At 43.1% G+C, this 72089-nt stretch overlaps 1 protein-coding gene and 2 long non-coding RNA genes across 4 annotated transcripts; 1 reads left to right on the top strand and 2 right to left on the bottom strand.

Moving 5' to 3' along the window:
- Positions 1 to 15033: 15033 nt before the first annotated feature.
- LOC147331846 (uncharacterized) lies at positions 15034 to 15920 on the top strand. Its single transcript, XR_015128727.1, has 3 exons — positions 15034 to 15140; positions 15245 to 15375; positions 15507 to 15920. It is a non-coding gene; the product is annotated as an uncharacterized LOC147331846 (long non-coding RNA).
- Positions 15921 to 38295: 22375 nt separating this feature from the next.
- Positions 38296 to 43830, bottom strand: LOC147331845 (uncharacterized). Its single transcript, XR_015128915.1, has 3 exons — positions 43309 to 43830; positions 40398 to 40565; positions 38296 to 39997 (listed from the first exon to the last, which is right to left on the bottom strand). It is a non-coding gene; the product is annotated as an uncharacterized LOC147331845 (long non-coding RNA).
- Positions 43831 to 49100: 5270 nt separating this feature from the next.
- Positions 49101 to 56263, bottom strand: LOC147331844 (uncharacterized). 2 transcript variants are annotated; one of them, XM_086288152.1, is made up of 4 exons: positions 56129 to 56263; positions 55871 to 55976; positions 51240 to 52256; positions 49101 to 50914 (listed from the first exon to the last, which is right to left on the bottom strand). In XM_086288152.1, exons 2-4 carry the CDS (start codon positions 55886 to 55888, stop codon positions 50228 to 50230), a joined length of 1722 nt encoding a protein of 573 aa, XP_086144278.1. In that variant the 5' UTR covers positions 55889 to 55976; positions 56129 to 56263; the 3' UTR covers positions 49101 to 50227. The 2 variants fall into 2 exon arrangements, with proteins under 2 accessions (XP_086144278.1, XP_086144279.1); XM_086288153.1 differs by lacking the exon at positions 56129 to 56263 and having other exon boundaries at positions 49101 to 50911; positions 55871 to 56064.
- Between the last annotated feature and the right edge of the window lie 15826 nt (positions 56264 to 72089).

Genomic DNA, 72089 nt, shown 5'->3' with positions numbered 1-72089 from the left:
TTTTTAAAAGCTTCTTATAAACAGACTTAAACAGTTTTTGTTTGTTTTTTTTTAAATGGGCTGTGGTTATGCATGTTTGCTTTAACGTGAATATTTGTTTCTTTATCAATTGTCTCTACTGAATAACTAATTACCCACTTTGATGGGGTTTTTAAGACACAAGCAATTTATGATAATCAGATTAAAACGCTGTGTAAATGTATGTACAGCTTTACCTTGTTTATTTAGGAAAATATTGCAGAAATCTATATCTGGACATCATATGCCAGTTTCTGTCCTTTTTCAATACAATTCAGTAAAATGTCATTAAGAGTAGTTGCCAACAGGGCCCTAGAGTAGGTGCCAAAAGTACTGCAACCTAAAAAACTAAAAATCAAGTTGAGTAGGCACTAATGAGAAAAGGCTGTAGTGAAGCAAACACTTACTCCACAATACTTCTATAAGGAGCAGTGAATAATGGGTAGAATAGCTGGTTCGAAATGATTGATGGTTCCAACCCTACTAAAATATAAACATTGTTTTAGCTTTCTTGGCCTATGGTTATTACAGATGCATTAATACAACCTTTTCCTCTTCCAATACTGCTTTACTTTGACTGCATGTCTTGATAGTTTTATATTAATAGGCTGTTTTCTAAGAATGCGTAGGTTTAGACAATTCTATGAATTGTTTTAGTTCAAGTCAAGGCTGTTTATCCCCCCTCTTCTTTCTTGTATCCTAAAAATGAATTACCCATCGCAGAAATTTAACATTGAATGTTAAGTATTAAAGTGAATGAAAGAAATGAAGAATGGATTAACATTACGTTGTCAATATGTAATTTTCATAAGCATGGTCCCCTGAAGGGTGTGGGAAGTGAGGTGTTGTGTAGTTATGTTGTCTTTAATGGAAACCAGAAAAAATCTGTTCTGCACTGGCAATTTTGCTGCTTTTTGAAATGACAACCTGAGGTAAACGCCAAATTTTTATTAATATTTTTTACCAATTTAAACCCTCAAAGCGAGATTGATGGTTGTATGAGAATGTGTACTTCAAATAAAAAAAAAAAAATTGGCCGTGTGTGTGTAAATGCAGTTTTGACACTTTTGTTAAAAGTAAATAATGTTGATAACCTGACTGAGTGTTGCTACTATCCAGAGCTAAAAACCATTTAGTCATCTTGCAGTCACTTATGCTGCTTTTCTTAAGGAAGAGGGAGTGGTGTCTGTCGCTTTTCTTTGAATACAAAAAACTTGCCAGATTTTTCACTATATGTACCACATTCATAATGATTAACTCTTTTCTATCCTTTCCCAGTGGGCTTCACTGACTGCACAGAGCGCACAGTAATTCTTTTCAGCACTGATGACAGTCACTTTACTGTAAAGGCAGATGGTACATTAACGGTAAGTAGAGTTGACAGACCTGACAGCAAAGTTGGGGTTAGTTTAGAAAAGAAGATATTAAAGTAAGATTTGTGGAGACTTAGTCTAACGAATGTAGCGTATGTTGTATTTCTGCTAAAGGTTTTGTTTTTTATATATTTATTTTTACCTTCCAGGTAAACAGAGAGGTTGTTCTTCATAAAGGATACCAGAACTTCTTCATCCACTCCTGGGACTCTCATGGTCACAAAACAACAGTTCCAGTCAGTGTCGTTCACCCTGAGCATCACCACAGACATCACCGTGGAAAGCACCACCATGTAGCCCACACAAACTTCAACATTCAGCATCACAGTGCTGAAATGGACTCTATTAACAACACAGAGGTAGGTTTAGAGACACTGTTTAATGGGGCATGAATGAAAAGTACATTTGGAATCGATACATGCAAAATGCCTGTTTCTGACACTTTTAGTAGATACAACAGATGGCATCTTAACTCGTGAGGCTACATATAATTGATCAGATTCACAAACTTGAGTATCAACATGTCCTGCTTGGTAGGGTGATGATAATGCCTCATTGGCCTTCATGGCTAAGATGTTGAAACTGATATTAACTCTGGACAGACACAGACCCATCATAGTCTGAAAAAAATTTAAAACTCGTTCTGAGAACGTCTGTGCTCCTCCTCGTAGTTTAATTAAGTTCTGAGTGGTGTTCTATCCAAGCTTTTGCTAAAAAAGCTGTCTGTATGTTCTTCCAGAATGCCACTGAGCCACAAGTGCCCGTTCTGCAATTTCCCAAGTCTGGTGGAGGGCTGAGGAGGAGGAAAAGGGCCTGGCTTATTCCTCCACTCAATGTTCCTGAGAATAAGAGAGGAACGTATCCCCTGAAAGTAGTTCAGGTAAGGTGAACTGAATGACCTTGTGATTAATTTGACATTAAACTGCATTTTAAATGTTTATTTCTGCATAGGATCTCGCTGTTGTTTCCTCTGCAGTCCGCATGTCTTTTTTTTTTTTTTTTTTTCTTGGATGTGTTAGATTATAATATTATTTTATGCCATGTTAGACCCCTAATTAAAGATTGTGAATTATTATGTAGTTTTAGTTTGCATTATTCTCCTGAATTAGAAGAAGCTGATAACTATTGCATTAGTTAAACTGATTTGCATTACATTAAACTGCTGACTTATTGTGGATGAATGATATTGTTTTATGATGCATTATACTGCTGAGTTATAAGAAATACTGTTCGCAGAAAGTTATTGTCTTATTTGTCTGATTAGAAGAGAACAGAACATGCTGGAGTTTTCTGCCCCATCTCAGCAGGAGCAGATAACCGGGGAGCCAAGGTCGTAGCTTAGGCGCCGTGTGAGAGAAAGCATGTGAATGTTTAGGCTTTTTATGATAAGGTGGGGGCACCAGGGGCTATAAAAGTTTGAGCAATGCTCCACCATTTTGAGATCTGAGACTGTCTGCATCAGTGTCCATCTCCCACGTGTGTGATCATTAAAATCATCGTTTGACTCAACCCGACCGGACCAGTGTTGTTATTGTGGTTTTTCTCTTGTCTCCATCCCCAATATTTTGAACTCGTAACAGATGTCATAAGTAATTCTTAGTATGACTATCAGTTAACTTTAGAGTAACGCAAGTGAAGTGTAAAGGCACAAGTAAAGATCTATATATTGTTGGCAGACAGAAAAGTTGATACTTAAGTGCCAAGTTAAAGATTTATTTGTCTCTTGGGTATAATTGTTTTTATTTTTTAAATTTCAGTTTATAAATGCTAAAATTTGTCCCATATCTCACTACTCCTAACTTTCACTCCCCAACAATTTGTGGCAGATGGCTCCCTGTCCTTGAACCTGGTTCTGTTGGACATTTCTCTAGTTAAAAGGGGGTTTGCTTTCTCACGGTGACAAGTGTTTACTCATGGAGATCAGCTGATTGTTGTGATTTCTTTCTAATACTATAGGGTCTTAATCCTGCGCTTTTGGAGTGTTTTGAACTTGGCAACAGTGACACACAAAATTAACTAAAACTGGAGTAAATTGGTTGACGATAACACTACGCTAATAACTCAAATTATTTACAATGAGTAATTATAGTGTGCCCAAAATGCTTAGAGAATCTAACAATCTTTTTGATTTGAGATCACAAGGAGTCCTTCTGATCTATATATCAAAATAACCAGAAATCTCTTGAATTTGAGTCTAATGCACAGCCTCTTTACTATTTAACAGTTACTTTAGATGGTGAGAGTGATCTTAATTAGTCCTGTTGTGTTTTTCATTTGTTTTTCCAGATCCGCTCTAGTGACGATAAATTAAAGAAGATCTTTTACAGCATCACTGGTCCTGGAGCTGATCTGCATCCTGTTAATCGTTTCACAATGGACAGAGAGACGGGCAATCTGTATGTAACACAGCCACTCGACAGAGAGGAAACAGCTCGTTACCTGGTAATCATCCTCACTCTGTCCAAATGATTTTCCATGTGTGTACTTGATTATTGCATTTTGATCCCCATAGAGATTGAAAATGTGACGTCACTCAGGGGTAAAACCGCAAAGAATTCTGGGAACTCGTGGCAAGAGGTACTAGCGCACGCAGGCTTTCAATTGAAATCAGTTACACAGCGATAAAAAGAAACACAAAAAATGGCAAGAAGCTGCTGTATTATTAACTGCAATAGCCGGTCGCATGACAGCCACGGGAAGCCGACGGGTAAAGAGATCGGTTGTTATCGGATTACGTCGTTGAAGAGAAATTGTTCGAGCCATGTTTCCGAAGTAACAAAGAGGCGACTGGATTGCAGCCATTCAAAGAGCAAATATAACGTCCCAGAACACTCCAGCTCACAGGTTAGTCTGCTCCAAGCATTTACACGAAGGTCAGTCTGCTGTTGTAGTTAATACGTCATTTTTCTTAACATAATTGGTGATATAGGTTACAAGCAAGTCTGGCGCTGAACAGAAATTGTCGCACTATGCTCCTTTGTTTATTGTGCATAAATAGTGAATTGTCCTGACACAATATTGTGTTTCGCTTCTGTTATTATGGTACATTGACAAAAACATGTACTTTTATTCACAGGGTAAAACAGTTGTTTTGTATCACTAATTGTCCAGTGCGATTACAGCATACAGTATTATTGTCACTGCTACATTTCTGTTATGCTACCAGAGATTATTTCCACTACTAATTAATTACAGTTTAGCTCAAAGGTCCTATTATTAAACGGTTAACGAATGTGTATGTATGACGACGATTTGTGAGACTGGTAAACTTATGATATGTACGATGGTCTTTACTTTCTACACGGTGCATTTCAAGGTCCTGCACCCATCCGTCGGTAAACTGTACCTGGGCTTGTTGCAGTGACCTGAAGTTACTAAACTTCATGAGTGTATGCACTCACTCCAAGAACCGTATAATTATAAATCTGAGCGTGGTGAAAGTTGGGCAGCACGCTGACGTCTTTTGTCCACTCTGTGTGCTCGTAAGGGTCTGACCCTTTCACTGGTTTGATTTTTTATCTTTTCTTTGACTTTTCATCAAGTCTGTCTTTGTACGGACCGGCGTTGTTCTCCTTCGTTTTGTACATACCTTTTTGGAGGGCAAAGAAAAAGCAAGAATTTATTGGAACCGAAGAATGAACGTTTTGCGGTGCTGCAAATGCTTGCATTTGATGCAGGTACTTGGATTGTTTTGCCACGAGTTCCCGGCATGCAATGCGCGAAAGTCACGTGGTCTGTCAATCTCTATTGGAAAAGTGTGTGTCTGTGTGGGGGCGAATCTAAACTTAAAATCTTCTGTCTGTGTAGTTTGAAGCACATGCTGTGGATGACGGAGCAGGACAAGCTGAGGATCCTATGGAGATTAAAGTCAATGTGATCGACCAGAACGACAACAAACCTTATTTTACGACAGACTACAAAGAAAATGTTGCTGAGGCCACGGCCATCGGTATGTATAGAAACCTTATTGCCTCTGGACTTGGGTAGTTTTCTTTGCTTTTGTTCGTGTTTCTAATACTTATCCACTATCCATCCATCCATCCATCTTCATCCGCTTTATCCGGGGCCGGGTCGCGGGGGCAGCAGCCTAAGCAAAGAGGCCCAGACCTCCCTCTCCCCAGCCACCTCCTCTAGCTTATCCGGGGGAACACCAAGGCGTTCCCAGGCCAGCCGAGAGATATAATCTCTCCAGCGTGTCCTGGGTCTGCCCCGGGGCCTCCTCCCGGTGGGACATGCCTGGAACACCTCACCCAGGAGGCGCCCAGGGGGCATCCTTGTCAGATGCCCGAACCACCTCAGCTGGCTCCTTTCGATGTGGAGCAGCAGCTGCTCTACTCTGAGCCCCTCCCGGATGGCTGAACTTCTCACCCTATCTCTAAGGGAGAGGCCAGCCACCCTTCGGAGGAAGCTCATTTCTGCCGCTTGTATCCGCGATCTCGTTCTTTCGGTCACTACCCACAGCTCGTGGCCATAGGTGAGGGTAGGGACGTAGATCGACCGGTAAATTGAGAGCTTCGCTTTTACACTCAGCTCCCTCTTCACCACGACGGACCGGTGCAGCGTCCGCATTACTGCAGCTGCAGCCCCAATCCGTCTGTCGATCTCCGGCTCCCTTCTCCCATCACTCGCGAACAAGACCCCGAGATACTTGAACTCCTCCACTTGGGGCAGGAACTCATCCCCGACCCGGAGTGGGCACTCCACCCTTTTCCGGCTGAGAACCATGGCCTCAGATTTGGAGGTGCTGATCCTCATTCCCACTGCTTCACACTCGGCTGCGAACCGTTCCAGTGCGAGCTGGAGGCCCTCACCCGATGAAGCCAACAGAACCACATCATCTGCAAAAATCAGAGATGAGATTCTGAGGCCACCAAAGCGAAAGCCCTCCGCCACTTGGCTGCGCCTAGAAATTCTGTCCATAAAAATTATGGACAGAACCGGAGACAAAGGGCTTATCCACTATATTTAATGAATTTCAAGATGCCCAGAGATTTAAAGAAAATCAGAATGACACCTAAAGCACCAGAGAAGGATTTGGGTTGGAAGGAAATTAGCAGACGTTTGCATTAAGTCAATTTTATTTAGTAAATCTTGTAATTGAAGCAGTGTGAAGACCTTCAGGAACTTCTTTTTTATTTCCTCCACTCCAGGGACGGAGGTGGTTAAGGTTGAGGCCAAAGATGACGATGAGCCAGGGACTGACAACTCAGAGCTCCGCTATCGTATTCTGAATCAGGACCCACCGCTGCCCACTGACAACATGTTTGAAATCAACCCAGTTACTGGAAGCATCAGAGTCACTGGTAGCGGATTAGACAGAGAGGTAAGACCTGTTAAACACATTTAAAACACAAGTGTCCTTTTACACCGAAGGGCTGAAAAAAACATTTTATAATGAATCCGGATCAGCAGTCTGCCTGTCACTGCTAGAAATCAATCACAAAGAGGGTGCTGCAAAAAAACATGGTGGGGTTTTTTTTTTTGTTTGTTTTTTTTAGTTTTTTTTTTACAGTAAAACTAGACACAGTCTCTGAAGTATAGTTAGTTTCTGTCTACATTTCTGGTTTGTGTCATACCTCTGGACAAACTATTTATACTTGGCGAATAGTTTGTCAGACTAGTCTGTGTCTTCCATGCAGACTACAGGAGATCAGAGCTGTTTCTGGTGCAGCATCATGAACTTCTTTGAAACACAAAGAAGTCACAGAGCAACAACAAACAGCCTCGTGCCAAATGGTCAAGAAATACTTTATTCTAACAGTTTGACCAAGGCTCTCAACAGCATCATGTTTGTCATAAGCGAAATATTAAATGAGTTTAGCTTCAGCTTCTCAGCAGAATTGGCCTTCATAGATGAAGAGCTTTAGTCCGTCTGAAGGCTGTGTTACAGTCTGTAAAACCGATGTCATTGTTTCTTCCTTCCTGTTGATGAGCTGATGTCTGTATCTTACCAGAAATATCCACAGTACACTCTGACAGTACAAGCAGCAGATCTGGCGGGAGAAGGGTTAAGTGGACAAACCAAAGTCATCCTCACGGTGACGGACAGCAATGACAACGCTCCAGTCTTCACTCAGAAATCTGTAAGTACGAAGTAACTGGAAACTTCCTGTTTAACTGCTGCTTTTTCACATGGTTAAAGCAGAACATTCATCCTGTATCTAACTGCATTATTAATGTTGCACTCACACATACTGTGACAGCACATGGGAAATGTACAAATGCAGTTAAAAACAATATTTTACCACATGCATAGCAAATTAAATTTATGGACTCCACAGTTGTAGACTTGCATTAAGTAATGAACCTAATATAATGACACAGACTACAAACTGAGGCCATTATTCTCCATTCCTAGTTAGGAGTCTTTAGATCTGTTTTCACTGCCATGATTTCTGACCCATCCTTTATTTTCTCACAGTATACTGCAACAGTTGATGAAAACAAAAAGGATGTTGTGGTGGTTAGGATGATGGTAACAGATGAGGATGAACCACAAACTCCAGCCTGGAACGCCAAGTTCAAGATCGTCAGTGGTGATCCTGATGGACTTTTCACAGTAAAAACGGGAACTAACAAACAGGAAGGAATCCTTTCTACTGCAAAGGTAGGAAGAAAATCAGGAATTCATTCATAATATTGGGAGATATTTATCATCTATGAATGTTTGTGTCATTTGATGGCAGCATTTTTGTGATTTCTTGTATCCTCACAAAAATCTGTGCCAACACCCTCATGTTGTGTGTGGGTTTTTTTTTTTTTTTTTTTTTTTTTGTTTGTTTTGTTTTCCTTCCTCCTCCCTTCCTTCCAACCAGGAGCTGGACTTCGAGAGGGCCAGCAAGCACACTCTGTTGGTTTCAGTGGAGAATGAGATTCCTTTTGCTGGTGTTTCTGTGGTCACTTCTACCGCCACAGTGGTGGTGAATGTGAGAGATGTGAATGAAGCTCCAATATTTGATCCAAAGGAGATTCTTGTGGTAAAACCAGAGGACCTTGCTGTGGATGAAGTCGTGGTGCAGTACACTGCTTCAGACCCAGACACTGCACGCAAGCAGACAGTCTCGTAAGTCGGGGGGTGGGGGAGAGACTTTCTACTGCTAAAGAAAATGTATCATTGACCTCATAAGTGCTGCAAATATTAAATTTCCTTATAGATAAATGTTTTAGATTCCTTGTTCTGTTTGATGGTCAAAATTGATTCACTGTCCTCATGTGTGGCAGATATAATTACAGAATACTGTCTATAGCGATAAAACACTGAATAGCTGTATACCATAATAGAATATTAGGCTTATAAAAGACCCAAATACAGTTAATTAGTTAATTTGTATCATTAAGGTCTTAAAGCATTTTTTTAACTCCTTAGTTGTAAAAGGCTCATTGGGTATTGTCACCACCCTGCTGGACAGGCGCTGTGGACACCAAAGTTTGTGAATCTGATAACCCAAGAATGAGGCAACTTAAGACATTCAAATTCCTACCATAGCTGCATCTACTAGGAGGCTGATGGATGGTACTATTGGCCACCAGTATTTTTAAATGATGTGAGAACCCTGTAACAGTTAATGTGTTTAATTCTTGCACCATGTATTTAGCCTGAGGAGAAAGCGGAGGATGTTCAAAATCAAATACAGTGGAACCCCCGACTTACGAATACCCCGTTTCATGGAAAAATTCAAGTTACGAAGGCACTGAATGGCAATATTTTTGCCCATGTTATGGCAAAATGCCTGAGTAACGAAATCCACTGGCTCTGATTGGCTGAGCCCACACACAATGCCTTCCGATTCATGTGACAACCCCTTGGCTTCCATACTTGCGCTTCGCTGTTCCACTTGAACGACGTATTGTTGCTCTGGTTAGCAATTAGCCTATAGCCTATCGTTCAGCATCGCCTCAGTCAAAACGCGCGATGGGTGCATCGACTTACGAAAATTTTCGACTTTCGAAAGACCCTCGGGAACGAATTGATTTCGTAAGTCGGGGTTCCACTGTATCACATTGTGAAACATGCTAATTCTAATCATTCTGCCTGGATAGTATTACTATCGTTCTGTGACTGTCTTGTACAGGTACAAAATATTGATTGACCCAGCAGGCTGGCTGAACGTGGACAAGGACACAGGTCTTATTAAAGTGTACACGTCCATGGACAGAGAGGGTATCTTCGTCACAAACTACAGATACACTGCAACTGTCATGGTGAATTGGATTAAAGGACTCAGGTGCGAGACTCCTTGCAGAATGACAGTGGATTTATTTACAGTGAAAAAAGGGAGTTAACAGTTCAAGTCCATAATCCAAAAAAGGGCAGTGCAGTGATACGGCGACCTCTCCTCACAGTGACAGTGCAGTAATAATCCACAACAACTCCTGGTGCCGGCTCCTCCTCCAATCCTTGAACCCTGGAGGCAGATGAGAAAAAACACACGCTCAATAACGAAACGTCCTCTCCTTCACAAACCGGGTATGCTAATCATGACTACGCTACCCGGTTTAGTTCAACGTTCCAGCGTTGGTTGTGACTCAATCGCCCCGTTAAATAGGTCTACGCTGGCAAGGTAATTCTGCACAGGTGCGATGATTCTAGCTGAGTACACTCCCCTCCGGTCAACTGCCGTTCCGTGCCACGGCTTCCGGAAGTACATGTTCCAGCAGAAAAACACATGCCCAGGATGGAGAGGAGAACACGACATAGTACACACAAACACCACAACAAATTGGCAAGACGATCAGTGAAGACCGTCTAGCCATGACAGTACCCCCCCATTAACGGGAGCCTCCCGGCGACCGACCAAATTTGTCAGGGTGCCGGCGGCGGAATTCCTTCACCATAGCACCATCCAGAATCGCAGACCGCGGCACCCAAGCACGCTCTTCCGGACCATACCCCTCCCAATCAACCAAAAACTGGAAGCCCCTACCGCGACGCCTGGCATCCATAATCCGCGTGATGGCATAAGCAGGAGCGCCGGCAACAACCCGGGCGGGCGGCGGGGGCCTGGAAGGCGGGCACAAAGGGCTGGTCCGGACCGGTTTCACCTGGGAAACACGAAACACATTATGAATCCTCATGTTGCGAGGAAGGGCCAAACGAACAGACACCGGATTCAACACAGCTTGGATCGAAAAGGGCCCAATAAAACGCGGGGCCAACTTCTTGGATTCAGTTCGTAAGGGAATATACCTGGAAGAGAGCCACACCTGCTGTCCAACACGATAGGCAGGGGCCGGAGTGCGGCGACGATCGGCCAACCTCTTATTCTGTGCCGTCGTCCTTAACAGAGCCGCCTTGGTGGCGCGCCACGCCCGCCTGCAGCGTCTCATATGATGCTGAACAGAGGGAACGGCCAGCTCACCTTCAGTGATGGCAAGTAATGGTGGCTGGTACCCCAGCGACGCTTCAAACGGAGACACACCAGTGGCTGCCGACGTGCTGGAATTGTGGGCGTACTCAATCCAAGCCAACTGGTCACTCCAGGTGGATTGGTTCGAGGAAACCACACAGCGTAACATGGTTTCCAACTCCTGATTCGCCCTCTCCGCCTGACCGTTCGTCTGAGGATGAAAACCTGAAGACAAACTCACACGGGCCCCTAGTCCTGAACAAAACGCCCTCCAGACCCGGGAAGTAAACTGGGGGCCCCGATCAGAAACAATGTCTTGTGGAATCCCATGTAACCGAAAAACATGCTCGGTAAGAAGCCGAGCCGTCTCTAAGGCAGTCGGGAGTTTGGGCAACGCCACAAAGTGCGCCGCCTTGGAAAAACGATCTACAACAGTTAGTATGGTCGTGTTACCTGATGACGACGGTAGACCAGTGACAAAATCCAAAGCAACATGCGACCAGGGGCGCTTGGGGACTGGCAGAGGGTGCAAGAGACCGGCCTGGGGGGCACTGGGGGTCTTATTGCGAGCGCAGGTAGGGCAGGCCGCAACGTAGTCCCGAACATCCCTGAGAAGAGAGGGCCACCAAAACAAACGTCGCAGGAAACTCACGGTGCGGTTCTTACCAGGGTGGCAGGAGAACTTTGCTGTATGGGCCCAGTGTATAACCTTGCCCCGGACCGTTGTGGGAACGAACAGTCGTCCGTCAGGGCCCGTCCCTGGGTCCGGCTCCTGTTGCTGGGCCTCTTTAACCATCCTCTCGATCTCCCATGTGATAGCTCCCACGATGCAAGTGGCGGGCAGAATGGGTCTCTGCTTCTCTCCGTCATCCGTGTGTGGTGCAAATTGGCGTGAGAGAGCGTCGGGTTTCGTGTTGCGTGATCCTGGTCTGTAGGTTATAGTGATATTGAAACGTGTAAAGAACAAGGCCCACCTGGCTTGACGTGCGTTAAGACGCTTAGCTGCCTGGATATACGCCAAGTTCTTATGGTCCGTCCAAACCACAACGGGGTGTTCACTTCCCTCCAACCAGTGCCTCCATTCCTCCAGGGCCAGCTTAATGGCGAGGAGCTCCCGATCGCCCACGTCGTAATTCTGTTCCGCTTGGGTCAGCCGTCGAGAGAAGTAGGCACATGGATGCAGCTTGCCACCCACCCGCTGGGAGAGAACGGCCCCTACCCCCGAATCCGATGCGTCCACTTCCACCACAAATGGTCGGGTGAGGTCAGCCTGGATCAAAATGGGAGCAGAGGAAAACAGTTGTTTCAAACGAGCAAATGCCTGCTGCGCGGAACTAGACCATAGAAAGGGCAGTTTGGGAGAAGTGAGTTGTGTGAGGGGAGAAACCACCTGGCTAAAGTTCCTGATGAACCTCCTGTAAAAGTTGGCGAACCCAATAAACCTTTGCAGTTCTCGACGCGTCTTGGGTTCGGGCCACTCCACCACTGCCTTCACCTTAGCAGGATCGGCTCGTAGCTGCCCCTCCTCCACAATAAACCCCAAAAACGGCACAGACTGAACATGAAACTGGCATTTCTCACCCTTGACGAACAGTCGATTTTCCAGCAGACGCTGCAGCACCAGTCGCACCTGTTTCACATGTTCGGCTCGAGTCTTAGAGAAGATGAGAATGTCGTCTAAATAGACAAACACAAAATGATTAATAAAGTCACGCAGCACATCATTAACCATTGCTTGGAAGACAGCGGGGGCGTTGGTGAGTCCGAATGGCATGACCAGATATTCGAAGTGCCCCAAATGGGTGTTAAACGCAGTCTTCCATTCATCCCCCTCACGAACACGAACCAGGTGGTATGCATTACGGAGATCGAGTTTGGAGAAGATAGTCGCCCCTTGGAGTAGTTCAAACGCTGAGACAAGAAGAGGGAGGGGATATCTGTTCTTGACGGTGATCTTGTTCAGGCCCCGAAAATCAATACAGGGGCGGAGAGACCCGTCCTTCTTCTGTACAAAGAAGAATCCAGCCCCCAAAGGGGATGTAGATGGGCGAATTAAGCCGGCAGCGAGAGAGTCTGTAATGTAGCGCTCCATCGTCTCACGTTCAGGCCTTGAGATGCTGTAAAGCCGGCTGGTGGGTAATGGGGCGCCAGGGTGCAGATCTATCCCGCAATCATAAGGGCGATGAGGCGGGAGAGACACTGCTAGGTCTTTGCTGAATACTTGAGCCAGGTCGTGGTACTCTGGAGGGACGGCTGAGAGATCGGGTGCCTTCACCTGAGCCGCCGGATTTAGGGGCACTAAACTGGGCACCGCTGCACGTAAACAATGTTCATGGCACCACTCGCTCCAGCCTGTCACGCGTCCCTGAGCCCAGTCGATCTGCGGATTGTGCTGTTTGAGCCATGGGAACCCCAAGACCAAAGGGGTGCCGGGGGCTTTAAACAGAAACAGGGAAACTCTCTCAACATGGTTACCAGAAAGAACTAAAGTCAGATCGACAGTGCGATGGGTTATTGCCGCTAACGGGCTGCCGTTAAGAGCTGAAACCTGAAGAGGCTCCCGGAGAGGAACCGCGGGGAAGCCCAACTGCCTAGCGAGCGATTCATCCAAAAAATTTTGTTCAGCTCCAGAGTCCACTAATGCACGGCACTGGTGAGTGTGAGATTGAAAAACCAACTTAGCAGGACAACTCAGATGGGGAGCAACGTTCATGGTCGCACCCGTCAGTACTCCCACAGCTACTGACGGGCCTGGTCGTTTCCCCGAGAGGGGCATGCGTCAGCAAAATGTCCCTTCTTTCCACATGCAAAACACTCACCCGTCTGGCGTCTCTTCCTCCAATCTGTGGAGCTCAACCGTGCTCCGCCTAACTGCATCGGCTGCTCCTCCTCTTCTGCTGACCGCGGGTCCGTCCCCTTCCACTCCAGGGCCGGTAATCCAGTCCGCCACCCAGCGCCTCCCGGTGTCCGCTTGCTGAACTCCCGAAGGTGATCGTCCAACTTAATACATAAATTAATCAACGCACTCAAGGTTTTAGGCAATTCTTTGGAAGCCAACTCACGCTTCAGTCCCTCGTTCAGACTGTTCAAGAAAGCTCCCCGGAGCGCCATCTCCTCCCAACCAGTCTCCTCAGCAAGAATCCAAAAATCCACCGAAAAGTCAGCGACACTCCTCCGGCCCTGTTTCAAAACAAACATCCTATGTGCCGCACTGTCAGGGTTAGTTCCTTTATCAAAAACACTTCGAAATTTGCTCAAAAAATCAGTGTAGGAAATCTGAGGCTGGGAGTTTAGGACCGCTTGTGCCCACTGCAAGGCTCGACCTGTCAACAGCTCCACCATCAGGGTGATTTTAGAACAATCAGTGGCGTAAGCCTGAGGCTGCTGCCTAAACGTGAGGGCACACTGCATTAAAAAACCCCGACTCTTGTCCAAATCTCCGGAAAATTTTTCTGGGACTGGCAACAAATGTTCACGCCGTGGCGGAGGAGGGGAGGGGGGCAGTGGGCAAGCAGCAGCGACGTTGATCGGAGGTGGCACTGGTAAAGGCCCCCCAGCAGCTCCAGGTGGAGATAGCAACATACCTTTTAGCTCTGTCACAACCTGGATTAGCGCTGATTGCTCCTTGGAGAAATGTTGTAACATGTTCTCATGGCGTTCTAGTAGCGCCGCCTGGAGCGACAGCTCGCGCCGCCAAGGTGCCGAGTCCGCTGAGTCCACTTGGCTGGAACGTTCTGTCATGGTGAATTGGATTAAAGGACTCAGGTGCGAGACTCCTTGCAGAATGACAGTGGATTTATTTACAGTGAAAAAAGGGAGTTAACAGTTCAAGTCCATAATCCAAAAAAGGGCAGTGCAGTGATACGGCGACCTCTCCTCACAGTGACAGTGCAGTAATAATCCACAACAACTCCTGGTGCCGGCTCCTCCTCCAATCCTTGAACCCTGGAGGCAGATGAGAAAAAACACACGCTCAATAACGAAACGTCCTCTCCTTCACAAACCGGGTATGCTAATCATGACTACGCTACCCGGTTTAGTTCAACGTTCCAGCGTTGGTTGTGACTCAATCGCCCCGTTAAATAGGTCTACGCTGGCAAGGTAATTCTGCACAGGTGCGATGATTCTAGCTGAGTACACTCCCCTCCGGTCAACTGCCGTTCCGTGCCACGGCTTCCGGAAGTACATGTTCCAGCAGAAAAACACATGCCCAGGATGGAGAGGAGAACACGACATAGTACACACAAACACCACAACAAATTGGCAAGACGATCAGTGAAGACCGTCTAGCCATGACAGCAACCATTGGTGCCTATGATAATGGTAGGTCCAGGACGCTATGGTGCAGCTCCCAGCAACCTGCCCCTTATCCTTGGAATACTTGGAGCCATCCTGCTGCTCGGTGAGTCACACATCTGTAGTCTCAGGACGGTGCATCTCTTTCCTTTCCCGGCTAAGTAGGATTTGGTTGGTTACTGTGTGCTAAACGTTGTGCTCGGTGTTCAGCGCTGTTGCTGCTAGTGCTGCTGGTTACAAAACAGAGGAAAAGGGAGAAAAAGGAGCCACTCCTGCTGGATGATGGTGTCAGAGACAACGTCTATTACTATGATGAAGAAGGAGGTGGCGAGGATGATCAGGTAAATGGTCACTCATTCTGATTACACATTAATCAAAGCTGCGCACACACAAGTCTCAGGAACAGAAAACCTGAGATTTTCTTTTTGAGATGAAATGTTTACAAAGGCTGATCAAATTTGTTCCATTTCAGTGATTTGACCCAGGAGAAGACAACGGGCCTAATGCAGTGAGTGGATGAAGAGAGTGGATTGCAGAAGGACAGCAAAAAAAATTTTTTAAACATCTGTTTGACCTTCAGCCTGAAGACTAATACCTTGTTACTTATTCTGTTGAATAAGTGCTGGAGCCACAGTGAACACTTCTGTGTAGGTTACTGGGCAACACCTGAGACACTCTGAGAAATGTTGCTTTACTCTATAGCATTTGTACTTATGGTCTCCATTTGTTTAAAAAGTAAAATTTGAAATTATTCGGATGAAATCCAGGTAGCTTGCATGCACCTCGTCAGCCTTTGACAGTGTGCTCAATGAGTTATGGATACTTTTAAATTGTTTCCTGTGGATCTGTTCATGTCTTTTATTACAATGATTTGTCAAAAACGAAATCTCTGAGATACTTTGTGAAATTAGCTTTGTTCTTTATAAAATTGTATTAAGCCAACAGTGGATTTGTGTGGTCTCTAATTTCAGTTTAGTACTAACTGCATTAAAACATGCAGTGCAATAAACAGCAGTGACAAAAAGCTCCAAATTCTTTAATTTCATTGTCACTTCACTGCAGGTGATTGCAGAGAAAGACTGACCCACACAAGTTCCTTTCATTTCGTTCCGATCTGAAGTCTGTTCAGCTTCATATGATTTTGGACATGACTTTGCTGTCTTTGGACACATGAGATGTTTGCAATGTAAATAAAATTGTACATGCACAGTAGGCCACTTCCTCTTGTTCAACAATGGAGGCACATTCTAGACAGATGTGTGAAGTGTAGTAAATGTACCGTTGGTAGCTATACTCTGGGTTTTGTCCAACCTAAATGCTTTCACACTTGCTGCAGTAAAGTGAGTGTGTTAAAGGATTCTACACGTTTTTTTTTTTGAACATAAGTTGGAGCTGGACTAATGTCCAAGCACTTTCTCAGGAATCACAGACTTGCAGGTGTGTGGAATTGGGCTTCTGATAATTGCCGACCACAGAAAATGTGATAGTTTTATGGTTATAATAATACTACGTAATTGATTTTGGTTACACTTTATATTGTAACCAAGGCCTAATTACTGCTCCCATAGTATATTTAGCTTACTTTGTTTTTTTTTTTGTTTTTTTTTAACAACAGTAGCACAAGACGAGGACATACAAGGGTAACAGGAAAAGCTATAAACAGCTTGTCCTGGATGGGAGAAAAATAGAATTGAAATCTCAACTGTGATGAGCCTGATATGTTCATCTACACAGATGCAAACGTGGATGCAATTTTGCTCACATACCTATACTAATATATGTATATTCATGCATAGTGTCATCTATATATACACGTACCCATGCACTCATACAGAAATACTGATACACATAAATAGATCTGTGTGTAATTACAGAATTTAATTAGATGATGTAATTAGGTGCCAGTATTAATAATAGAAGACATTTGCTGGAAGGATCTGAAAAGATAAATAACAACCCCGAGAAGTTGAAAGGGAAGCTTGAGGTGGCAGTGTTCAAATCGACAATATTAGTCTGAGTAAGATGGTTGGTGATTTCCAAAGTTTGACACCATCTTTATTGTCCTTAGACTGAGGTCTGCCAGCTCTATTTTTACTAGAACTAATGGATGTTTTTATTACTTGCATTAAAAAAAATTTCTATTATTAATAAAACTGTTACCGCAGTTGTACCAAATATATTGACTGCACTGTTTACTTCTCAAGCACACCATCATACCTACAGTAGAATGGTTGACAAAGAAAAGAATGAAAGAACTGCAGTGGTAACGCCTGGTCAAGGTCCAGACCTCTCATTGAAGGAGTAGTAACAGATCTAACAGTTTATGATAATAATAGTAATAACTGGATGATTGTTTACAAGTGCCGCAGCCTCTGCACTGATAAGGGTAACCCCCCCCAAATGCCAACATTTGCACTATACAACCTTACTGTCGCGGTTCTGGGTCCGTTGGACCCAGTATTTTGAGTTTATTATGTTTTGGTTTATTTTTGCATTATGGATTGTTTTCTGATGTTCTGGGCCCTATTTCAGGAAGCCGGTTTAGTGCAAACTCTGACTAAGTATACCCTGAGTTAACGAAAACTCTGGGTTTTCAGTTTCACAAAGCGAGTTTAGATTCATCCTGAGTGAGTCACTATGACGACACACTCCGTGAAGCTAACCTGCCCCCTAGCAGGTTTACTTCAACTAACCCTGACGTTCTCCGCCTCTGTGTCGGAAACCTGACTGTAGGAAGTGTCAGACATGGCGTGCCCCTTCCTTGAAGATGGAAGTAGATGTTGAAGCCCAAATTCTCCGCAGAGCTCTCCGCCGGGAGAGAGTGATTAGAGCGCGTTTGGACATTTTATCATTTCCTGATGATTTCCTGTGTGAACGTTACCGTTTTTCAGCACAATCTATAATTTATTTGAATAACATCCTCAGGCCTAATATTGCTCATAAGACACATCGTGGACATTCTCTCAGTTCTGTACATATTATTTGTATTGCACTTCGGTTTTTTGCAAACGGGAGCTTTCTGTATAATATTGGTGACGCTGAGCACGTTTCCAAGGCTACCGTCTGTCGGGCAGTCAGGAATGTGACAGTTGCACTGAAACATCTCCTGCACTCGTCTGTGGTGTTCCCCGGTCACAGACCCACAAGATTCATCAAAGAGGGATTCCACAAAATTGCAGGTATCAGGATGAACAAAACTCAATTCATGATGTGGTGATACTTGAACTACTACTTGAACTACTACTTAAATTTTACATTTATTTTCAGTGTATAAAAGTTCCCAGGCGTGATTGGCTGTACAGATGGCACTCACATTCCAATCATTGCTCCTTCAGTAAATGAAGGAGACTATGTGAACAGGAAGTCTTTCCACAGCATTAATGTACAGGTACATAGTTCCCTGTAGCATTTCAAACTAACAAATTATTTCATTATAGTAATGGATGCTAATTCGTGTTCTCTGCACTGTGAAGATCATATGTGATGCTGCCAACATTATCACAAATGTGGAAGCCAAGTGGCCAGGCTCTGTGAGTGGTGGTGGTGGAGGACCCCCACCTGTTTTTCGGGCCTCCGCTTTTTTTCTGTTGGCTATAACGGGTCACATTTGAGCATACAGAGTAAGCAAATATGTACTTGTAATGTGCTCAGATAATTTCAATAAGAAAGAAAATTAATGTAGCCTCTAACTGCAATTGATTTACATGGGACAAACAGACCAAGCACTATGGCTCGTAATACAATTACACCTTACCTGTTTGGACTATATTTTTATATTTCATTTTTACTTGCTGCCAGGAACGTTTGGGGCCTGTTGGGTTGCACCTGCGCTCACATCACATCACAAAATAAAATGTATAAAATAAAAAATAAAATATAATAAAATAACGTGTTAAATGGGTGGAAATCCCTAGATCAATGTTTAAATTAACACTCACGCATTGACTCTGTCGGCTATGTTTTGCCATGCATGCTCCCTTTTTTTTGCAGCTGAGGCTGTGTTACTTTTTTTCTGCAAAATTTGCATGTTATCGGCATATGCTGCCATCAGAATTTCGGCGTCAAGCGCTGTAAAATACATTGACCGCGCCTTCTTTCCCTCCGTCTCCATGGTGACTCGCTTAATCTGTGCTCCACTAATCAGGGCTTTATGTATCCTCGTGCGCGCGCCTAACTTGGGGTTAAAGCAACTCCGCGTTGATTGAACTACTTGTTATCAGCCTTTCTGAAACCAAATATTCCGAGTTGGACAGTTCGGGGTTACTCAACCCTGAGTATCGTTTTTCACTCTGAGTTTTCTAAACCGGCTTCCTGAAATAGGGCCCTGGTGCTTTGTTTATTATTATCATTATGGATCTGTTTCTGTTATTCTTGGTGAGGGATCAGTTCTTAGGTTTTGGGTTCTCATGTGTATTGCAGTTTCTGTTCTGTGTCATGTCTGCATCTGGTTTAGTACTTCTTGTTTCCTGTCTTATTGTGAAAGTCTTTGTCTTATGTTAGTGTGTGCAGTAGTGATGGCCAAATGAAGCTTTCCGAAGCACTGAAGCTTGTATTGAAAAACGGTTCATTACTCGAAGCTTTTCAACACAGTCCTCTCCGGTGACATCTGGTGGTGAAAATTTTGAAGAGCAGCTTGAATCTGCAAAATAAAACGGACTGCTCAATCATCACTGCTCACTCAAGAGTGGAGTTCTCTCTGATATTGGGCCACCGTTCCGTTGCTTTGAACATGTAATTGATTTTGTTTTCTCCATTGGGGGGGCTGAAAAAAATGTAATGCGTATTTGCGTAATACATTTTGATCAATAAACTTTCCCTATTTAAACATGCACTATGGTGTGGCCTTTCTTTGCTCATAACTCCTTGATGTTGGTAAATACAATAAGTGAGCAATATATATAATATACATATGATAATGCACAGCACATTATGGAGTATGCCCCTGCTGTGAAGTCCTGCCTCCATCTACTTGTCGTTTAATCACTGGACAGCTTGACAGGTTCATACAAAATATTAGATGAGGCCAATTGTCCTATACATATTTTTGACCTAGGGGTGGGATTGATTGTGAACTGGAAAGGGAAAATGCTTAGGAAGCTGAGTACGGCTGCATCGTCACTGATTTGTAGAATCATTTTGATTCGATACAGGATCCGATTCAATTTGATTGGAATCTGGAAAGTTTTGCCTCAGTCAGAAATATTACAGTTCTGATCATTTAACAGTATATATCCATAATTTCGTATCTATTAAAAGAAAGCTGACACATGTGAGACTTAATTAGAGATGTAAACAGAGAGTTATGAACCTGCAGCTGCAGAAGCCAGCGAGGCAAAGACAGCGCGGACCCGACGACACATCAACATCTGATTCTGACGCGTCGGGTCCGCGCTCTGTGTTCACGTTTGTATGCAGAATCCGTAAACCTGCTCCCAGTTACTGTTTTAGCTGTTTGGTGTTTGACGACATGTTGTGAGGTTTAACCTGAGATGCTGGCGTTTCAGGCATAATAACGTTAATTTACAAATCGACACGGGATTGTAATGAATCAATATCACTTTATTCAATTTAGCATGGATTGTAATCAGAAAAGCGATAATCAAAACCCACCCCTAATCAAGAACTTGCAAAGTAAAAACATGATCAATGTAAGGTAGCCCTTTTGTTATTTACATTTAAAAAGAGGATTAGTGTTACTGTGCGCTGGCTGAGTCTGTTTCTTTTCTTAGAAATAGTTTCTCCTGCCCTGGAGAAAATCCACCTGCATGGAACAGAAGAGGCTGTGGAGTGCAGGAACTACACTGCAAGCTGGTAGATATGCAGGTATTCCTGGGTCCTGCAGACTATCACCTAAAAACAATAAACAAAATGATTTTCTAAACTGTGTAGCAATGTAATGTACGTATAGTGTCAAATACATTTTTGTAGTCTTCATTAGCTTTAATTCACATGGAAGTGTTCCTAAAGTCATATGCTGTAATGATATTTACATTATGAAAACATGATTTTGGACATTTCAAGTTTTTCACTTCGGCAGATAAAATGAATTGAGCAAAATCAACTCAAAATATTTCCACACGCCATAACGTCCTCTCTTCCTCGCTGGCTCCATATCTGTCAGTGGAATGATCACCTCTTCGCTATCTGTCACCATCAGCACACTCCACGAATCCCGTGGATGATTCACTTCCTTATATCCGTTTGAATCAGGTACCGAAGCAGTTACGTGCGTAATGAAGCTTCGGACGTCACTGGTCACGTGACTTTTGCCAAACGAAGCAAGCCTCAACACAGTGCTTCTGAACCAGTGTGTTGTTTTTTTCGACACACGCTCCGGAGCGTCAGCTTCAAGCGGGCCATCACTAGTGTGCAGCTTAGCTCCCCCGTCTCGTTAGCCCTGATCTCCCCCAGCTGTGTCTCCCTCCTGTGGCCCATTCCCTCATTACTACCCTGTGTATTTAAGCCCTGTGTTTTCCCATGCTAGGTGTCACGTCGTACCATCAGATTATGCCTGTGTGTTTCGGTTCTCCATATTCCATGTTCACTTCATGTTTTGCTTTCGTACCAGCAATAAAGCTGAGGTCTTTGAGTTTCAAGTTAGTGTCTGAGTCCTGCGTTTGGATCCTCCTCTCCACCTGCCCGCACACAGAGCCCTGACAGAACGACGCGACCAGTAATGGATCTAGCGGACTCACTGTGGAAGCGCAGCTCCCGTTTTGACGGGACCCGGCTAGCGCTTGGAGGGCCTCCATGCTGCCGTTCCTCACTAGCAGCCTACCCTTCGGCCCACTCGTCTGTTTCCTCCCCGCGGACGCCCCGGTCTCGCAGAAAACGCTCCAGCCGGTCCCGGGAGGATTACTACGAGCCTAACAGCAATCAGCTTACACCTGCACAAGCTTTTTACAAGATGTTAGGGATGATTATCGTGCCACCTAACTCACCCAGCATTTCCACATCACAGCAGGAGCAGCCACAGCAGAGTCCTCCCTCGTCACATTCCGCCAGCGCCGCTCCCTCTTCAACAGGGAGGCAGCGAACACGCAGCCAGCACTCACAGCTCCAGCAGGAGCCTGGGATTCAGCTCAAACAACCGCCTAGGGTGAGTGACAGAGTCTCCCTTCATTCGCCTTTTTTGTCAAGGGATAGACAGACAGTTTCCCCCAAAGCTGCGAACGCCAGCTTCATGAACACTACAGCTCGTGTTTTTCCGGTTCGGGAAAATAAAAGTTTTCGTTTTAAGAATGATTATTTTCCCATTGGTTCAGAAGACTGTGCGCCTGATGTTCTTTCAGATCCAGGAGTTAAGACTGTTTCGTCTGGAACTGTTGATTCTGGGGCTATGTTTATTCAGTCAGCTGCCCGTCCACTTTCAGCTCAGTTTTCTGATCAGCAGCCGTCTGTAGCTCAGTTTCCAGTGTCCCCTGCTCAGCATCCACCTGTAGCCCTGTCACCTACTCCACCGCTTTCATCTCAAATTCAGTCACCCGTAGCTTAGTCTTCACCCCCGCTACCCATAGCTCAGGCTCTACCACAATCAGACCTTCTCCGAACCTTGTTGCAGTCCATAGCCCAGTCAGTAGCGCAGTTAGTGGAGGAATCATTAGCTTTTTCATCTGCTAAGTCAGCCTCTCATCTTCACCCTCAGTCAGGGGTCCCTATTGCCTCTGGCCCTGCATCTGCTCTAGCTGGAGGGCCCGAGGAGCCCGTCCAGCCTCAAGTTTCGTCAGCTGGAGGTTCGGGAGAACCCAGCCAGCCTCATGTTTCGTCTGCCTCATGTTTCGTCCGCTGGGGGTTCGGGAGAACCCAGCCAGCCTCATGTTTCGTCTGCCTCATGTTTCGTCCGCTGGGGGTTCGGGAGAACCCAGCCAGCCTCATGTTTCGTCTGCCTCATGTTTCGTCCGCTGGGGGTTCGGGAGAACCCAGCCAGCCTCATGTTTCGTCTGCCTCATGTTTCGTCCGCTGGGGGTTCGGGAGAACCCAGCCAGCCTCATGTTTCGTCTGCCTCATGTTTCGTCCGCTGGGGGTTCGGGAGAACCCAGCCAGCCTCATGTTTCGTCTGCCTCATGTTTCGTCCGCTGGGGGTTCGGGAGAACCCAGCCAGCCTCATGTTTCGTCCGCTGGGGGTTCGGGAGATTCCAGCCAGCGTCCTGCCTCGTCTGCTGGAGGGTCCGAGGAGCCCACCACGCCTCGTTAGCTGAGGGTCCTGGAGGAACCAGCCAGCACATCCTCACATCTGCTGACAGTCCGGGGAAGTCTGTTCAGCCGTCACCTGCTGACTCATCCCCCGCGACTTCTACATCACCGCCTGCAGCATTCATATCACCGCCTGCAGCATTCATATCACCGCCTGCAGCCGTCCCGCTGCCGTCAGGTTCCGCAGCCGTCCCTTCATCCACGCCTGGTCCAGCCTCCGTGTCTTCATCCACGCCTGGTCCAGCCTCCGTGTCTTTGTCTGGTCCGGCTTCAGCTCCGCCTTCGTCTTCGTCTGGTCGTGCCCTGCCTGGTCCTGCGGTTGCCACACCGCCGTCAGAGCCAGCTCGACCTGTTCCGCCTCGCCTCTGCCAGCCGTTTTCCAGGCCGCTAAGTTGGCATCATGGCCTTCGGGGACGGCCTCCGGAAGGAGTTCGTTGCCGCCGCTGGCAACGTGGCCGACCTCCGGACCTGCTCAGTGGCCGCCACTGCCTTCCAAGTGGTCGGTCTCCTGATTGGTTTTGCCTGCACCGCCGTCATTGCCGTGTGCACGGTTGGCCCCCAGAACTTTTCATGGACTCTTGTTGAGCTCTGGTTTCATTTTGTTTTTGATGTGCTTTTCTGCGTTTTTGGACTCTGGTGCTCCTTGTTTTTTGTTTGGTCTCTGTCCCTCCGTCCTGGGCCCCCTCCGCCCGCCCTGGCCTGGTGCTTTGTGCTTTTTTGTTTGGGGCTGTCGGGAGCCAGCCCTTAGAGGGGGGGTACTGTCACGGTTCTGGGTCCGTTGGACCCAGTATTTTGAGTTTATTATGTTTTGGTTTATTTTTGCATTATGGATTGTTTTCTGATGTTCTGGTGCTTTGTTTATTATTATCATTATGGATCTGTTTCTGTTATTCTTGGTGAGGGATCAGTTCTTAGGTTTTGGGTTCTCATGTGTATTGCAGTTTCTGTTCTGTGTCATGTCTGCATCTGGTTTAGTACTTCTTGTTTCCTGTCTTATTGTGAAAGTCTTTGTCTTATGTTAGTGTGTGCAGCTTAGCTCCCCCGTCTCGTTAGCCCTGATCTCCCCCAGCTGTGTCTCCCTCCTGTGGCCCATTCCCTCATTACTACCCTGTGTATTTAAGCCCTGTGTTTTCCCATGCTAGGTGTCACGTCGTACCATCAGATTATGCCTGTGTTTCGGTTCTGCATATTCCATGTTCACTTCATGTTTTGCTTTCATACCAGCAATAAAGCTGAGGTCTTTGAGTTTCAAGTTAGTGTCTGAGTCCTGCGTTTGGATCCTCCTCTCCGCCTGCCCGCACACAGAGCCCTGACACTTACAGTCTCATTAAAAATAATCATCACTGGCTCATAGTAAAGCTAGTTTCCAGAAACATTACCAAATGTGGCCACAAGATGGGACTCGTTTACAGGACGGCTGGAGCAATAAAGCACAACAGTATGATTGAGGTTGTCTGCAGCATTTGTTTTGCTGAAAAAAACCCTGCAAGATAAAATTAATAAATGATGACAGTCAGCTGAATTTGCTGCCCCCTTGGTGGAGGACATCAGGATCAGCAGCTGCTGCTCCATCATAAACACCACAGAAGAAGAACAACACTGGATCAAATTATCTGGACGTGTTTGACAGGGACAGTGTTCATGGACATCAGGACAAAAACAGACGATGGAAACCTGCCAGATTTGAGCTAAACTGCTCATTTCCATGTGTAGTCGCTGGGAGGTCACATGACCAACAAAGACACACAAGCTGTGTCCCAAAACGTCGGCTGCATCCTCCGGAGGCCGCATTTGAAGGCCGATGACGTCACAGCCAGGCGACGAAGGCTGTCCCGATTCCTCGACTCCTTCAAATGCGTCCTTCATTCCCCCGAGTTTGAAGGATGGGTCGGGTGTGTCCTTCGTGCCCCACCATATCCCAGAATTCATAGCGCGGCCCAGCCAAATTTCAGCTGCCAACAATGGCGGCCACTAAGACCTAAAATTTAACGAGGGAGTACTACTTACTTACAATGAATTCCTTACACTATATAATTTTCCCGTCAGTGTTGGGGAATTCTCAATGGTGCTTGGTGCCATACCCTCAGGGACTTTAATGTTATATAAAAACACTGACAGCTCAATATCTGCCTCAGTCACTCTCCCTGATCCAGCTGAGTCAGCAGTGGGAAAAATCTGCTTTTCACAGGAACTTGGTAACAGCAATAAGAGAATACGTAGTTTATTCCAAGAAGATATCGTCTCTCTCCCATATATAGAATATCTTACTGGAACCGACATGTTCCAGATATCACCTGGAAGACAGTCTGGATGATCCCATAAATATCTAATTGTGAACAAGGTGAAGGAAATCTCATATAAAATTCTTCATAAATGTGACCCAGCCAGTCACTATATGGTAACATTTAAAAGAGACATAAATACTAATTGAACTTTCTGTGGGGATCATCCAGAAACTGTGGCACATCTCTTTTGGTTCCTCTACACAGAGATTCTGGAAGAATTTAGCAGTTTTGTTATTGTCTATATTTTAAGGGAGTTTTCTTTACGATGGAAAATGTTTTATTCTGTTTCTTTAAGGTCCCCAGGAAGAATGATAAATGTTTTTTATAAAAATTTGTTAATACTTTTAGCTATTTTATATCCATAAATGTAAGTTTATTAATAAAACACCATATTTCTGCCGTTTTATAAGGATATGAATTGTACATACAATCAATTTCAGACTCAACCAACAAAAAGCCTCTCAGAACAATATTTATATGTAGATTTTTTTCGCCTCCTCATATCATCATTTTTTTACTCCTGGTTCTGTATGTTCATGTTCTGTTCTTTTGTAAACTTCATCTGTTTGTATGTTGTATACTCATTGTGTTTCAATAAAGTTCGATTTAAAAAAAGGTACGTTCTAAAGGAAGCTTCAGACGTCACTGATCACGTGACTCTGGCCAAACGAATCAAGCCTCGACACGGTGCTTCTGAAGCAGCGCGTTGATCTTTCTGACACACGCACCGGAGCGTCAGCTTCAAGCGGACCATCACTACGTCTCACATCTAAAGGTGTCAAGGTAACTTTGAACTGAGTTCAGTCAATCTGGAGTTTTTCCAAGTTTTCTGTTGCTCTCTGTGAGAGAAGAGCGTTAAAGGCGGGGCTCTCCAGAGTCCAGCAAAACAGGAAACCACAGCTGGGTGTGTGTAAGTGTGCAAACCAATAGAATGCATCGTGGTGGGGGGGGCATCACGGGCATTGGCAAGAAAAAAATAAAATAATCGGTCGTACCCATGCTTCCCCGACGTCATGCCAGCGCATATTGGGAAATTCGTAGGCACCGATCGGTTTTCTATCAGCCATTTGCTGGGAGTAAGGGCGCCCTCCGTTTGCGAGGTGTGCCTGCTGCTGGCGGCACAGGGAGGAGAGGGCGGGGCGGCGGGGAGCCTCTGGCTGGCTGGAGCGGCATCTAATAACCAACTCGCAAAACAAAATAAAAACAACAAACAGATATTATGATACAGACTTATAATCTGCACCCATGTTTTTTCTACATTCTATAAAGTGAGCGCGAGAGCCCTCGGTGCACCTGCGCGCTGTTGAAGTCAAAGTAAACTTTATTGTCATCTCCGCTACAGACAGTCCAGCATATAGAGAGACGAGACGACGAGGCTGCAGTTACAGCGGTGCAAGTAAACAAACAACAAATATAAGAAGAGTAAGAAAATAAATCTACACTTTAGGACTCGGGGTAAAGGATCAATAACAATTTAAATTTATAATTTACAGTTTGATGATTTAAAGTCTCACACAACCCGTCAAAAGGGGCGGGGCCGGCTGCTTCCAAGTAGAGCACATTTCATTTATAATGATGTAAATCCAAGCCCATCATGGATTCACGATCTGAATCCTGGGTTGTGTGAAATCCCAGAAATCAACCTTAGACAAAGTGAATCTGTGAACTAAGGTGTAGGTCTGTTAGGCAGGGCCGTGCAGAGAGGTTTAAAGGGGCGGGTGCTCAAAGTTAAAAAGGGGCACATTGAACCAGGCTGAATAACAACAACACACTTTCATCAAGAATCTAATATGGGCAACAAGGCAAAGCAAACGTAGCTGATGCTTTACCTGATGGGTACAATGTTGCTGTTGAGGGGTTGCTGTGGATAGTGCTGGAGGGCAGGCAGGGCTGGACTGGGACAAAAAATCGGCCTGGGCATTTTGACTGGAGACCGGCCCACCAAAAATGTGATGTCATTCATGGATAAAACCGCAAAGGATTCTGGGAACTTTTGGCAAGCGGTACTAGCGCATGCAGGGTGTCAATTGAACTCAGTTACACAGCGATAAAAAGAAACACAAAAAATGGCAAGAAGCTGCTGTATTATTAACTGCAATAGCCGGTGTTGTGCCAAAAACTGATTGTCTGCCAAAAACTGATTTCCGGTATTTGCAAAGAAACTGATTGCTCGTATTTAAATTGCTATAAGTAACTTGTTGGGCTATAATATGTGAAACATATGTCAAATGCATCCCTCATGGATGACATAAAGTCATACTGAGCAACAAACAACATTAGTGTAACAAGGTAGAAGCCGCAATCAGTCTGTGGCAGTGACTTTTATATAACCTTTATTTATGCCGTAAAAAAAAATCTAATTTACATTAAAAATGTATTTTGTAAGAAGTAGTTGGACAGCAGAAATGGCTCAAATATTACAATTATTTTTCCACTACTAATTAATTACCGTTGAGCTCAAAGGTTATATTAATACACTGTTAACGAATGTGTATTTATGAAGACGATTTGTGAGACGAACAAAGGTAAACTTACCTTTGTTCGTACGATGGTCTTTCGGTGCATTTCAAGGTCCTGTACCCATCCGTCGGTAAACTGTACCTGGGCTTGTTGCAGTGACCTGAAGTTACTAAACTTCATGAGTGTATGCACTCACTCCAAGAACCGTATAATTATAAATTTGAGCGTGGTGAAAGTTGGGCAGCACGCTGACGTCTTTTGTCCCTCTGTGTGCTCGTAAGGGTCTGACCCTTTCACTCCTTTGATTTTTCCTCGTATCTTTTCTTTGTCTTTTCGTCGAGTCTGTCTTTGTACGGACCGGCATTGTTCTCCGTCGTTTTGTACATTCCTTTTTTGTGCGGCAAAGAAAAAACAAGAAGGTATTGGAACCGGAGAATGAACGTTTTGCGGTGCTGCAATTGCAAATGCTTGTATTTGATGCGGTACTTGGATTGTTTTGCCAGGAGTTCCCGGCATGCAATGCGCAAAGTCACATGGTCTGTCAATCGCTATAGGAAAAACCATAAAGCCTTTGCATGAAAACAACTGCTTTGATGTACACTGCCTTGTTGGGATATATGTATCAATCTGATAAAGTTAAACCTACACCATTCTCCCTATTCGGGATTTTAAACAGTACATAGCGGAAACAAAAAGACTGCTTGGTAGAGTTAACCTCCTGAACTATCTACAACACATGGTAGAAACCTGAAATTAAGACCAAGAACACTAGAGGTGAGACATGATCATTAATTAATATTAAAATTAATAAATGACAGATTTAGGGATATTTTCATAAAGTATTTATTTACCAAAACAATAGAAAACAGCATGGTAGCACAATATATTTTGCTAACACAGCAACCTTTAAATATGAAAGGAGACAGAGAAAGAAAGGTGAGAAAGAAGAATAAGAATAACACTTAATTGAGTTTTTGATGGCATTTTACACACAGTACTAATACAGTATCTAGAAAATATGGGAAAATACTGGCATCATATACAGTACTTACTTCTGAAGAAATTATATGGGACCCTGAAAAACAGGACACAAGTGAAAGGACAAAGAACTGTGAATGGCAATTGATGGACTTGCTCAGATGATCACAGTACTGGCATCTTTATTCCAGAAAGGAATTAGAGAAATCATATACACCAGTACTTACGTTGATGAACTTAAAAAGTTGAATGGTCTCGAACCTCTTAAACAAACAATGTATGATCAGACCCTGACAAACAGGACAGAAAGGAATAAAGATTAGATGAATATTAAAATCTATAAAGGACAGATTATGATTGAATTGTATCACCAAAGACTATTCACTCATCAATAAAAGGTCACCTACAACACTTCCACAGCAGCAACACTGAACATATCTTAAGACATGGAAACCTTTATGAAGTGAAAGGACAGACAGTGAAGGTTGAGAAAGAATTGTACTTAATAGATTTTTTCAGACGATGACAGTACTGGTATGCTTACTCTAGAAAAATGGTTGAATCATATTCCATATAGTACTTACTTAAAATGAACACACTTCAGTCCTCCTAAAATGACTGACAGCATCTGAAATGAAACAATGACAGATTAAGACTGTAAGAATATATGTTTATAAATGCCTAATACTCCAATCTCATATTTATTCTATCTATTAAGATGGACAAATTCTAAGCATTTACCAATCACTTGACTTGTTTGAAGTGAAGGTAGATACTAAACGTATTCATTTAGGCAATAACAATAAAGCTGAATTTAATATTAACAATAGATAATTAGGAATGTTTTGCTCATTTTTATTTCACCTCACCAGGTTACAAAAGGAGCTTTCTCAGCAGGTCACTCTTCTCAGCTACCCTGTCAATGACCATGTCAGAGTCCAATGACATGAGAATGTCCTTTTCAGTGGCCATCAGCATAAACATCTCCAGCTTGTTTGCAGACAGGCTGCTTCGGAGTCTGCTTTTAATGAACTTGAGTGTAGAGAATGTTCTTTCACAGGCAACCTGAGTGAGGGAGAGGGTCAGCAGGTACTTGTATGCCAGCATCAGACAGCATGTTGAACCGCCTGAGTATTTGATAGCAGCACAGTGGGCAATTTTTGCAAGAACCACAGCTTTCGGTCACAATTTCAATTTCTTCGTCCCATTCTTCAGATCTGTCCTTTGCTGTTCTGGTCGTGTACTCATCTACATGTGATGTCTTAAGCCTTTCCCACTGTTCAGCAAAACGTTTCAGTTCTGACTGAAGGTTATTAACTGTAGCCCTGCTGTCAAATTTAAGTAGACAGGCGCTGAGGTTCTGAAATGCATTACTTGGAAGAGAAACTGTTCTGACCTGGCTAAACTTCCTGGGGTCCAACCATGCCAAATCGGCAAGAAGAGGGCCATGCATGACAAATCGTCTGTGGATTGCTTCAATAACTGTGTCCAGGATGATGTTGTGCACTTTCACCTCATATGATTTCTCAGCATTGATTTGCAACTCATCTTCAGGCATCTCTCCGGCCATGCCTTTTCTCCTTTTGGCTCTCTTTTTAGGTAGTTCAGCCTCCACTTCCATGTCTGTGTTGTTCTCCCTCTCCTCTAGTTTTTGATTTGTCTGTTTCACAAATGTGTCTGCAGCTGTCTTCACAGTTGGAAAGTCCCTGGCAATACTTTTGAGGCCATCTTGTGTGGCAGTCACCATATGATGGGCAGAGAGAATGTCCATCCCCTTTGACTGGAGGTACTTTGACAGAGGAGTTGTTGCTCAAACACTCTAAGAAATATCTGTGCTGTTAACACAGTTTCATGCTTCAAGAGACACTCTTTAAAGCCTCGTGCTTTGGAACGAACAGCTGGCTTTTCTTTTTCCCTCTTTTCAATGGCTTCCAGCGTCAGCACTACATCAACGAAGAGGCCATCATCTGGTTTTCCAAAATGTCCAAAGATTTTCTGGAGGGCATCATGCTTGGCCCACCACCGTGTCTCACCTATTGGACTGAGGCGTCTGTGTCTTGTGTTTTCGGTTTGTTTCTCCCACAGATTAACCCTGTGATAGGACTCCTTGATGAACACAGCTATGTCATTAAGTAAATTAAAGAGTGATCCACTTTCAATGACACTTTGTGTTATGTCAGGAATCACAAGATTAAGTATGTGTGCATAGCACCACACATGCACATGAGTTGGAGACTGGGCAGTCATAAGTGCTGAAAAGCCTTTGTACTGGCCCTGCATATTTGAAGCACCATCTGTTGCATTCCCAGTGCACATGGCCTTGTCTAGATTCAGATGCTCTAAAACTCTGGAAAGCAAGTTTACAAAGTACTGCCCCGTGGATGCTTTGCACCTCACTATGGAGACAAGCCTCTCCTGCACAGACTCAGTAACATACCTGATGATTACTGAACACTGATCATAACCTGTGATGTTTTGGGTTGTGTCTAGCTGAACAGAAAACATCCCAGCTTTCTGGACATCACTGGCGATGCTCTCTTGAAGGAGATGGCCAAGTGCATCAATCACTGAGTTGACAGTTGTTTTGGAGAGTAGGGTGATGAGAGATCCTCTACCTCTTGATCCAATGGTCTGATGCAACTTCTTGCTTTTTTCAATGCAGTCATTCAAATGTTCTCCAAGGCACATATCATACTTGCCTAATAACACAATCAGTTCCAGAAAGTACCATGATCGATGGTGTTATCACCTAAAGTGTATGCAGCCTCATTCTCCACATGCCTATAGCTGAGTCCCCTCTTCCCAAGTACTTTGATCACATCCACTATACGCTCTAAAACTTGCCGTCTCTTTTTCACTTGTGCTCTGTGAGCTGACAACTGACTGCCAGCAAACAAGCTCCTGATGTTGCCTTTTGAGCACCTTAAGAAAAAAGCTTCAGCACAGGTCTGGTGTGTATTGCTCTTTTCATGTTCCTCTGTGCGCAGATGTATATGTCGCCAGTCACTCATGCCTGTTATAAATGTGCTGGTGTCAGTCAGCCTTGCAAATGCCAGACACACAAAGCAGAACAATAAATGGCGTTCTTTGCAATAAGTAAGCCACTTCCTGTTGGTGCCATCTTTACAGCTGAACACCCTCATCACAACTGCACTGCTACTGTTCTGCTGTGGGTGGTAATCTAAGAAGGCCTGTAATATGGCAGGTTCAGGGCGAGCAAAGTAATCGATGCCCTGGCTCTCACTCTCCTGCTCTTCCATCTCTCTCTCTTACTCTTCCATCTCTCTCTCTTACTCTTCCATCTCTCTCTCTTACTCTTCCATCTCTCTCTCCTGCTCTTCCATCTCTCTCTCCTGCTCTTCCATCTCTCTCTCCTGCTCTTCCATCTCTCTCTCTTGCTCTTCCATCTCTCTCTCCTGCTCCATCTCTCTCTCTTACTCTTCCATCTCTCTCTCTTACTCTTCCATCTCTCTCTCTTGCTCCATCTCTCTCTCCTGCTCTTCCATCTCTCTCTCTTACTCTTCCATCCATCTCTCTTGCTCCATCTCTCTCTCTTGCTCTTCCATCTCTCTCTCTTGCTCCATCTCTCTTTCTTACTCTTCCATCTCTCTCTCCTGCTCTTCCATCTCTCTCTCTTGCTCTTCCATCTCTCTCTCCTGCTCTTCCATCTCTCTCTCTTGCTCTTCCATCTCTCTCTCCTGCTCTTCCATCTCTCTCTCATGCTCTTCCATCTCTCTCTCTTGCTCTTCCATCCCTCTCTCCTGCTCTTCCATCTCTCTCTCATGCTCTTCCATCTCTCTCTCTTACTCTTCCATCTCTCTCTCTTACTCTTCCATCTCTCTCTCTTGCTCTTCCATCTCTCTCTCTTGCTCCATCTCTCTCTCTTACTCTTCCATCTCTCTCTCCTGCTCTTCCATCTCTCTCTCTTGCTCTTCCATCTCTCTCTCCTGCTCTTCCATCTCTCTCTCATGCTCTTCCATCTCTCTCTCTTACTCTTCCATCTCTCTCTCTTGCTCTTCCATCTCTCTCTCCTGCTCTTCCATCTCTCTCTCTTGCTCTTCCATCTCTCTCCTGCTCTTCCATCTCTCTCTCCTGCTCCATCTCTCTCTCTTACTCTTCCATCTCTCTCTCTTACTCTTCCATCTCTCTCTCTTACTCTTCCATCTCTCTCTCTTACTCTTCCATCTCTCTCTCCTGCTCTTCCATCTCTCTCTCTTACTCTTCCATCCATCTCTCTTGCTCCATCTCTCTCTCTTGCTCTTCCATCTCTCTCTCTTGCTCCATCTCTCTCTCTTACTCTTCCATCTCTCTCTCCTGCTCTTCCATCTCTCTCTCTTGCTCTTCCATCTCTCTCTCCTGCTCTTCCATCTCTCTCTCATGCTCTTCCATCTCTCTCTCCTGCTCTTCCATCTCTCTCTCTTGCTCTTCCATCTCTCTCTCCTGCTCTTCCATCTCTCTCTCTTGCTCTTCCATCTCTCTCTCCTGCTCTTCCATCTCTCTCTCATGCTCTTCCATCTCTCTCTCTTGCTCTTCCATCTCTCTCTCCTGCTCTTCCATCTCTCTCTCATGCTCTTCCATCTCTCTCTCTTACTCTTCCATCTCTCTCTCTTACTCTTCCATCTCTCTCTGCTGCTCTTCCATCTCTCTCTCTTGCTCTTCCATCTCTCTCTCCTGCTCTTCCATCTCTCTCTCTTGCTCTTCCATCTCTCTCTCCTGCTCTTCCATCTCTCTCTCTTGCTCTTCCATCTCTCTCTCCTCCTCCATCTCTCTCTCTTACTCTTCCATCTCTCTCTCTTGCTCTTCCATCTCTCTCTCCTGCTCTTCCATCTCTCTCTCATGCTCTTCCATCTCTCTCTCCTGCTCTTCCATCTCTCTCTCTCTTGCTCCATCTCTCTCTCATGCTCTTCCATCTCTCTCTCTTGCTCTTCCATCTCTCTCTCTTGCTCTTCCATCTCTCTCTGCTGCTCTTCTGTCTCCTCTGTCACAGACTTCTCCACTTTTGATGATAAATCAGCCTGGTGCAACATGTAAGGATTGGCACAATTTGTTAAGATTTTGAGAAGTTTGAGAAACTAACCTTAAGCATAAAATAAAATTTACTATCAGTAACTTCATAGCACCCGCCCAGCAGTATATAAACTCTGTCATGCTAGTTACGCTGTACGAGTTATTCTAAGCGACTGTATAAAGTCACCACAACGAAAACAAACTACAACTAAAATTAGTTTATATCTGACACAGATAGACAGCAGGTCATAACTTCTTACCTGAAGTTCAGTTCCTCTGCCACTATGACCGGCGGCCACCTCGGGTCTCTCCTCCTCTTGCCTCCCCTTTCCCTTATCCACCTGCTGGCCTCCACCACTTGCTGATCTTGCTAAATCTGTGGAAGCTCTGCCATAGCTACCACCAAACAATTCAGTAATTTTCACACATTTGGCAGCGTCTGCCTGAAGGGCTTGTTTCTTTTTGGCCCTAATTTTTTCGGCACCTCCTTTCCTTTTTTTGTTCTCCATTTTCTTTAGTTCGTCTATAAGATTGCTAAACAAGGGGGAGGGTGCATCCGACCTCCTCGGCTGTAATTGGTCCAGCCCAGAGTCAATCATGACCAATTGGCCAATCCAACACCTTTCATTGTTTATACCCTTCCCAAAAAAAAAAAAGAAAAAAAAAGAAATCGGTTGGCCCATAAAAACAAAAAATCGCCAGCGGCCCACCGGGCAAATGCCCGGTATGCCCGATGGCCAGTCCAGCTATGAGGGCAGGGCTGTGTTGGTCTGACACTGTAGACATTAAAAAGTCCACAGGAGAGATGGTAGCTGATTAAACAAGTGTCATGAGATAATAACAAAATGCAAAGATTGGTGACAGCGCTTGGAACCATAAGGCAACAAAAACTGTGAGAAATCATTTAGGCTCTGCCTGTGAATCACTCTTTGCTTCTCTTCTTCCTTCCATCCCATCATTTCATATATCACTCTCCACTTGCTGTCTATCTGAGAACAAGGCACAACTTGCTATTGCAATAAACTATAATCTAATTATCCACACCTAACAACTCCTGCACTTAATCTATAATAAAATGATGACAGAAAAATGTTATAGCCCTGCCTTTAGTAGCCTCACACAGCTCCTACTGTTTCCTCCTCATGTCCTTACCAGCCATGTCTGCACAATGTTATATCATGAGTAATATTTTTTTTAAAAATCCATCTAAATAAAACACACACATGCACGCACACACAGTGACATGTTAGACCTTCTTCAGAATACTGTATATACTATGGGCATCACGGTGCTGATCCAGAATCCTTACATTATTATTTATTACTAGAGCTACAATAATAAAGCAAAGAGGAGGGGGAAGTAATAAATATGAAATAATGTATTTATGATGATTCCATTTGTTTCACTATCCACTCTGTGCAGGGCAAAGCTTATTACATGTTTAAACTGTAGAGATACAATCATTTTACTGCTGTAAAATCCAACTTTTGTCTTATTTAAAATATAAATCTAATATAATCTGCTTCTTAATGTATGTTCTTTAAAATAAAGCTTGTGTTTTTTAATATATTATAATTATAATAATGCATAATTATGTGGACATGCATATTAGATCGTTTTTTAGTGAAATATAATCCCTCCAGAAAGGCAGGAAAAGCCCGGAAACTTACTTTAAAACTAAATATGTTCCCTAAAACGGTGACAGAGCTACAGACCCATGACAGCCTTACACAGGTAGCCAGCAGCTGTGACCAGCACTACCTGTGCAGTTAATAAAAGGACAGGTAATGTTTGTCGCGCTGTTGCACACACAGCACGCTCGTTTGTTTCAGTTCGTCAGTTGCAACAAGACAACTTACCAACGTGTACGTAATAAGCTAATACTCCTGGGTGCTACACACTACAGTGTACGCTGTACACCTACTTACTGGTTTTGTCTCTCTTCATGTGTGTTTCTCTGGTGAAACAACAGTTTTGTGTTAATGTTAGGGCTGCACGATTTTGCATAAAATGAGAATCACGATTTTTTGGCTTAGAATTGAGATCATGATTCTCTCATAACAATAAATAAACATAAAACAACAAATGTCTCACGTTTTGTTGTTGCAGCAAAATGTTGTCCTGCTTGAAATTCCGTCTCCACCGTTGCTCGACGCTGCGTGTATAGAGCAGGTAGTGCAACAATAGAAAAATAGTTGCTGGACGGCACTGTGTAGCGTTTGTCTAGGGTGTTGATCGTTTTCCTAAATCCCTCGTTTTGCACAGTGTTGATGGAGCCATATCTTTGGTCAGGTGATAAGTGATAGCCTCCGTGATGTCTTTGTGCCTGCGGGAGGTCGACGGGTATAGGGAAGCGCTGTATAAGGTTCCCGTTATTGATGTTTGGGTGGTTGACCGGGACGGATTTTCTCCTGTCACTTTCTCGTCATCCCTGACGTGCTCTCCGTTGTTTTTTCCCTGCTAATTTTAGCATCACACGGCACAGCTTCTGTATCACGTGGTATAAGGCTCCGCCCTTGTCATTTGTTGAGCAGGAAGAGTGAGCGCTTGTTTTCATGCAGAGTACGTCCCGGATCAAAATGTGAAGTTTTACAAATCCCCACTTCTTTAGTGAATATCATTTCAGTCTCAGACAATCTCATTTCTCTTACAGAGGTTGAATGCACCTTCTGCGGATGGCGGTACCACACAGTGTGCGTGGACTTCCCCTGCACAGAAGGCAACTACAAATGCTGTGAATGCTAAATAAACAGAAACAAATGATCCCTGTTGTCTTTGCTTGATGATTGGTTTGAGTCTTGACAATCCACATTGCTGGCGTTGCATCTTTCAAAGCCAGCAATGGCAGGTATCAGTGCTCAAACCTTTTGTGTTTGTTTCCAACAAGTTGCCCACCTCGGGAAACAAAAATGTGTTCTTTTACTTGTCAGATGAACATATGAGACACTTTGACTCTTCAGTGCAGTGTGGAGCCTAACAAAGATCTGTTTTGTGTCCCAGCTGATCAGCAGGAGGAGGAGAGTCTGACGGAGCAGCAGAGGAACATTTTCAGCTACTTGGACTCAGCTCAGCCACTACAGAGGAAACAATGAGCTCAACACAGAAGGTGACAGACAGAGCAGGACCATATGACCAAAGATATTTATCACCATATACATCTGAACATTTGCCATAACGATGTAGCTGACGATAGAATTGACACCAGACAAAATACTTTACAGCTGCACAACTTTATTAAAAAGCCATCAATGTATTTTCACTGAAACAAGCAGCTGTTGTTTATGTGCATTAAAGTTATATAAAAATGTAACAGTGCAAATGCAAATTCCTCGCTGACAGTTTAACCAAAAGGCGTTTCCAGTGGAAACTGGCCGACACATCCTGAGCATAACCATGTATAACATCCACTAAACTTCAGAAGAGGTTATACAGTCGTGGCCAAAAGCTTTGAGAATTGCATAAATATTGGAACCTGGAGAAGTTGCTGCTTAAGTTTTTATAATAGCATTTTGCCTGCACTCCAGAATGTTATGAGGAGTGATCAGATGAACTGCATCGTCCTTCTTTGCCATGAAAACGAACTTAATCCCCAAAAAGCCTTACCACTGCATTTCATTGCTGTCATCAAAGGACCTGCTGAGACCATTTCAGTGATCGTCTTCTTAACTCAGGTGAGAATGTTGGCGAGCACGAGGCTGGAGATCATCATGGCTGTATCCCGATTCAGGTTCTGCAGCTTTAAAGTCCTCAAGGGCCGCGTACTCAAAGACCGCTAAGGCCGAAGTGCGAGGCTCGTAGGCTCGTGAAATGGGACGTCTAGCCTCCGTCGCGCTGCCCAGGTTGCCTAGCAACCATGATACTAACAGCTGGAAACGTTTCATACAGCTTTGTTTGACAGAAATGAAGGAGAACATATTTAGTTCATTTGTTTCTACATGAGCTCTGTGTGATTTGATGAGTATCTGAGGCTGAGACCACAGGACTGTGAAACATGATTGTTGGGCTTCATTTCTGTGCTGCTGGCTCTTCCTCCTCCTCTTCCTCACACACTGCTGAGTTTGTCCTGGTGGATCATCAGGGCTGCAAAGCCTCACAGATGATGTGCAGCAGTGGCTCCCTCAGTCTGTCCTCACTCTGGACACTTGCAGTCGTCACTCATGGAAATCAAATGTGTGATAAGCTGCAGGATTCAAACACAAGTGTAACTAAAAACACATGTGATAGGTTTGTAGCTTGTACCTATCCGCTGGAACGTTGAAGACAATATAATTACACTGCAAAGCAAGACACAAATAGGCAAGCTTCTTCATGTTTCTCGTGCACGGGAGAAAACCGGACAAAGGGCCGTCCCTTCGCTTGACCCCAGTTGCTCTCGTCCGTTCTCCCGTACCACTGCCCTTTTATTGAGGTTACATGAATATGCATAGGTTCATTAACATATGACGTCTACATACAAACAAAGAGTACCTTGCCTGTGTATGTGGGTGTGTGTGTGTGTGTGTGTGTATGTGGGTGTGTGTGAGAGATCTGTGTGAGGTCAAGATGTGACCCTGTGAAGACTCTGGCGCTAGCTTGTACCAGGACGTCTGGGTCCATCTAACAAAAGGCTCTTATACTTAAACAGATATACGTGTGCTTGCTATACCATAAATCAAAGATAAACTCTCCTAGGGGGTGTGATCCATGCCAGGACACTGTGCAGAGGAATGTACGCACCCCCCCTCCACACAGAGTTAATACAGACCTCTTTTAGGATGAGACATCCTTTCAATCTACCAATGATTATATACTTCTAAGCATATATGAGTAAATGTTTCTAAGCATAAATGACAATCAACAATACAAACTCTAACATTCCCCCCTTATTGACGTTTATGCTTGAAAAGTCCCCAGTTACGAATACCTCATGTCTGACAGTTTCAATGCAAACATTGTTATATTCAGCATATGTCAAATCACCCTAAATTACTGTAAAAGTACACAGTTTAACAAATGTATTAGCGGTTATCCCAGTCCTCATTGATCTCGTCCAACGGCAAACTGCATCTTACGAGCAACCAAAGAAATTGTTAATTTAATAGTGAAAATAAAAAAGTAACATTTTCAAAAACATCTCAGCTTGGTGATGCTTCCTCCAGGTGTGCAAATCACATGTCTCTCTGCAGAGTGGTTTGAGTTCTGCAGGGCGTCATGAATGTCTCTTCCAGTTGTTTCCTTGTCCATAGGACCAGAGTCCAAATGTACGTAGAATAAACATTCAAACATACCAGTTGGTTTTGTTGTTTGTCAACATGGGTCTCAGCTATTTCCAAAGCTGCAGACCTCTCAGCACTCTAGTTTTATGGCCTCCCATTACCTCACTTCAGGCCTTCGTCCTGTGAGGGGGATATTTATGACTCCTTCATTGTCCACGCTCTGCAGAGAAACACCTCTGTGGAAAGGGTGCAGGGTTCCATTATCTTACTACTGTTATGATCCCAGCAGCCTTCAGAGTGTCATCGTATGCACAGTATAGTGGCACCGCATTAGGTGATGTTCATAGGAAACTGCTGTCATCACCACCATAGCTTCTGGTTCCTGTGCTTTTCTCAGAATCATGATGTCATCCTCGAACTCCTTCTGCGCTGTCGATGGAGCTTGGCATGCTCCCCTCATCCCTCGAGTTTTCCTGTCCCAACGCTGCTGAAGATGATCTCTGATCCTCCTGAAGTCTCTCTCCTGGCCTCAGCTCCCATCCTGTGGACGATCCTCTCAGGCACTCCTTCTCGTCATGGATAGTCCTGATTTTGGCCCTGCTGGATCTGTCTCAAAACACTCAGCTTCTCTGCCTTCCTCCTGGTTCAGCTGATTCAGCCGTCACGCCTCGCACTTGGTTGCCCTAGAGTTGATCAGAGGCTGGAGGTTGAAGTGCGAGCTTACCCTACGGGGGCTCAATCAGCACTCCCCCCTCACCACTGAAACAACCAAGTGTGAGATTTCTCTATTGTGCTGTCTTGAGGGTTCTGGGGTTTCCTGGGACCTCGACCTCTTTGCAGTGGCTCTGTCAGGGGAAGACATTTGTTCTATCACAAATAAGAGAAATAAGACACTGCAGACCGACTCAGAGTTTTATAAAACATGCGCACGGGTGAATGCCTCTGAGAAGACACACACACCGAATGCAGGCTTGGTTGCTTTATTTATAGGGCAAAGCAGGTTACATAGTACTTCCTCTTTCTGCAAGAAGTCGGGGAGAGTTTAGGCATTAGCTCAGCTTATCTTGACCTTACACACTGGAGTAAAGTATACAGACGTATATCATGCTTTATCTGACATCACAGCTACTGAAGTAAAGAATGCATCATGTTCTCTTTAACAATAGGCTTTGTTATGTGAAAATATATGAACACTTGAATATAAGGCACACTTGATTATATTGTATTTCATAAAAATCCCCTTACAGGCTCTGATAAATCCAGGAGGGTCTCTCCGCTATTTTGCAGGCAGTTTCATGGTCCTTGCTGTGGCTCCAAGGTCTGATCTCATGATGGGCCCCAACCAGCTTGACCTTTGACCTCAACCACTGCCTGGGCTATGCCTGGAATGTTTCTCGCTTCTCACTGCTGCACCTGTATTTCAGAAAGACTTCTATGTGGAGAGCATGTCAACAATCATCAAACCACATTCTTTAGTTCAGTGAACTTCACTAATAGGCCATCAAAGCCTCATCTGAACATGGATGCACCACTTGCATAGATTTAATACTTGTAAATAAACGGCTAATCACACAAATCACTGCAACAATAATAGTAAACATTGTTTAATGTTAATCCTTGGACTCCACCTCTTGACGCATGGACACTCCCATGCGTCAACTCACCAAACCTGGATCCCTGTCTTAAAAACTGGCCATCATGGCCTGGAAGACAAGATCTGGAAATAAAATCACACTTCACACGTATAAACAATTATATCAAAAGAGTAATAAGCATTCAGCACGGGCAAGACAAGTGTCATGTGCAGGTTTTCTCAAATCATTAAATCACTATCATTACCATAATTCGCCTCAGACATGGATCATCCCATGTGCTCAGTTAACATTAATGTAATCGGTGACCGCCCTTAAGCAAAGTCACCCCACTCATATATCCCTATGGGCTCAAAGTGGCCAGCTAAGAGCCCATATTCAACTTTCCCAGAAACACCGTAACCTCTTATTTGTTTTACTCATGTCACTTGTCTGTTTCAGCTGAATCTTCTACATGCAGTCTCAGAAAAACAAACATTAGCAATACACATTGACTGTGGTCAGACGGTGGTCAGACACAGGTCAACAGGTTCCAGAGGTGCCATAAAAACACCATAAAGGTAGCCAACCCTAGCTGTGGAAAGAATGACAGTCACATATAAACCCAGAAATCCTGTAGTAGGAAAACATTAACTAATCCTCTTATAAATCACATGATCAAACACATGATTAATCATCTGCTGTAAAAAGAAATGTAAATGTTAGCGCTGCGCAGGTGTGTACACTTTCTCACAGTAATGTCTGTGAGCAACACAAGTTAGTGGATGACACACACATAGTAAATTCACAGACAGAGAAAATGGCATTTAAAAGATTAAATCGTCATGCAACCTCGAATGTTGCTGTCATCTTTCTGCTCCTGTAACAAAAACACATAAATTCATCCACCCTTTTGTCCTGTCTAGGTGGAGGTTAACCTTGAGTCGTGGTCAAGTCCTGTCAGCTTTTACCAGTCAGTCAGTTTGTTCTTTATTTCCATTCATTCATTCATTCATTCATTCATTCATTCATTCTTTGCTGATAGTGGAACCTGTCGTCGCATTTAGTTTCCACTTCCAGCAAAATGACGTCATGTCGAAAAGAAAAAGAACTTTAGATGGGATTACATCGCTGAATCCTTTTTAGGCTGGGACACTCATTTAATAATTGTCCCAAATAAGTGGCTTTCTCCTGAGCCCATTTCAATGTGGAGAAAACTCACTTGTATCAGCGTTCTCGACCGGTCGTATAGCACTTTTAATTCCTGACGTGCAGATCTGCTTAAAGAAAAGAAATAGACAAACAAAATCAGTGCCTGTTCAAAAGATAAAAATGAAAAATAACAGAGATTATCAAACCAAACTTTCAGTGCACTGTGAAAGTATCAAAATAAAAAGGCCTTGTTAAGTCATGACACAAACTCCTCATCAACTTCACAACAGGAGAAGAATCATCAGCTAGATTCACTCCAAACCAACCATCAGCTGCACAAAACACAACATAACCCTAATGTCATATTAGCTATGAGTTTAATCACCAGGTCTGTGCTCTTCACTCATTTAGGCCACAGATCTATTTTATTCAATTTTCCTTTTTCCCTTCATCATAAAACATGTGACATGCTGTCATGCACTTCACAAAAGACGTTTGTTCTGACGTATTCAGAGTTGTGTATCTAAATACAAGATTCACTCGCACATCAAACAGGAAACTCAGTGTTTTAGAGTTTCCACTTAACACAACAAACTCCAACACATCTCATTCACTCGTGCTAGAATTCAGTCACCTTTCATTAATCTAAGAACGATCAGCTAATTTGCATACCAGCTATTAACTCACTAAGTTGACAGGACGACAGAAAAGCATGTTCAAAATAGTATCACAAAAGACAATTCCCCTCATACAGTAAATTACATGTGCTGCCTCAATCAAGCAGGAAGCTTCTCCCAATTTACCATTTTAACACTAAATTTATTGTCTGATCACTGGTTGCTCAAACCAGGATCCTTTTTCCCACAAAAGTTAAACTGTTGTCCTGCAACCTGGAGAGTCAATTTTTTTTTTTTTTTTTTTTTTTTGGATAAATTCAGTATTTGATAACAAGTGTCTGCTAAATTGACACTATTTTAACACTGATGAAAGATAACAAGCTAATTTTCATTGCATGTGTGTTTGTGTTATTAGGCAGGTCTAATGCATGTCTGTGGAGCTGCATATCCAGCAGAGCATGTTCTTAAAAGCTGCCTTTCCTACACACTTCTCTACTATTATTTAATCATTTCTTAACTAATGTGCTATGAGTCCACTGGTCTTTGCATCACACTAAGTGATTTGGACAAGATGATAAACAAACTCACATACTTAAGATGTCTAATCTTCATAAGCTCTTGTGTTTGGAAGTGTCAGTAGGGTTAATGCATGTTCTGCTTGTGTGTGTGATTTTGTATATGTTTCTATTTTCGCAGTGTTTCAGACTCCGTCTCAATTCTCCAACTTAAGCAGTCAGTTTTCTTTTCCCCAGGTTTGCTAACCCAAATTTTGATTTCCTACATTTAATAACAGCATTCCTCTGTGTTTCCACTTACTCTCACTCTGTTGTCATCTCACTCTTTTGTCCTCTCCCACTTCAACAGTCCAATAGCCGGCAGTTCTCCTTCAGCTTTGTCCTGTGTTCCACTGTCTCTTCTTGCCATTTTACTCCACAGGTGGCAAATGTCAAACTCCAACAGTCTCCTCAGTTCTCCTCAAAAGTTTTATTCACATGTATAGTGAAGTTGCAGCTTGTTGGAAACACAGTGCCATTCATCCGATCAGTCAGGATGATGGGTTTGCTCTTCTCTGATGCTGTTTGTCCACATTGCTGCTGCTTTGCTAGGACTTTTTGTTCAGGACTTGCTGCTGTCTCTTTATCATGTTATTGCTCTTTGGAGCTGCATTCTTCAGGGAGGAGTGAGAGCTTGCTTGCTTGTGAGGTTGAGAGACACATGGCGCTGTAAATAAGTCAGCCAGAAACTTGGCCTGCATGTTTCCAATGATGTTGAAATATAACTTTCTTCCGACTGCTGCATGTGGAAAATTGATTCAGGTCTGCTTTTCACCTGAAAGTGACAAACTAAGACATTTTCATTATCATCATCACTGCTTAATCAACACACATCTCTCTCTCTCTCTGTGTGTTTGTGTGAACAATCCTTTCTTAAAAGCAGAAAATGACATTGTAGTTGTTTTTCGGCTGATCAACATGAAACCTTTTTCCTATGATTATTTTTCTTCTACAATATAAATTCTCTTCTCAATCAGAGGCAATTACTTTTACACAGCGCACAGAAACACTGTGATGTCAGACACATTCACACTCACTTTTTCATCTGCATAAATAAATCACATGGCTGATGATACCATGATGATCCATAAATATGATCACACGTTTATTTAATTATTTTCAACCCAACAAAACAAATAAACAAAAACATGATGCTGATGCTATGAACACTCCACACACATGAGTCAAGATGCAGGAAAACTGCTCATGGAAACGCTGCACACTCTCTGTTTCCCTTTCTTTGAGTAGTTCTCAGACAGCTCTCGATCTGATAATGTGTAGCTTGCTCATCAGCTCAGAAAAAAAACCTGCAACGCAACATCACACAGTAGTTGCATGCTCTGCCCACAGCGGCAAAGTCTTACACTTTCATATTCAATACAGCTTCTCCATCATGTACCTTTAGATGTTTCATACAGGGTTCAGCATATTAGTTGTTTTCACAGATGTGCTCCATATCTCAACAATGGCTCATAATAAGACGACAGTCTTTCACACAGGTCAAGTGCCTCTATGCACTTCATTAGTTTAAATATTTGCCTATATCACTTCTCCTCATATGTCATTGTACTGAATTTAAGCAACCACAAGCTTAATGCAGATTACTTTTAACAACTATCCACCTCAATTAAATCTATGGTCTGGCACACAGGCTGCTGTCGATCAGGGCAAGTTAAAGAATAAACATTTTGTGTCAGCAAGGGGTGGGGGGAAAGCCATTCACCAGAGCATAGCTGCTGATGTGGGCTGGCCTTTTCCACACACTCTTCAAGGCTGGTGTGTTTCCTGAAAACTTCTAACATAAGCCTGCAATTAACCGCACGGCTCAGGTCCGCGTGAAACCCGCGCGACCGCGCTCGCGTGAACCCGCGCAGCTGTGGAGCCTTCGCTCTCTCTCTTTTTTACATAAATACTTTGTGCTGCCAGGAGCAAAGTCCAGCACAAACGTCTGTCTCCCTCCGACTCACTCTTGGTTGCTTAGAAACCCATGATAACAACAACAGCTGCTGACGTCACACACCACGCGTTCTGCTCCGCACACACTCACACAACAACAACAACGAGACGACGACGAAAATGACAATAACACAAAATAGGCCTACTGTCCAGCACAATCTGGACCCCGCGGAACTTCTCAACACCCCACAAAGCGGCGGAGAACTCACCTCTCGCTGCACAAAGTAGCGAGGAACCTCTTACCCCACAAAGCGGTAAGGAACCTCTTGCTGCACACAGTAGCAAGGAACCCGGGTTTCGCTCCACAAAGCAGCGAACTTCTCAACGCCTCACAAAATGGCGGAGACTGCACAACGACACGGTTATAGAGTCGGCCTCTTTAAACTTACTTGGCGTTGCTTAGCGTGTAATATCAGCCTCGAGTCCCGCCAATCGTCATTCATCGAGGAGAAAAGACAGACCGCGAATCCACAGGAACTTCCTGGCTGACGTCAGTCTTCCAGCGTGCCTCTCCTCCCCTCGGTGAATGCGACTCCAGGGCTCCGGCATCGAAGGACCAATTAATGATAGGTTTGTAGCTTGTACCTATCCGCTGGAACGTTGAAGACAATATAATTACACTGCAAAGCAAGAGACAAATAGGCAAGCTTCTTCATGTTTCTCGTGCACGGGAGAAAACCGGACAAAGCGCCGTCCCTTCGCTTGACCCCAGTTGCTCTCGTCCGTTCTCCCGTACCACTGCCCTTTTATTGTGTTTGGGCCCTGACAGGAAGAGCATGGTTTGGTTTTTAGCTTTGTCATTTCTGCAAATGAAAATGGAACATGTAGGGATTATTTCAGGTCTGTTTTGGTGAAATGATTACAAAAATAATTTATGACCAAAGAAATAACTTATGTTACGAGGCAGTATTACACCATATTTAGAAAAAAAATCAATTACGAGATTAAAGTCGTTAATATTGAGTTAATTACGTGAATAGGGTTAAAAAAAAAACCTGAATTGATTACAGAAAAGATACATTGCTAAAATAGAGCAGTACTAACATTAGCTGGGTTGCCAAGCAAGTGTCTTACACATGAGAATACATCACAAAAAAAATTAAATAAACTTTTGCAGAAGTAGTTCTCTTGGTACACAGACTGCTCTGTGAAAACATTTCAAGTTTAATATCAGTTTAATATCACTGAAATTAATATTTCAGTGAACATGCAAATTACCCACAGTTTATCACAACTTACTTAGCTAGGATCTGCCTCGTGTCCAGTCGAAAACTTCGCTGCAGGACCGTGAGTTGAAAGATACATTTACTGCGACTCCCAAGATGCATTGCAGTAAAAACCATCCAATCGCCTTGCTTAAGATCTGTTGACGTGTCGCTAAAGGCGCGCTGTAGATAAATATTGCAATTTGTAAAAAATAAAATACTAAAATTTGCAATTTTTAATTACATAATTAAACACTGGGCCAGTTTAATTTCGTATTATCGCTGGTTATTATTTTAGAGTAAATAAAGGAATAACGGGTAGCACCAAGCTGTTGTTATCTTCATTCCCATAGCGACGGCGGTCGAGGATTATGGGTAGTGTGCAGTTACGGGATTAGTGCGTCTGCGTAAATTGGTCTGATTGGCTGGAGCCGAGCGCATCCAAAACTAACAGGAGTGGTGAATGAATCTATAAATGTGTTTTACGTGTGAAATGAAAATAATAAGATAAGATAAGATAAGATAGAACTTTATTAATCCCTCGGGTGGGTTCCTCTGGGAAATTCGACTTCCAAAAAAAGCACAGCAACGACCGAAGTTACAGTTACAGAACTGTTATATATATATATATATATATATATATATATATATATATATATATATATACACACACACACACACACACACACACACACACACATATAAATACAGAGACAAATATAAATAAAATATACAAAGGGGATAAATAGAATAAATAGGAATAAAAAATAAAAATACAAGTGAATTGCACATTTCAAGTATTGAGTCTATTGCACTGTTGACTATTTACAAAAAGTATTGCACAAGGTATTGTACAGTGAGGTGCAGAGGCACTACAGCTTAGTTAATAAACCTAACAAAGGATTATGTACGTTAAATCTGAGCACTTTCAGATCGTGAATCAGTTTGGAAAACACTGTGTGATGGCCACAACATGAAGCCATTTTATTGTTGAATTATCAGTGATACTTTCACGTGTTTTTGTTGAGAAATGTTAACGATGTCATTAAAAGAAAGCATTAAATTAGGGAGAAAAACCCGTTCGCGGAGAGGGTCCCCGGGTCTCCAGTTAGATTGTGCTTCACGACGTCATGTTTCGCCGTGACGGGGTTATTATTGGAGTAAATGGATGGCTGGAGCCTCTGCTCGAAGCGTCTCTGATCGCCGCGAGCGCGTTCATATTGGAATGAATTGACAACCCACAGCGTCACATAAAAAGGTGGAAGGGTACCTTAGGCGTCAGCATGAGAAGTTAAGGGACGTGACAAATCGTCATTATTTTACGCGTCGGGAGTGAGAACGGGTTGGTAAAAGTATATCCTTGCTGTACCCTTAATGCTAATTATGCTAAATTAACCGCTGCCTTTGCCCCTTTGGGATTATTCTTATGTCACTGGGATGTTGACCTTTGACCTTCACATTAGAGAGATGGGCAGACATAATTAGTGTATGAATTTTAAAGTAACAGGTAATAAAGAGAGTGTAGCAAATGTAGTCAGGTTTATTACTCTGTATCACACATGAGTGCCCGAGGGAGGCGGGGCTGACTGGGGAGACACAGGAAACAGAGAGACAGGGCTGACTCGACATGAAACGATGAAACGTGGGACACGGGAACAGAAACTAAACACAGGCTGAAATGAACACTGAGGGAGGGAGAACTAAGATTACTGAGAGCCTGATAAATAAGAAGAACAAAAAGCAAGAAAAACAAGAGTCAAAGAAAAGCAAAAACACAAAGCATTGGGCCAGGACCCACTGCTGTGACATTTATATGTGATAAAAACATTAAAAACTGCTCAGATGTTGAAATCTTTCTACGTATACTTTAGGTTCAGCTCTCCAGCCTGGCATTTGGTTAAGCATGATTCAAACATTTGATTTTGTTTAACTGGTTTTAATTATAGTTACTTTTTGTGAACATTTGTTGCAGCATTTAAAAATACATCATTTATTTTCAAACTTTTATTGGATTTAGAGCATCATATTTGACCAACGTAAATGTTTTAATTTCATATAAAATAACTGAAACAGTGAACTAAATATCTGAAATCTTTCCTTCCTTAAAAGTTATAATCCTACTTAAGTTATAGTGCAAACGCTTAAGCAACAAATATACTTGATGCTAATTAATTAATATTTCCCTTTGATGTTGCAACTATGCGGTCACTTCTGTCTTTAAACAAAATAATATTTTCCAGTTACAGAAATCATAAAGTCCAAACTAAAGTGCTACTGTTGCTATATGCATTTTATATAAATCATGGATGATGGTCCTGACATGAAGGAAGAGAAAGTTACAGGTTGCATCCTTTGACTTTGTCTCCGTGCCTTTGGGCCATTTTCAGAAGGACAGATGTTTCTGTTCAATTCTTAAATCAATTTTTTCAAACACAAACACTATTTTAAAGCTTCTAGAGAGTAAAATATTCATGATAATTATAATAACAATAATAAAAACAAAAGCTCTCAGATCCATCAAACCAAGCCGCAGAAAGAACAATAACTGAAGAGAAAACTTTAACCTTGTAGACTTCATTATGTTCCAGCTGCTCTACAGACGCTGTGACCTCGAACTTAAGCAGGTCGTAACGTATGTGCAGCTCAATAACTTCATAATCAGACCCTGTGGTATTTAGGCAGCAGAACAACTAAGAATAACAACTACAAATAATGTTTTTAGGTTTCTGTTGTACTGCAAGGTTCTGTACAGGAGAACCAAACCAAGAGCAAATATTACGTCTCATTTACACCTGAGCACGAAGAGCCATCAACATTTAGCAAATTGAATCATCTTTGTTTAGATGCAAGAAGAATCATATAGAAATGAAAAAGTAGAAATAGAAATCCAGAGCAAAGATATCCTCTAATTCAGCGTAGCACATGTGCAGCTGCTGCGATTCACGTAAGCATTCGGCTCGTCGCTGCTGCAGATTTTTCTCTCGCTGTTCTGGCTCACAGCGCTGCAAACACAAAAATAAATATCCCCAAAGGTGTGAAAGGGAGCTAATTAGTAAGAGTATTGTTACTCTCCGCAGGAGTAGTCCAGCAGTAGAAATCAGTCCAATAACAAGGTGTGTAACATCTAGCAGGGTGACAGAAAAACCCAGGGTAACTTCTAAGGACCTCAACGTCTCTCTCACATTGTGTTTTTTAAACATGCTTCCATTTGTCACTTCAGTCTTTACTCTGAAATACAGGAAGAGAAATCATGGCTGAAACAATTTCTCATGAAACCAGGGGTGTGGTCCAACAGTCAGTTTGGTGAGGAAGGTTCCTAACTGAGAGAAGTGACCCAGAAGTATCTGTGTAGCAGCCACAATGAATCCAGATCATGAGCTTTATTAACTGATCAAAGTCTCTTCTTTCATCTTCTGTATCATTCAGTTTGCATTGGTAATGCCCATTATTGTAATGCTTTTTTAAGACCAGCAAAACTTTATTTCACTTTGGGTTAGCTGGGATAAGTGATGGATGGAGGGAATTTTACTTCAGCCACAGAAATCCTAAACAGGAAGGAGGAGCAGAGTTACAGTGGATCACTATCCAGCAGGGAAACAAGGTTTATTTCAATTTCTTGGCCATGAGTGAGATTTACTGAGTGGGCAAATTAGGGAGACGACACCATCAGATCCCGAGCCCTCCATGTGTTAATCAAGAGACGGCTGCTGTGCTACATCCATAAATAATGAATAAATTAGGAGCTAAAGCTGAAAGGACAGTTTATTTGTACCATCAGTGAAGATATTTTACATTTGAATTTTTTATTTAACATTTGCAAGATTCAATAACATAAAGAACCTGAACAAGAAAACATTTATGTGGATCAAAATACATTAAAACAAAAACTTTATAATAGGAAACAGAGTTTTCAACCAACTGATGAAAAGAAAGCTAACCACTTGACATGAACACTACAGTAGGACAGTTTTGAAAGCTTAAAATGGAACTAGGGGAAGAGTTTGATTCACAGCTGCCTCATCAGATTTTTACAGGAGATTCTATCTGAACTCTGTGGAGCCTGATCTCAAGCTTTTTGAGTCCGACACAGAAACCAGAGGATCTTTCTGTGTCTTCAGATTCACTGTGATCCAGTGATGGGAGTGATTTCAGCCCTGAGTGATCGCGCTGATGTTTGCACAGAGCAGACAATGAGGTGAATGTTTGGGCACATTGGTAACAGTGAAACAGTTTATTAGTAACGTGGGATCGTTTGTGTGCAGAGTATGAACTGAGATTCCTGAAGCTCTTGTCACACTGGTCACAGCTGTAGTTTCCTTCCATGTGTGCACGTTCATGAATGTTACGATTATGTGAATGTGAGAAGCTTCTCTCACAGTGTCTGCACTTGTGTGGTTTCTCTCCTGTGTGGACTCGTTCGTGTGATTTAAGATGACCTGCAGTAGTGAAGGATGACCCACACTGATCACAGAGGTGCTTTTCAACCCCACTGTGAATCAGTTCATGTCGTTTTAAACCACTTGATGTGGTGAAGCTTCTCCCACATTCTTTGCAGTATTTCAGTTTGTCTCCAGTGTGTCTACATTGATGTACTTTTAGGGTATTTTGCTGACTGAAAGTTTTTCCACAGAGGTCACAAAGAAAGTCTTTCCCACCACCACAGTGATGACAGGGTTGAGAACTGGATCCATCTGTGTCGCTCTGCTTCTAAACAAAGACACAAAGACAGTGTAAGTCAGTCCTTCAACATTTGTATCCTGAACGTCGCCTGAAATAAAGAGCATCTCTGCAGACGTCCAACTACATTTGACTGTTTCAGTTAACACACTCAGTTTACTGGGCTGCAATAACTACAATACTACCACCATAATACTACAGTAATACTAAAATCATAACTGAAAGGAAAATCTGAATAATCACTCAGAGCTGCTTTTCCATGCAGTAGAATTGCTAACATGCTAACACAGTTTAATGAGCAGAGTTGTTCCAAACAGTCAGGCTAAAATGACAAGATAACAATATAAATACATACCTCACAGTAGCTGCACTTGTAGAGTCTCTTTCTGGTGTGGATCTGTTGGTGTCGTCTCAGGTCATGTGGAGATTTAAAAGTCTTCTCACACAGGTCACATTGATAAGGTCTCTCCTCAGTGTGGGTAAACATGTGTTGTTGTAACTGTGCGTCTGTTGTAAAGTATTTGCCACACTGTTCACAGCAGTACACATCATGTCTGGTGTGAATGCGTAGGTGTGTATTTCGTCTCCCTCTCTGGCTGAAAGTTTTTCCACAGATGTCACAGCTGTATGGCTTAATTCCAGAGTGGGTAACTAGATGACTCTGTAAGTTGCTACTGTGAGTAAAAGCTCTGCCACACTGATCACAGCTGTACGCTTTAACTCCACTGTGGATGAGTTGGTGTCTTTTTAGGGAACGCTTCAAGGAAAAAGACTTTCCACACATGTTACAGCTGAACGGTCTCTCTCCAGTGTGGATGACCTGATGATGTTTTAGTGAAGCCTTCTCAGTAAAACCCTTCCCACACTTGTCACAGCTGTATGCCTTAATTCCAGAGTGGGTAACTAGATGACTCTGTAAGTGGCTACTGCGAGTAAAAGCTCTGCCACACTGATCACAGCTGTACGCTTTAACTCCACTGTGGATGAGTTGGTGTCTTTTTAGGGAACGCTTCAAGGAAAAAGACTTCCCACACAAGTCACAGCTGTATGCCTTCATTCCAGAGTGGGTAACTAGATGCCTCTGTAAGCTGCTACTGTGAGTAAAAGCTCTGCCACACTGATCACAGCTGTACGCTTTAACTCCACTGTGGATGAGTTGGTGTGTTTTTAGGGAACGCATCCAGGAAAAAGACTTTCCACACTGTTCACAGCTGAACGGTCTCTCTCCAGTGTGGATGACCTGATGCTGTTTTAGTTTAGCCCTCAGAGTAAACTCCATCCCACACTCGTCACAGGTGTGTTTTTTCTCTCCCTTTCTTCTGTGAGGTTTGTCGGCCTCCTGAGAGCGCTGACTTCTGGCTCCATGTTGGTCCTGCAGTGACAGAGATACAAACAGAGGCAGTGAGTGAAATGCAGTCGTGGAACAAACTCAACCTTCAAACTCCATTAACACTAGTTTTAAACCTGAAGGTGGAGCGTGGCACCAAACACCTTAAAGGTCTCTTATCCCCACCTGCTGGTAGTTCTAACACATTACATCCAACCTGCTGTTAAAGATAATTCATGACTGTTCAAACACTAAAATCATGCACACACACACACACACACACACACACACACACACACACATTATTTTATAATTTAGATTATTTTGTTGTTTCCTATTACATATTTCTATAATTTGTATAGATTTATACAGAATTATTCAGTGATAATAAATCCTATGTTTGTTTATTCTAAAGGAACCCCGTTAGCTTCCACAACAGATGTTGCTCGTCTTCCGTCAAATACTCACATAAAATATTACACAATAAAGTGGATTCAAGATATCCACATAATTGCACTCTTACATCCACAGTGAGGTTTCACAATTGTTCAAATATAAGCAATCAATAATAATAATATCAATAACATTGAGGCACATTACACAAATTTCAAAAACAAATCATGTCTTACAATATTTACAACAACTAAAAGCTCTGTAAATCGGCTTTTAAGTGTTCATTGAAGTTTTGAATAATTCTCTAATTTTTTAAGGCAACTTATTCCACTTAAAAGTTGCTCTAAATGTAACAGTTTTACAAAACGTTACTTTTAACTCGAGCATTTACTAAATTGCAGCTTGTTGAAAACTGTGTAATATGATGATGTATTTCATCTGGATACTGCAGCTGAGCAGAATAAATGTGGTGTGTTTAACAGAATTGCTTTCTTTAGAACTACAAGTAAGCCATAGAATATTTTAGCCTGTACAGGAAGCCAAGAAAGGTTATTATGCATTTTATCAATATTAGTATAGTATGAACATCTTCACACTAATCTGGACGCCTTATTCTGGACTAACTGAAGTCTGTTAAGATCTGTCTTATTAGCTGCTGACCAAATGATTGAACAATACTCCAGATGAGACATTACTAGTGCATTAATGACATCTTTCATAATGAAGAAGTGATACACAAAGAGCATTTCATAGCCATAGCTATGCCTTGTCGGCAGAGTTATGTGACATTAGTGATGTTTGTACTTTCAGCGTTAACTTGGTTTTAAAGCCTTTTAAATATACGCCGTTCAATAGTCGACCTTAATCTGACAGAGAATGTGATGATTTTGTGGATAATTAAAGTCAGTCATATATCCACAAACACAACAAGCTGAAAGTCAGTGATGCTGCTCGGTTTGCAGTCCTGAACATCACGGCACAAGCAGGATCCACTGCACTGTTAATGTTAGCTGTGTTATATTGCTGCCTCTGTTCGGTGGTGTCGAGCCAAACGCACTTTAACGTGTGTTTGAACGAGCTGACGGTTCACTCGTTAAGCTGAAAGAAAGATGCTTTAATCACAGCAGTCACACATGTGTCCACTGCACCATCTGGAACTCTTCTTGTTTACACTCGTAATAACACAAACACTAAATCCTGCTTCTCTGTGCTGTTGTGTAGCAGTGTGTACACCTGAGACTGTCACCTGTCTGTCTGTCCTGCACTCTCTCTCTGTTTCTTTCTCTCTGATTGTGGAATAAAAGTATGAACGTGTGTTTATAAGTTACACTTGTGTTTGAATCCTGCAGCTTATCACACATTTGATTTCCATGTGTGACGACTGCAAGTGTCCAGAGTGAGGACAGACTGAGGGACCCACTGCTGCACATCATCTGTGAGGCTTTGCAGCCCTGATGATCCACCAGGACAAACTCAGCAGTGTGTGAGGAAGAGGAGGAGGAAGAGCCAGCAGCAGCTGACAGATGGAGAGAATAGACAGACTGTTCCCTGTTTGTGAAGGACTGCTAGGAAAGTTTAACAGAACTGTCTGTGCTGAATCAGTCTTATTAGGTAATGTTCAAATAATGTGATCATCCCAGTGTTTCCAGTGTGGGAGAAAGTACTCAGAGTACTCAGGGCCTTCAAGTTACACACTATGAAAGGCAGCAACAAGTTCAATGTTCAGAAACCTAAAGTCTGTATCAGCAGCAGAATGGAGCTAAAATAAATGTTGGTTTCAGTTCTATGAAGCTTTGAGTATTTTGGATCAGTAGCTGCTGTGTTTGTTGCATCATATTGCTGTAACTGTTTATATGCTTTATATATTCTGAGCTAAGTTGATCTATAGTGTTACATCATATTCTATAAGGATGTTATGTGTTTGTAGACTTTCTGCCCAGTTTGACCCATTTAGCAGACGTCAGCCTGTTTAAGGCTCTGATATCTATTCTGTGTGACTTACAGCAGTTATGACATGGTCTGATTTTCTCACCCAATAAAGGAATATTTCATATATCAGTCTACTCTTCATTCTATCAGACACAGTTATCACAGCTCCTACATTTGCTTTTACACATATATGTAAGCACTGAGCCAAATTTAGTAATGACAACATATTAAATGAACAATATTTGTCTCTTATATATGATACATCTGTATACACACTGTCACAGATACTTGTCTGTGAGTGAAGTGATTAATATAATAACTATAATATTGGCCATATTATATTTACATTACCACAGTGAGATGACTTTAGTCTCATGAACAACATCAGCTAATTGTTATTTACAGCTAATCTTAAACGACTGTTCAGCACAGAAATGAAGCCCAACAATCATGTTTCACAGTCCTGTGGTCTCAGCCTCAGATACTCATCAAATCACACAGAGCTCATGTAGAAACAAATGAACTAAATATGTTCTCCTTCATTTCTGTCAAACAAAGCTGTATGAAACGTTTCCAGCTGTTAGTATCATGGTTGCTAGGCAACCTGGGCAGCGCGACGGAGGCTAGACGTCCCATTTCACGAGCCTACGAGCCTCGCACTTCGGCCTTAGCGGCCTTTGAGTACGCGGCCCTTGAGGACTTTAAAGCTGCAGAACCTGAATCGGGATACAGCCATGATGATCTCCAGCCTCGTGCTCGCCAACATTCTCACCTGAGTTAAGAAGACGATCACTGAAATGGTCTCAGCAGGTCCTTTGATGACAGCAATGAAATGCAGCGGTAAGGCTTTTTGGGGATTAAGTTCGTTTTCATGGCAAAGAAGGACGATGCAGTTCATCTGATCACTCCTCATAACATTCTGGAGTGCAGGCAAAATGCTATTATAAAAACTTAAGCAGCAACTTCTCCAGGTTCCAATATTTATGCAATTCTCAAACCTTTTGGCCACGACTGTATAACCTCTTCTGAAGTTTAGTGGATATTATACATGGTTATGCTCAGGATGTGTCGGCCAGTTTCCACTGGAAACGCCTTTTGGTTAAACTGTCAGCGAGGAATTTGCATTTGCACTGTTACATTTTTATATAACTTTAATGCAGATAAACAACAGCTGCTTGTTTCAGTGAAAATACATTGATGGCTTTTTAATAAAGTTGTGCAGCTGTAAAGTATTTTGTCTGCTGTCAATTCTATCGTCAGCTACATCGTTATGGCAAATGTTCAGATGTATATGGTGATAAATATCTTTGGTCATATGGTCCTGCTCTGTCTGTCACCTTCTGTGTTGAGCTCATTGTTTCCTCTGTAGTGGCTGAGCTGAGTCCAAGTAGCTGAAAATGTTCCTCTGCTGCTCCGTCAGACTCTCCTCCTCCTGCTGATCAGCTGGGACACAAAACAGATCTTTGTTAGGCTCCACACTGCACTGAAGAGTCAAAGTGTCTCATATGTTCATCTGACAAGTAAAAGAACACATTTTTGTTTCCCGAGGTGGGCAACTTGTTGGAAACAAACACAAAAGCTTTGAGCACTGATACCTGCCATTGCTGGCTTTGAAAGATGCAACGCCAGCAATGTGGATTGTCAAGACTCAAACCAATCATCAAGCAAAGACAACAGGGATCATTTGTTTCTGTTTATTTAGCATTCACAGCATTTGTAGTTGCCTTCTGTGCAGGGGAAGTCCACGCACACTGTGTGGTACCGCCATCCGCAGAAGGTGCATTCAACCTCTGTAAGAGAAACGAGGTTGTCTGAGACTGAAATGATATTCACTAAAGAAGTGGTGATTTGTAAAACTTCAAGTGAATGATAAGGTGAAAACAAATACACAACTGCATGTCATGTAGTTGAAGGTTTTTTTCTTTTGGAAGACCGGAAAACACTGAAAGTTACAAATTAGTCCTTTATTTATCCAGGTAAAAAAAAATCTCATTGAGATTAAAAATCTCATTTCCAAGAGAGACCTGGCGTCATGGCAACACAAGTCACATACCACACAGGTATATAACATTTAAAACAAACACAATATCCCAACATGTGTAACAAATGTATTGTGCTTGAAACAAATTCAGAATAGGTGATAAAGCAGCTGCACATGTGTGTCACGAGTAAATCTGGCTGTATAACAAACAGAAACAAGTGATCCTGCTGTCTTTGCTCAATGGTTGGTTTGAGTCTTGACAATCCACATTGCTGCCATCTTTCAATATGTTGAATGCACCAGTGTAAGTGCAGCCACTCAGACTCAATGTGTTCATAGAAACAGGTGCAGATGTGTCACGAGTTCATCCAGCAGTAGCTATGGCACTTGGCCACAGGGGGCAGCAGTGGACTGACCTGCATTTGAGACTGCTCCAGCTGCTGTGACAGTCAGTAGATCTGCTACAAATTGCAGATCATATGCAAGTTTTGAAATGACATTATAAATATTCCTAACTTAGCCACGGCAGCCATGTTGATGTATTACCTATATTGGCTGAAAATGTTCATTTGCAGAGAAAAGACACAGGCAGACTGTGCTTACAGGATGTTACATGTTATTATGTGATGTTACTGAAATCATCATGAATAACAGGAGTGGTGATTCCTGTAACTTTGTGTATATAATTTGGCATTTCTTACTGATGCAGGCCAAAAATAAATACATAAACTGAGCACCTGATGGCTTTGAACTTTTGTTGTCCATCTTCCATTGGTTTGAATTTTGCGCTCCAGTACAAACACAAATCCCCCAACCCGAGGGTCAGCACAATTAACCTAACAGACCTACACCTTAGTTCACAGATTCACTTTGTCTAAGGTTGATTTCTGGGATTTCACACAACCCAGGATTCAGATCGTGAATCCATGATGGGCTTGGATTTACATCATTATAAATGAAATGTGCTCTACTTGGAAGCAGCCGGCCCCGCCCCTTTTGACGGGTTGTGTGAGACTTTAAATCATCAAACTGTAAATTATAATTTAAATTGTTATTGATCCTTTACCCCGAGTCCTAAAGTTATATTTATTTTCTTACTCTTCTTATATTTATTGTTTGTTTACTTGCACCGCTGTAACTGCAGCCTCGTCGTCTCGTCTCTCTATATGCTGGACTGTCTGTAGCGGAGATGACAATAAAGTTTACTTTGACTTCAGCAGCGCGCAGGCGCACCGAGGGCTCTCGCGCTCACTTTATAGAATTTAGAAAAAACATGGGTGCAGATTATAAGTCTGTATCATAATATCTGTTTGTTGTTTTTATTTTGTTTTGCGAGTTGGTTATTAGATGCCGCTCCAGCCAGCCAGAGACTCCCCGCCGCCCCGCCCTCTCCTCCCTGTGCCGCCAGCAGCAGGCGCACCTCGCAAACGGAGGGCGCCCTTACTCCCAGCAAATGGCTGATAGAAAACCGATCGGTGCCTACGAATTTCCCAATATGCGCTGGCATGACGTCGGGGAAGCATGGGTACGACCGATTCTTTTATTTTCTTCTTGCCAATGCCCGTGATGCCCCCCCCACCACGATGCATCCTATTGGTTTGCACACTTACACACACCCAGCTGTGGTTTCCTGTTTTGCTGGACTCTGGAGAGCCCCGCCTTTAACGCTCTTCTCTCACAGAGAGCAACAGAAAACTTGGAAAAACTCCAGATTGACTGAACTCAGTTCAAAGTTACCTTGACACCTTTAGATGTGAGACGTAGTGATGGTCCGCTTGAAGCTGACGCTCCGGTGCGTGTGTCAGAAAGATCAACGCGCTGCTTCAGAAGCACCGTGTCGAGGCTTGATTCGTTTGGCCAGAGTCACGTGATCAGTGACGTCTGAAGCTTCGTTTAGAACGTACCTTTTTTTAAATCGAACTTTATTGAAACACAATGAGTATACAACATACAAACAGATGAAGTTTACAAAAGAACAGAACATGAACATACAGAACCAGGAGTAAAAAAATGATGATATGAGGAGGCGAAAAAAATCTACATATAAATATTGTTCTGAGAGGCTTTTTGTTGGTTGAGTCTGAAATTGATTGTATGTACAATTCATATCCTTATAAAACGGCAGAAATATGGTGTTTTATTAATAAACTTACATTTATGGATATAAAATAGCTAAAAGTATTAACAAATATTTTATAAAAAAACATTTATCATTCTTCCTGGGGAACTTAAAGAAACAGAATAAAACATTTTCCCATCGTAAAGAAAACTCCCTTAAAATATGGACAATAACAAAACTGCTAAATTCTTCCAGAATCTCTGTGTAGAGGAACCAAAAGAGATGTGCCACAGTTTCTGGATGATCCCCACAGAAAGTTCAATTAGTATTTATGTCTCTTTTAAATGTTACCATATAGTGACTGGCTGGGTCACATTTATGAAGAATTTTATATGAGATTTCCTTCACCTTGTTCACAACTAGATATTTATGGGATCATCCAGACTGTCTTCCAGGTGATATCTGGAACATGTCGGTTCCAGTAAGATATTCTATATATGGGAGAGAGACGATATCTTCTTGGAATAAACTACGTATTCTCTTATTGCTGTTACCAAGTTCCTGTGAAAAGCAGATTTTTCCCACTGCTGACTCAGCTGGATCAGGGAGAGTGACTGAGGCAGATATTGAGCTGTCAGTGTTTTTATATAACATTAAAGTCCCTGAGGGTATGGCACCAAGCACCATTGAGAATTCCCCACCACCACTTCCCCTGCCGGTGGCGGACTCCCTCAGGTGTCGGTGCATTGGTGGTTCTTTGTGTCTGGGGATGGGCGTCCAGGTACACACCGGCTCACTCCCTGGTGACCGCTTATCGGGGCCTGGAGCCTGGGGCTCGCTCGGGCCACTTCGGAGGTGGGGTGCCCCCGGCCTCTCGGCCTGGGGCTCGGTCACTCAGGCACAGCTGGCTGCCGGCGGAGCTCACGGGCGCGTCACTGCGACTCCCCCTGGCTTCTGCTCCGCGGCTGCTGAGTGAGCCCTCATCTGGGACTCTCCTCAGCTCTTTCTGGGACAGTGGCGCGGCTGCTCCTCTGTTGGTCTTCCATGGTCTCTTGTGTTCTGGGGGCCTCTGGATGTCTCGAGTTTTGATCTCCTCCATACCTGCTTCATGCCCTGGAGGACGGGGCTGTGGCCCCCCCACACCCTCTAGCAGATCGTTACATGGAGAAACCTTTGGAATACAAGCATGCTGATCCACACAGGTATGCACACAGGTGTACACACGGGTATTCACAGACGCGGACTACAGTTTTCTTGGCTGCTGCCTCAAAGCACATTGTGCGCTGTCTATCTTGCGTGCTGCACAATATTGTTTATTATTTAGTATCTACTGTTATCTACTGTTAGCTAGTTTATTGTGATGGTGCTGTTTTTTTATTATGTTGCTCTTTGCTGTTTGCTTTCTCTTCTGTTTTTTTTCTCCATACAGGTGACCCAGGTGTTTTTTTTTTTCTTTCTTCCCCCCTTCTCACCGTCTCTTCTCCCCTTTGGTTTTCTTTCTCTCCCTCTCTTTCTTTCATTCTTTCTCCCTGTCCTATCCCCCAGTCATGTCTGTCCCGTTTGTAGCAACTGAAAATAAAATAAATTCATAATTATAATAAAGGTCAATCAAATGGACCAATATGGCAAGGTCCTGATGATCCACTTGGTAAAATAAATCCGCTTGGCATCTTTCTTGGCCTTAAGACAACAATTCTGATGCTAAAGATCCAAACGGGACACAAAAAAAAAAAAAAATCAAGCACATTGTCCTAACCTTAACACCATAATGTTTAACAGTTAATACCCTCAAGTTGAAGGATAACCACCCAACACTAGAAGTACCCACTGATGTTTTCTAGAGACCTTTGAAAGATACACTCTCAGAAAAGATGTCTTACCCACTTTTTGTGTTCATGTATTTTAAAACGCACACACACAAATAATTGAGCACATTATTCTCCAATCACGTTGCAATTTGTGTGCACCATTATTCTATTTTTAACTGTCATAAAATGATCATTGGTTTCTTTTGGTGTGAGAGCTGAGGCGAGGAATGAAACGAAAGAAAAAGACAGGAAAGTCAGTCATTCGGTTAAAGACATTCAGCAAAATAATATTCAGGTCACAATTTCTAAAAATGTATTCAGTAGAAAACAGTAACTAGCGCATCCTAATGTGAGACTTTCCCATCCCCTTATTGAAAGATAAAAATGATTTACTGATGTTTTCCTGCTTTATATAGATGTGTGTTAATCTTAGCAGAGTTGTGTTTTTTCTACTGATGATTTTTTTACAGTTAGAACTGCAGTAAATTATTTTAATTTACTCAGTTTTCATGCAACCTTTGGAAGCTTTCCATGCCACATCACCTTGTTTGAGTCTTTCTGTTGGAGCTATTTTATTTTTTTCAAGAGGTGCAGTAGTGAAGGGAGAGGAGTCGGATGCTGGGGGTCTGGGAGGATTTGTGGCTCCCAGAGTGGAGGAAGAGAGGAGGTAGGTCTGTGGGCAGGCTGGGTTCTGGAGCAGGGTAAAGAGCATGGTGGTTTGGGTCCAGAGCATATTGAGTCTCACAGAGGTGGGGAGCAATGTGGAAGGTGCAGGAAGCAGGGCCAGTTGAGAGTGGGAAAGTGAAAAAAAGAGAAACAGGAGAGTTCTTCTGGTGGTTGAGCAGGTGGATCATAAATTCATGAAGGTAGGTATAACAGTTTGCCAGAAAATCACGGCCACAACCGGTCCTTAAATATGGAGGTCTCTAATGAATTATTACTTCCAGATGCAGGGAACAGAAAGCCCAGGAAGGTAGCTCCACCGGAAGGAACCACCCAAAGCTTCCTGGAGAGAAAATGGTACAAACCCCCCAGCCTGCCCTCAATGCTGACATAATAGGTTATATTGTGGTTCTAAACTGATGTGGTGTGAATGTGAGCATGAATGGTTAAACCTGCAACTGCTAAGATTGTATGGTGCTTCTCACCCTGTGATAGCTGGGATAGACTCCAGCAACCATATGTGGGTTAAGTCCCAGTTGGACATGTCTACTATGGCTGATAAAAAAAGAGAAATTACGATGACTGTTTAAAACGTATACATTGAGAAATAAAAGCATTTCTGATCGTTAAAAAAAAAAAAAAAAAAAAGAATTCCCCAACACTGTTTGACAAGTTTGACGAGCATCTTGACTTTTGGTCTTTGGATATTAACAGTCCTGGGTGTGTGACTTCTTGTTTAACAGAAATGTTACAGAGAGCATTTGCAGTGCAGCCTTTAATTGCTAGTAATTCACATGTTTTTAAGATTTAGACATAAAGCAGATGCCTCAGAGAAATCACTAATAACACTAAGGGCTGGACGGATTGTTCTTAGAAAGGTGTCTGTTTCTCATAAAGCCTGATTGTGTCTCATCCATAATTGTGTCCAAGAACTCTTTCATTCTGTTAGCAAGTACTAAAGCCATAATCTCATAGTCATCATTGAGCAGACAGATGGGTCTCCAATTATCAATAAGAAGTAAGTCTTTGTTTGGCTTTGGAATAAGTGTTATGAGACCCTGAGTAAGAGTAGGAGGGAGGCTGTTATTCTCTACACTTCCTATGAAAAGCTGCAGTAAGAACGGAGCCAGGAGATTAGAAAATGATTCATAAAACTCTGCAGTCAAACCATCTGTGCCGGGAGATTTGTTGGCCTTAAGTGCAGAAATAGGATTACAAACGTCCTCCACAGTCAGAGGGCTGTCACAGTGACTTCTATCTTCCACAACAATAGTTTTTAGGTTTTTAATATTATTGAGAAACAGCGTTGAGACATATATATATATATATTCTACTTTTCTAAATGATTGACTATTTCAATGGAGAACCTAAATGACACGGACCCATGTTTGTTATTACATATCTCTATTTTGAATGTGACAAGTCTATCATTGCCTGTTATTCATAGGTATTCACAGAGTTTTTGGCCTTTTTTCCCTCTATAAAAGCTAATTGACTCTTTACAGTGGCCTGCTATGGTTAATAATAACATGTTCAGTCATGAGTGAAATCAAAGCTTTTCTTCACTTTAGCATTTAACATTCCCAACAATATAATGTGATACCTTAATTAAAACACAGCTAATAAAACACAATTTTCTTAATGCAAACATCAGTGACTCAACATTAGCAACCAAAGGGTTCAGTCTGCAGCTCACACTCATGTGAAGCTACAGCCTCCCCCTTTAGTCTCTGTCATCCTTCTGCTCCTGCAAACACAAAACAAAGCAAGACAAAACCTCCACCCTTCTTCTACAGGCTGGGTGAATTGTTGTGGACATTCACTAATCCTAAAGTCGGCACCGTTTTTGTCTCAGTATCAAGTCTAGATCCTGGTTACCATAAAAATTGAAGGGGTCTACAACAACTACCATCCTCCTATCTTTATCCTGGTTGCAGCAGGGCCGGGAAATAACCCTGAAGTGATAGGTTACCAGGCAGGGTACACCCCGGACAGCTCACCAGTCTATCAGATAGAAACACACAGCCGTTTACATTCATGGATAATTTAGAATCATCAGTTAACCTAGCTCTAATAACTGCCTGACTTTTCCTCTCACACTGGAAACCAGAATACCCAGAGAGAAACCACTGCAAACTAGCCAGACTGTGGCCTTGAGCCCAGGAGCTTCTTACTGTGGAGCAACAGCACTAACCAGCATGCCAACAATGGAGGAAATACAGGAAAGCTATGATTTCCTGTATTTGATGCAATGAAGTTGAATTTCGTACAGATCTTTAAAGCCTGAGGCAATCGTGTTAAACACACGCGAGATGCTCACGTAAATCCAAGAGCTGCCCTTTTTTGTTCCTTTTTTTTCTCAGTGTGTTCCTCCTTCAGTTTGTCAATATAAAATTGTACTTAGCAGTCAGTATAAGCTTTGAGTGATATAAGTTTGCATGTGACAGAATACTGCATGATGACCTTTTGATGACTTAGATTTGATAAATTCTTCCTCACAGCGATAAAAGCTGAACCAGCTGTGATTATTTCACTCCTGCCAGGAAGAGGAGAGCTGGACACTTTATCTGCACTAACAAGAAGAGAACCACACACACACTCCCTACACACTAACATCCCTCTGCCTATGAATAGATGTATTCACTGTTGTATTACGTTTGTATATAAATAAAGACAAGTGCAAGAACAGAGCGCACATCACAGGCCCCACTCTGGTGGGAGCATCTGTGATCATGCCCTTGCAAGTAAAAGCTGCAGCGTCTGTGTGTTTCTACCTTTAGATTCTCAGCTGAAGAAGTGTCTTTAGAATAAATCTCTTGAGGAGTAAACATGACTTGGGATCTGATGATTTTTTTAGATATCTACAGATCAGAAATTATTTTAATCACAACTTAATTTGTAGAAACATTCTTATTACTAACCAAATCTGAAGTGCAAAGTAAAATTATTTCTAAATTATATAACAGCATCCGGCGGTGTAAAAACGACAGCACTCTGTATATTAAAGCGAAGTGGGAAAAGGAGGGTAATTTGACAATTACAGAGAAGTGTTGGGCTCACGCATGCAAGATACAGTGGGCTACCACTGGGTCTAATGTTTGGCATGAATTTAGCTGGAAAAGCATCATGAGATTTTTCATTACCCCTGCTCAACAAAGATATCGAGGACTTGGTGATAAATGTTGGAGATGTGGGGGAGACGGAGCTAACCATTTCCACATCTTTTGGGACTGTAAAGATATTCGCCAGTATTGGTCTCTAATCCATGATCATTTACAAAATGTTTTTTCATTTGTTTTTCCTTCAACTTTTGAGACCATGTTTTTGTGCAATGCACCAGTGGATAAACTGGATTCCAACGACAGACGACTCCTGTAAATCCTTCTGGCCGTAAGTAAAAAGCCTCTTACGAGAAGATGGCTTAAGCCTGAACCACCAACGATAGAAGACTGGATCCATTCTGTACAAGAGATCTATACGATGGAAAAAGTGTCATTTTCTCTTAAACTTCCAGGGAATATGGTCTAAATGGACAGACTATGTTAAGCATATGAGGTGTGATTTTGTGTACGATGTTACAACCCTGAGTACTACGTAAACCTGGCTGCCCTGCTGCCTCCTAACCCTAGTTTGTTTGTTTGTTTGTTTGTTTGTTTGCTGTTGTTTTTTTTTTTTGGGGGGGGGGGGGGGTTGTTTTTGTTTTTGTTTTTTTCTTCTTTTCTTTTCTCTTCTCTTTCTGTTTCTACCTGTGGCTCCCTATGTGTGTTTTGTTAGAGTCTTCCCAGTTTAGGTTTTGTAGAGTTTTGTGTTCAGCAATAAAAGCTGCCATTTTGAGTTCAGTCTTGTCTCCAGTGAGTTTGCGTTTGGGTCAAATTCCTGCCTGCACACAGCCGATCATGACATTATTGACCAAAGATAAGCTCACATGTCACCTCATGACACAGACACTTATTTCCACAGCATGCACGAGGACTGACAATAAGTGTCTATAAAGCCACTTCTATCTGCCACACCTGTGCTTCTGTCATGGTTGCTCTCCTCTCACTCTGTCATTTATCCACAGTCTGCCTCCCTCTGCTCCGTCAGCTGACGTCCTCTCTACACCACCTGCTGTGTTTTATCCTGCAAAAACACATTTAAGAAGCGTTGCACCGAGTAACGGGAGGAACTGCTATAAAATCCATTTAAAGGAGGTGGTGCTGAGTGCTGTGACTGGGGTCCCACCACTGACATCACGGGTGGAGGACATGTTGGAAAACTGCTACAAAGTGCTGTGCAGCCAGCAGAGCTTACAGTCTGTCCTGTGTGTCATACAGGCTCTCACACTTAGTGTTTCTGTGACACATTGAAGAGAAGTTTGTGTTGTTCACAGTTGTGCTTGTACTGAGTGACAGCTGACATGACCTAACAGGAATAATGTGTCTGTGCTGAATGAGAAGTAACACACAATGAAGTCTTGATGCATCTCAATCATCCAGGAAAGTGAGTCTGTTGCTTCTGTTCATCTGGACGCAGCGTTTTGTGGGAGAAACGTGTCGTCATCATCAGGTGACGTCTTCAGTCTCAGCTGCAGGTTTCAGTCTTACAAACAGGACATTTGCATAAAGACTGAAAGCAGCTGCAGGAACGATGGGCTGGGAGCTCCGTTCCTTCATCTTAATTATGCAGATTCTCAGGACCATTGATCAACAACCACTGATCCATGTCCATGAGTCCCATTCACAGAGATGTGGGAATGGCTGCAGTCACAGCATGTAAGATGGAAATAAATTAGAAGTGTTTAGCTGAAGTGGATTTGATTTATGTTAGTTCTTTTTTAACTTGTAGTTCTACATTGGAAGATTATTGTGATATTGAAATATAAAAATAAATTTATATTCTATTATTTTCTCAAAATAAGCGTCACACTCGTGGAAGCCGGTGTAGCCGCCGAAACGCCTGCATTTATGGAGACTTTCAGCCCCAGGTAGGCCAGTTATGGATCTTGGATCCACATTATGTCAGCAGCTCCACCGTGAACTGTGTTCAAACAAACACGCTCACGCCTCACAGACGACAGCTCACAGTCCTGTAGAGATAAAGTGACTTCGTACAGCCCCGACCTGCAGACGCTGTGCGCAGAGGTTCAGGAGCAGAAGTCCCGTTGTAAACATATCGCGGCAGACCCGACGATGTTTCCATGAACACGCTTTCAGCATCTCTTTATTGACCACTCAGCCTGTGAGTGGGTCCTGTCTTCTCCACGTCCACACCACCTTCATGAATGCGCGGGCACCCCCCTCCAGACCTGATCCCTCCGTCCGTGCACATACCACTCACACCCGTCTCCTCATAATGGGGCGAGTTTTATAAAGTGATATTTCAGTGTGAATTTATACAATGACTTCATCTTTGATCCTGACACTGTGGGGCCCCCTTATACACAGACGCGTTTTAGACACTAGTCTGTAAAGGTGTATGTTAGACAAATTGTGTTGCCTTTGATGTACATTGTCATATTGTCTCAGTAACGGGACATTGGCAGATATTTTAGACAACCCCCCCCCTTCACTAAGGTGTCGGTTATATTCTCCTCACAAATGTAATAATAACTTCTAAGCTCTCCTGACAGGATAATAACACAAACAGACACACATTGTCATGGGTAGTGAGGCAGACTCAGCGCAGACCAGAAACTCCTTCAAACAAGAGTGAATTTATTTACAGTGCTCTCCACAGTGAAACATGTGTACAACGGTGTTTGGGAAAAGGGGCCGGGATTCCAGGGTCCGGGTGTGAAAGGGGCCGGAGTCCAGGAAGAGAAGGTTTTCACACGGATTTCACAAACAGCTCCTCTTCTCTCCACCAGCACTCTGGCTCACGCTCAGTCACAGTGCACAGGGAACGGGTCCAGGGGGAATGCTGACGGCTCAACGATCCAGCGACGAGTTGAGCAGGTCCGCCATCTTAAGTAGTGCTCTAATTCGTGATCGGTGGCAGGGGTGCTGATCATCCCCAGGTGCGTGGGCCAGGGGCGGGAGCCCACACTGAGCTCCGCCCCGGCAGGAGAAAGAGAGAGCAGAGGCGAGAGAGGGAGAATGAACAAAACTAAGTGTCTGACTGGCGTCAGCTGGCGAGGTGCGGGGACCATGACACACATGGAGCTGACTGTGAGTCCACAGGAGGCCTCCGTCCCCTCACTGTCTCTGCTGTGGTGAACATCTGGAGTCCTTTAACTGCTCGTCTCACAGGAGACTCAGTGAGGACGCCTCTGGTCTGCTCACTTTATCTCCACCATCTCCACCCACATCACTGACACTCAGCCCCACCCTGTCTCTATCTGTGACCTTTCACCCACTTTAACTAAGGTGGTGATCTACTGTGATAAGTTTCATCAGAAGCTTCATGGTAGAATCAAACTCTGTTGGTTCGTTTGCACGATAATGTTAATCACACACACACACGCATGTACGCACGCACGCGCACACACACACACAACAATTCTCACACTGGGGTTTTTGCAAATGATATCAGTGACCACAACCAAGACCACAAACAGCTTTTAAAGGAGATTTGAAGCTTTTCTGGCAGCAAGCTTCATGATTTATGGGACTATAACTGGAACAGAATCTACCTGATCACCAATGGTGACGCTCCAGATCAAACCCTGATAACTCATAACCTACATGGTCATTTCAAGTGTGGGGGATGCATTAATTGTCAATACACCAAAAATGTCAAATCATTCAAAGACCCTATAGGTGACAAAGCCATTGCCACAAAGGGCTTTATCACATGCAGAACTAAAAATGTAATCTACATGATACAGTGCCCATGCAATAAGATATATATAGGAGAAACATCCCGCCCTCTTAAAGATTGAATTAATGAACACAGAAGTTCGATCAAGAGGAATGATTCAACCAGCCCTGTTGCAAGACACTTCAACGATAAACATCCAAATTCACCATTATTTTTCCGGCATTGAAGCCATTAAACTAAACCAAAGAGGTGGCAACATAAATTTTATCCGGAAAAAAAGAGAAGCATCTTGGATATTCCGTTTTAAGAGTCTGCACCCCAGAGGTATGAATGAGCATTTTTCGATCAATGAGGTTTTATGAACTACATCTTTTTTAAAAAGAATTATTTTAATTTTTTTATCCTAATTTTATCAGTTAAATTACTCTCACATGAGTAATGTTTATTCAAGTAATCTTGTTAGTTCAGCCAAAGAAGGAGTAGCGTGCTAGACATCTCATCTTAAGTCTACATTTTAAGTCTAATCTTTAGAGACTTTACAATTTAGAGACATAAATAAGGTTCTTTTAACAAATGTGTTCCCATGTGATGATGTAATCTTGTTTTCTAATTCTAACGTGCTTTTACCATTAAAGACTGCCCCCCTGTTTTTGTTTTGTTTGTTTAAAATCTGTGTGTATATTTATAGCATCCTTCTTATGCATTTCATGCATGTGTTATTTTCAGACATATGGGGGTTATGTCCCCCCCTCCTCATCATTAATGATCTAGCCCAGTATTTACTTGGGCGGGACTTAACCAATTAACCAATACCTACCTATTATATGTCAGCTGACCTATCTATGAAGTTTTGACTGGTTAATTTGAATTTTTTTCTGTTTCCTGTCTTGTATTTAAGCAATTCTTTACAATGTTTTACTATGAGCGTGATGAAGGCCACAAGCCGAAACGCGGTGGTCAATTATTAAAGTTGTTCTTCTTCCCTCAAGTGTTGCTGGAGTTCCTGCTTTTTTTATATACAAGTTATATGCCAGACAAAGGAGGAGGTGATCAGTGCAATATAAGGTGCAATGTGATGGGTGGTGGTGCACAGTGAGTGTCCAGGGTGCGAGGGGTCCTTGAGGATGACATTGCCAGTATATAAATGTCTCTGAGGGAGGTTAGTGTCGGGCCCAGGGCCGCTCTGCTGCCCTCACCACCCGCTGCAGTTTCCTCTTGTCCTCCACAGCAGCTGAACCACAGTGTGCAGCAGAAGGAGCTCCATGGTAGAAGTTCATTAGCAGTTTGTGATTAGCATTCTTGGACATACGTAGATCTTGTGGAGATACAGAAATTATTTTTACTGCAATAATATAACCTGCATTATTAACATTGCCTTAATAATATTACTTACAGGATTGATATTGTATCAAAGATGTTTGCCATCATATTAACCTTTTTCATTACAGGTGTAGCTATGATCATTTTATACACATTGCATATTTGTGCTCATTCAGAGTTGATGTTCAGTCTATTAAAGGTCTCAAGCTTTGTGAAGCGCTATGTCTTCACAATCCATTGTGTGGGTGACCTGGAACATAGAAGGCCGCGTACACGCTTGCAAACACATATAATCTAGAAACTTGCCAGGCCAAAGGTCTGGAATTCATTTAGCTTCTAACTGCATGTTAGTCTACTTGGTAACAGATGACAGGAGAGCAGTTAAGAAAGGGATCAGTCTTCAGGGACCATGTAGGCTTGAAATGTATTACCATGTATGGCAGGTGTTATCAAAAACTGAACTTTTGTATCGCTTTTTACACATTTAAGATGTACCATTGACTGTAATCGATGTATTTTAATCTGTAATTGACGCACGAGGGGGCGTAAAACCCTGATGCTATGAAATCATCATCTTGTGTATTCTTAGGGGGAGGCGTTTTGCTGATGTGATGCTGTATACTTCTTCTCCTGCGTGTGTTTTAATAAACTCATTGTCTGATTGCACTCTCCTGAGCCTCTGCTGGTGTGTTCTGTTGCTCAACATTTTTCGAACTCGAAACAATCTCAAATTAAAAACCAATGATTGATGCAAAACTCATTTGTTACTTTGGGTTTGCTAGTTTCAGTTTATTTAATATGAACTTTTAGTTATGTCATTTCTTCTTCAAGTAATGATTCAAGACAAAGAGAAGGTAATAAGGCAAAGACGTGGTATTGGCCACTAGTGAAGTGTGTGACTGTCAGGCTGCCAAACAAACCTCTTCTCCAGCACGTCACACTTGTGGAGCTTCCTGGAAACTGTGACTGTAACAAGAGCAGAGATCAGATGTGGAAAGGGCTCATTCAAGTTTAATTCAAATGTATCTGCGCCTTTAACTTTATCTGCACCAAGTCTGATCTGTGTGATCATTCACATGATCTGAAAGCAACTTAAAATTCAAATATAGATCTTGGGGAAGAAACACTGACTCCACATTCACAGGAGACTGAAGACACAAAAATAAAAGAAATGAATCAGCCAGTTGACCAGTGTGCTTATTTTAGGAACTGTTTAATATTAGATTTTTCATAAACTCTGAGACATTGTAAGTACATTTGTAAATACACCCTCTAGTGTAAAATTTGTGTTGATGAAGATGAAACAAGGGTTGACATTTCAGCAAACAATGATCCCAAACACAGCCAGCTGGTTTCAGAGAGAGAAACTAAAGCTGATAGAACGGCCATTGACCTGAATCCTCACAGTTTATAGAAGGGGCCCTGTTGATGTGGAGAAACGTCTGAGCACATGTAATGTGCAAGTTAAGAGCATTTGAGCATCTCATGGTGGTTACCTCAGATACTATCTGTCACTTTGTGTAGAGCCACGCCCACAGCGCACAGAATACATGTGTTCGACTAATTTGTCCACCAGGAGGCATCTTGATGCTGTCATCATACACAAAGGCTTTTGTACAAAGTGTTAAACAAACTGCAGCAAGTGTGTTCAAGACTTTTTCCCTGTCTTATTTCTCTTTATTACACATAATCTATGGAAACGTGTGGTTTGATTACTTTGCATGTGTGGATTTGATGGGTTGTTGCCACATCTGGTGAGATTTTCATGTCAACAGAACCTTCTGAAATATATTTCTTTAGAAAATTGGTGACATTCGTCCAATACCCGCTCTAGAAGAAGCCCTACAGTACAGAGATTCTAAAGACTGCAAGGTGGCATCAGCAGGTATTGAGGTAAGGACAGGAAGAAAGTGGAAGGCTGAGAAGGCAGTTGAGGTGGCGGAGTCACACCTAAGGCAGAAAACACTGGTGAGGGTCTTAGCAACAGGGGGAGCAGGCTTGGGGTACTTCCCAAAGGCCCAGGTCAGCAGGGCACAGGGAAAGGAGAGACACCAGCTACTCCAGGAAGAGGTCCGAGCAGGTGTGGAGGAGGGGCGAGTAAGTCGAGCTGTAGGCCTTAAGCGGCAGAGAGCATGGACAAGGTGGGAGAGCACCTTGCAGCGCAAGGTCACCTGGGCAAACATCATGCAGGCAGACTTCCACCGGATCCGATTCCTAGTGCAGGCAGTATACGATACTCTGCCAAGCCCAGCAAACCTCCATCTGTGGGGGAAGAGCGAGACACCTGTCTGTCCCCTGTGCTCTGGAAGAGGGACCCTAGAACACCTCCTTAGCAGCTGCCCAAGGGCCCTGGCCGATGGTCGGTATCGTTGGCGGCACGACCAGGTGCTCAGAGTAGTTGCTGAAAAGATTGCCTCAGCAATCAGCACCAGCAAGCATCATCATGCTCCGAGGAAGGCAATCTCTTTCATTAAGGCTGGAGAGAAACCCCAGGTGCGCCCGAATTTAACTACCGGCCTCTTCAACACAGCCTCTGATTGGCAGCTACAGGCTGACCTGGGTAAACAGCTACAGTTCCCTCAGAACATTGCAAAAACATCCCTCCGTTCAGACATGATAATTATTTCTGAGGCCTCAAAACAGCTGATCATGCTGGAACTCACAGTGTCCTGGGAAGAGCAGATCGAGGAGGCCAATGAAAGGAAACGAGGAAAGTACTAGGAACTAGTGCAGGAGTGCAGGGGAAGGGGCTGGAAGACTTTCTATGAGCCCATAGAAGTGGGTTGTAGGGGCTTTGCAGGACGATCACTATGCAAAGTCAAGAGGGCTGATCCGTGGGTAGCTACTGGTACGCAAGTCGGGGCCTGATCACCCCCAGCTGGGTCGCCTGGGCGAGGGTGTATGATGTTGTGAGACCCGAAACACCTGATGACCCCAGGATACATCACTGAAGATGCGTACCAGTGCATCCCGGAGATGTGTCT

Source organism: Aulonocara sp. 'chitande type north' Nkhata Bay, linkage group LG4 (genome assembly GCF_057382095.1).
Source record: "Aulonocara sp. 'chitande type north' Nkhata Bay isolate Kocher_YH1m ecotype deep benthic linkage group LG4, A_spYH_male_GT1.1, whole genome shotgun sequence".
Classification (NCBI taxonomy): domain Eukaryota; kingdom Metazoa; phylum Chordata; class Actinopteri; order Cichliformes; family Cichlidae; genus Aulonocara; species Aulonocara sp. 'chitande type north' Nkhata Bay.
The sequence above is the reverse complement of the archived record's forward strand: the minus strand, read 5'-3'. Positions and strand labels throughout refer to the sequence as shown.

Excerpts from the sequence above, each read along its gene's own strand:
- LOC147331844 (XM_086288152.1), bottom strand. Across the intron at positions 50,915-51,239 it reads ACAAGTGCAGCTACTGTGAG|AAGCAGAGCGACACAGATGG; the intron begins GTATGTATTTAT and ends GTCTTTGTTTAG.